Here is a 70,513-nt window from a genome sequence, read left to right on the forward strand (position 1 = left end):
TATACCCAGTCTTTAGTGACCGAATATGAAGAGAAAATAAGGTCCAATCCCAGCTTTCAAGCACTAGTCACAGAGGTAAAGAACATTTAAAAGATCACAAAAGATAATGGCATCTCACCTAGATCTCTTGTAGTAAAAGAGTTATGCAAGTATACAGAAGAGGTAAAATCTGTGTTGTACCTTGAATTCTGATCATCATCCTTCAAACACAATGGCAAAGATTTTTAAAATATTTTTACATCTATAATTGTAAATGTATTTCTCTTCCAGATATTTTCCTATTATGTTATTTTAACTCAAAGAAAACACCATGTCTTCTCTTACTTAAGTATTTGTGTAACGGTTTAAAAAGTTAAGATACTTTAGGGCACATGTCTGGCTCAGTCCATAGAGCATACAACTCCTGATCTCATGGTCAGGAGTTCAAGACCCACATTGGGTGTAGAAGTTACTTTAAAAAAAAAAAAAAAAAATTAAGACACTCTAAATTTCTAAAGGCAAAAGATTAATAAAAGTAACTTTACCTTTCAAATGTGACTTTTTAACAGCAAAGTGGAAAAGTGGTAAACAGTCTCCATTAAAAAAAAAAAAAATCAGTACTCCAACAAAACTAAAGGTAGGTCTACATGTAGAACTAATTCAGAAAGGGGATAGGGTCACGTGGATGTCTCAGTCAAGTAAGTATCTGCCTTCAGCTCAGGTCATGATCCCAGGGTCCTGGGATTGAGTACCCCATCAGGCTCCCTGCTCAGCGGGAAGCCTGATCCTCCCTCTCCTTATGCCTGCTGCTCCCCCTGTTTGTGCTGTCATAAATAAATAAAATCTTTTTTTAAAGGGGGGAAGGGGGACATAACACCTAAGATATGAACAAAACACCTTATTTTGATCCAAAAAAAAGTATTTACTGAATCTGATATTCAAGTTTTCAATATGTTACTTGAAATAAATTATCCTTGAAAATAATTAAACCATTCAATATAATCTCTGAAACATACCAGGTTGACATTATATTTGCCTTAAGTATACCGGACAAATATTTACTATCAGTAAAATAAAAACTAACAAAGCATTTTTGTATCTGAAAGCTTGACATTCTGATCCACTGGATTTAGATTTTTTCCTAAGTATAATAACATAAAAAAATCTTTCTGAGTAACTCAACATATTAGAAGTACAACTACCTATTTATAATTGCTAACTTCCAACAATATGACTCATCAGTAAACACCAACACAATACTTTAGCAATCGTCTTATGTGGAATGACAAGCAGAAAACAAAATTCTCAATAACAATGGGTCACCAAATTCTTTCATCTAACCGTTACAATAAAAAATTTTATTAAAAAAACCTAAATATACAAACATAGTTAGACAGTTTAAAATTAAACCAAAATAAGGTATAAGACTTCCTTTTTCCCTTTTACAAAAAAGTTTCAAACATAAAAGGTCAAATTTAATTCTAAATATTTTCTTGTTTAATTGTTTTCTAATATAATTTTGGTAAATTATTTATTCAGTCGCTTCTTCAGGTTCTCAAGGTGCTCCTTTTCAACATCTTGTAATGCCAGTACCATTGCTTTAGACAAGGAGGGATTAAATGAAATAGTCATTAGACAGCACAAATCTATTAAATCTCTCTGACACTTCTGCAAACCATCCAGGAACTTTTGGTACTGAAGAGGATCCTTTTTTAACTGTTTCATTTCTGGTACTGAAAACCCTATTAAACTAGTAAGTATTTCATCCACAAAGTCTACATCGAGATAAGCAGTGCCATCGGAAATCTTTGCTGTTATACTCCAAATGCCACCAGAACTTGAAAGATTTCCAGTTAAAGTTACAATAAATGCTTTGACCTTCACTGTTGTAACTTCCTTTGGTTTGCTGGCCATTAAAACAGACAAATAGATAAAGGGTGGAGAATATAAATCCATAGCAACAGAAAGGTTGGTGCTGTTCTCTGATGATCTTAAAGAACAAGTCTGTACATGGTGATCATTTTCATTAAAAATGTGTGAACTCCTTTTTGGTAAATAATTTACCAGCTCTCCATTTGATATTGACATTTTATTATTTAAGGAATGTCCATTGGCACTACTGAAGGTTTGTTCTGTTTTATTATCTGTCTCTGAATCTTTATTTGTAAAATCATGGGGAAGGGGTACATTATGAACTGAAAAAATACTACTGTCTTGGTCTCCGGTAGATGGACAAGTAAAAGATTTGCCTTCATTAGTCATTTGTTCAGATAAATTTTTCTCGTTCCAAATATTGTTTCCATTTTTGCATATCAAAGAAAAATTATCCTTCGTATTAGGCTTATGTGAAAATCTCTCTATACTTTCATCTGGGGTTCTGTTCAAAGTCAATGGCTGCAATTCTTTAGACTTCATTTGTTCTTTCTGGACAGTTTCTTCTAAAAGCAAAGCCTCCTCCAGTGAAAAGTCATCGAATTCCCCATCACTGAAATGCATAGATTGATTTGGCGCTTCCTCCTTTGGTTTTGGAGAAATAATTTGTTGTGGTTCAAAACTTGACTGCTTTGTGGGAATAGTATTTGAGGAACTACCTGTATTGAAACATCTTCTTTCTAAAGAGGTGTCACTATTTGCTATAAGCTCATCATTTTCATCAAGACTTGCCAAGAGTTCTTCATCAGAAGGGCCTAATGCAGAATCTAGAACATCCGCAATTCCAGGTATGCTTTGATTAGAATTATTTGGTATTACTGAAACTATAGGGTCAGGTTCCCCAATTAATCTTGCAAGTACTTTTTCTTGGGCATATTCCTCTAAAAGAGCATCTACTTCCCCTCCCAACACCTTAACATTTTCTGGTTTCAATAAGAGGACACCAAGACGGAAAGAAATGTTTCCATAAATCAAAATTTTTGTACCTGGGGGAAGATCACTATGAAGAGCTGGAATAGACTGATATTCCATTCCCTGCATTTGTACAATTCCATCAGTAAGCTGCAGCATCAACATTCGCGAAGGCTTTGCTTCCCAAGGTTTTGGGGTTACTTGTGTGTCAGCTGTAATTAAGTCATTTGTTGTATTCTTTCCTCTCAACTTTTGTATCTGGGAATACGCAGGTTGACTGACATCAACCAATGAATTAATCTGCAGAGCAAAAAATCCATTCAGTTCTCCTTTTGGAACTTCTAAAATGCCATCAGGTAAAAGAGGATGTTCCAAATCTCTCAAATCAGTAAGAAGCCATTGCTCAAACACTTGTTTATTCATTTGTGCCTGACTCAAATTAACATTACCATTTTCTTCTTGGATCCAGTTAATACAAGCTTCCAGCCACATTAGAGGTACTTTAACATGCCATGTAGCTAAAAGCCAGGTTTCAACTCTTAATGCAATATTAGTTACACTCATTTCTTTTAAAATGAAAGAAATAATATGCATGTATTACCTGAAAACAAAAAAAAATTGTAATAGTTCAGTACATTTAAATATAGTTTCTACAATTTTCTACAACCCACAGGCATAACCACACCCATTAGATTTTTCTCTCTTCAGCATCTTAAAATTCTTTGACTTTCTAAATGGCCAAAATTCAAATACCACAAGTCATCAGATACAATGAGAAAAGCAAAAGGTTCGAGACAAATATATTCAGGTTTGAAAGCTAACTCTGTCAAATTACAAGCTCTGTGACCTAATATAAATTTCTTAACCTCTCTAACCCAGTTTTTTCAACTGTAAAATGTCAATACCACTAATATATATTCAAGGGTTATTTTCAAGATTATATGATTAACATTTGTGAAGCATAATGTCAAACCTATGAAAGACAGTTGGTATAGGACAGTTATCATTTTATTAATAATCAGATTTAGTCACTTAAAATTTAGTCCAAAAAAAGTAGTCAATAAGATTCTCTTCATATCATAATTCATAGTCTATTAAAACTTTTACAACTGTGTTTATCTGCCTAGCACTTAAATATGTGGCCCTGGGCGCCTGGGTGGCTCAGTGGGTTAAGCCTCTGCCTTCGGCTCAGATCATGATCTCAGGGTCCTGGGATCGAGTCCCGCATCGGGCTCTCAGCTTGGCAGGGAGCCTGCTTCCTCCTCTCTCTCTGACTGCCTCTCTGCCTACTTGTGATCTCTGTCTGTCAAATAAATAAATAAAATCTTTAATAAATAAATAAATAAATACGTGGCCTATGATAAAAATATAACAAATAACAATAGAATCTGAGCTGATGTACTGTATCTTTTTTGTTTGGCTAAATAAATCTCAACAGTCCTATACTTCTGATTTCCTCCATATAAAAGTGGTCTCAAAACACTAAATACTAATTAACCTTGTGTTCATAAGTTTATTTTTTCCTCCCGCAGATGAAAACATCTAAAGTTAAAATTCATAAAAGTTTTAATATGACCACAAGAAAACTTACCACTTGGAACAGGAACATAGATTTGGTGACAGGATTTGGAACCGGTTTTTCAGTGGAGTCACTGTTCCCTCTACTGTTCAGAAATGGCCCTGGGACAAGAAGCAGTAAGGGTTAAAAGGCAAAGCTGCAGAAAGACTCACTGGTCTACTTGCGTGAGTGTTAAAAGAGTTCGCTGGTATGGTTTTGGGAGTTCCTATTATCAATCAGGGCACAGTGGAGGTAAAATAATAAAAACTTAAAGTTTGGGGTGAGCTAAACAGAAGCAAGGGACCATGAGAAATTTATACAGTCCCTCTTAAGTGTGTTTCCTATGCTTAGCCTCATAGGATTACTGGTCAAAGTTTAAAAAGATAGGAGAGAGGATGGCCCACAAGGCACTAGCACAGGCACGTATCTCGGGCAGCTGGGTCAGGTGACCCAAGCGGGTGATCCAGCTAGCCTCAGCAACTCCACCACCACGGCCAGTCACAGGATTTACAGCAGCTTCTGTAGACTGGGAAGTGGGTACCCAGAAAGTGTACAAGGTCCACATGCAAAAAGAAATGGAAGCTGAAGCAGGCCAAAGCAGCTCAAGCTGAAATAGAATAGTACAATCTACAAAGAGAAAAAAGTGTCCAAGCTTGATGAAACTGCAGCCCTGAGATCCCATGGCAGGGGCAGTACTGTACTGAGAGATAATGACCATCCTTCAGACCTAACTCCAGCAAACGGGGATTAAGTCCTAGATAACCTCTTGGACTTTGAGACATCAACCAGAAATCCATAAAAAGTACCGCACACGTGGACATGGGAAGAAGAAAGAAGTGCCTGTTCCAAGGCTTAGAATTTTAGATGCCTTCATGGAATACGAAATTTTAGCAAAGCTTGAATTATATTCTTGTGAAAAGGCAGTAAATTATTTCTGTATTATACAGTAGGTCCTTTCACTTTTTGGAGAATAACAAATCTAGCTTGTCTGAACTTAAAACTTATCCTAGGGGCACCTGGGTGGCTCAGTGGGTTAAGCCTGTGCCTTCGGCTCAGGTCATTGTCTCAGGGTCCTGGGATCGAGCCCCGCTTTGGGCTCTTTGCTCAGCAGGGAGCCTGCTTCCCCTTCTCTCTCTGCCAGCCACTCTGCCTACCTGTGATCTCTCTCTATGTCAAATAAATAAATAAAATCTTAAAAAAAAAAACTTATCCTAATGTACATGCAGTCTATAGCTAATAATACTTGAAAACTGCTAAAAGAGCAAATCTTAAAAGTTCTTATCACAAGAAAAAAAATTCTGTGACTATATATGGTGATGAATGTTAACTAGACTTCCTGTGGTCATCATTCCACAATGTATACAAATATCAAATCACTATGTTGAACCACTGAAACTAACGGAATGCTATATATCAATTATACCTCAATTTTTTAATAACACACACACACACACAAATAAAAGAACCTACCTAAAGATTTCATTTTTTTACCTTGTATTTCTTAGAAATTTAATGGGTATGCACTGTCTGGTTCCCCATCTTTTAACTCAACAACATACATATCTTTTTATTTATTAGATGTAAAATAAATGTTCTGAAAAAAGAAAAGGGATTAAATGGGTTTTTATTCCCCCTAAAGCTTTCTTGAGGGTCTGTGGCTTTATCTATGAGAAAGTAGTAAATAAATATTTGTAAACTGTGTTAAGCAGCAGACAGCCTTAAAATACTCTTTTCTGGCTGTGGGTTAGAACAATAAGGGTGGCTCAGTCAGTTGAGGACCTGACTTGATTTTGGCTCAGGTGGTTATCTTGTGGTCATGGGACAGAGCGCACCTTGGGCTCCATAATGTGTGTGTGGAGCCTGCTTGGGATTCTCTCTCTCCCTCTCCCCTCTGCCCCTTGCACACATGCATGCACTCTCTCTCTCTCTCTAAAATACATACATACATACATACATACATACATACATACTAGTATAATTGTTTGGGCTGCTTTGTGTTCCTAATAAAAATTACTAGATGACAGAATTCAAGAACTGGTTACATGTTATTACATGTTATTACTGGGTATACTGATAATAATTTAAAAGTAAAGACTATCATGCACAAAAATAAAATAAACAAAACAAAACAGGAGAGCCAGTATGTAATCTAGTGGGGTTCAGAGTATAACTGCCAAACTGTCTCACACTTAATAAACTTTGTGACCCTAAACAAGTGATCACATATTAATTTAACAAATGGTTACAATTTAAAGAAGTTATAGTTGTGAGTTTTACATGAATAACATTTTAAAGGAGGGGCTAAGAAGGTCATTATAATTACAGAACTCCTGAATCTTTAGAGTGAAAAAAATAAGAATACAAATATATGGTTTTTTAACTATATGCAAAAAAACAATATAAAATTTCAAAGGTAGGAAAGGTCCTTGGCTCATTGTGATGAAAACTGACCACATAGAGATTGATCAAAAGACTCTTTAAGACATTTAAGACTATGGCACCCCTATTGCAACTCAGAGAGACTGCTTCTAGAGAAGGTAAAAAACAAAATCTCTGGACTGGGGGATACCAGAGTACAGCTGAAGTGGAAATAACATACTGAAAATAGGGGGAACATATAAATTCCTAATTCCTAAATGCTGAACAAATACTACTCTCTTCCCCTATAAAGCACCCAGAAATACCAACAACTAGGCCTATACTCCCCCAGAAAGAAGATTAGAAAATCTTTCTCGAGCAATCTTACTACCTTAACAGAAAAGACCTAAAGATATTATTAACCCAAGAGGTTCTCCAATTAAACTGCCCATTTGAGACTGCAGACACAGACTCAGGGTTTCAACCAGCTTTCTAGTTCTATTTCCCCTCTCTTTACTATAACAAGATACGTGAGAAAAGCTTCTAACAATAACACACATCAAGCAAACAAAAAAAATGCAATGAAGTGACTATGGAGAAAGACAAGAACTTCAAAAAAGCTACCATTATTATCATAACAAAGATAATATCTGTAGTAAGAAAAGAAATATTTATCTATATTTATTTATATATTATATATCTATTTTTTGTTTATATATAATATTTATTTATTTATATTTATTATATATATTATAAATATATATTTATTTTAGATAAATATTTCTTTTCTTACTACAGATATTATCTTTGTTATATAGATATAGATATTATAGATATTATATATATCTATAAATAAATATATCTATAACAAGAAATATTTATAGGCTAAAAAACAACTCTTAGGGCACCTGGGTGGCTCAGTGGGTTAAGCCACTACCTTCGGCTAAGGTCATGATCTCAGGGTCCTGGGATCGAGTCCCGCATCGGGCTCTCTGCTCAGCAGGGAGCCTGCTTCCCTCTCTCTCTCTCTCTCTGCCTGCCTCTCTGTCTACTTGTGATCTCTGTCTGTCAAATAAATAAATAAAATCTTTAAAAAAAAAAACAAAACTCTTAGAAATTTAAAATATGATAGTGAAAAACGAAAGAAAGCAAAGGAAACAAATGAGTGAAAAAGCAACCTAGAATATGGGAGAAACATTTGCAAACCATTATCTGATAAGAGATTAATATTCAGAATATATAAACTCAACTCAATAATAAAAAAATTTTTAATGGGCAAAAAACATGTTTTTCTAAAGATATACCAATGGCAAACAAGCATATGAAAAGATGCCCACCACTGGGGCGCCTGGGTGGCTCAGTAGGTTAAAGCCTCTGTGTTCGGCTCAGGTCATGATCCCAGGGTCCTGGGATCGAGCTCCACATCGGGCTCTCTGCATGGCAGGGAGCCTGCTTCCACCCCACCCCCCTGCCTGCCTCTCTGCTTACTTGTGATCTCTGTTAAATAAACAAATAAAATCTTAAAAAAAAAGAAAAAAGAAAAAAAGAAAAGATGCCCACCATCATCATCATGACAAATGCAAATCAAAACTGTAATGAGGGGGCACCTGGGTGGCTCAGTGGGTTAAAGCCTCTGCCTTTGGCTCGGGTCGTGGTCCCAGAGTCCTGGGATTGAGCCCCGCGTCCGGCTCTCTGCTCAGCGAGAAGCCTGCTTCCCCCTCTCTCTCTGCCTGCCTCTCTGCCTACTTGTGATCTCTCTCTCTGTGTGTCAAATAAATAAATAAAACCTTTTAAAAAAACAAAAACAAAAAAAAAAACTATAATGAGATACCACTTCAGACCCCTTACAATGGGCAAAACCAAAGAAAATAACAAGTATTGGTGAGGCGTCAAGAAATTGGAACACTTATTCACTGTTGGTGGGATTATAAAATGGTGCAGCAGCTATGGAAAACAGTATGGAGGTACCTCAAAAAATGAAAAATAGAACTACTATATGATCCAGCAAACCAAGTTCTAGGTATATACCCCAAAGAATTGAAAACAGAATCTCCAAATATCTGTAAATATTTACAAACCCATATTCATTGTGGCATTATTTACAATTGACAAGATAGAGAAGCAACCTAGTTGCTCAACAACAGATGAAAAGATAAAGAAAATGTGGTACATAAGTAAGAAGGAATATTAATTGGCCTAAAAAAGGGGGGGGATCACCTCATATGCTATATAACATGCGTGAACTTTAAGGACATTATGCTCAGCGAAACAAGCTAATCACAAAAGACAAATACTACGAGTCTGCATCTCCATCTCCGCAGTGCCTGTACTTCTTGAACTGTGACAGTTTCTGCACTTCTTGAACTGTGATGGTTTCTGGGGTGGGGATAGTACATATGCTTTGTTTCTTTGCAGGGCTAGCGTCCTCCTTCTAGCAGCAGCGGGAGCTGCGGTGGCCGCACTGCTGGCACTGCTGCTGTGGGTAGTGCTCCTGGTACCCCATCAGTCTCTCAGTCTCTTGGTGTTGGCTGGGTCCCGTGGGCACACCACTGAGATCCTGAGGCTGCTTGAGAACCTGTCCATTGCTTACTCTCCTAGACATTATCATTGCTGATACTGATGAAATGAGTGCCCATAAAATAAATTCTTTTGAACTAAATCAAGCTGACAGAGATCCCAGTACCATGCTTTCCAAATACTACATTCACTGCATTCCCAGAAGCCGGAAGGTTCAGCAGTCCTTGCTCTCCACAGGGCTTGCCACCCTGTACTCCATGTGGCTCTCCTTTCTGCTGACTCACAGAATGAAGCCGGATTTGGTGTTGTGAACATGTGCTCCTACCTGCATATCTGCCCTTCTCTTTGGGATAGTAGGAATAAAGAAAGTAATCACTGTCTATGTTGAAAGCATGAAAAGTAGAACATTTACCCCTATCCAGAAAGATTCTGTTTCATGTCTCCGATTACTTCATTTTTCAGTGGCCAGCTCTTAAGGAGAAACATCCCAAGTTGGTGTACCTCAGGCAAACTGGTTGATGAATTGCAACTTATTCCCTAGAATTTTGCAGTCAACCATATTTAGTAGAAAAAACTACATGTTTATTGTAAAGGCTTCTGCAGGTCCTCAGAATTATTGGTGGTGAAGAGTAAAAAATGTGTAAATAATCCAGTAAGGAAACTAAAGGTGCTCTTGTAAAACAAACATTAAAGGGTGCTTGGGTGGCTCAGTTGGTTAAGAGTCAGACTCAGAAATCAAAGATGACTAAAAGAGGAAAAAAAAAAAAATGAGACCTGCTATGTTGAAGACTCTTAAGGTTTCAGTTCTCCCCAGCTGATATATAGATTTAATGCAATTCCATTCAAAATCCCAGCAATCTGTTTCTCATAAAAAATGACAAGCTGATTAAAAAAAATTTATAAGGAAAAAATTATAAAGTAACAATAAAATTTATAAGGAAAGGCAAAGGAACTGGAATAGTCATAATTTCGAAAGCAAAATACAAAGTTAAAGGACTCACACTATCTGACTTCAAGACTTGGTATAAAATTTCACAATCACGGGCACCTGGGTGGCTCAGTGGGTTAAGCCTCTGCCTTTGGCTCAGGTCATGATCTCAGGGTCCTGGGATGGGGCTCTCTGCTCAGCAGGGAGCCTGCTTCCCCCATCACTCTACCTGCCTCTCTACCTACTTGTGATCTCTCCCTCTGTCAAATAAATAAATAAAATATTTTTTAAAAATAAAATAAAATAAAAATAAAATTTCACAATCAGGAGAATGAGGTATTGGCAAAAGTGCCTGGGTAGCTCAGTGGGTTAAAGCCTCTGCTCAGGTCATGGTCTCAGGGTCCTGGGATGGAGTTCCACATTGGGCTCTCTGCTCAGCAGGAAACCTGCTTCCCCCCCTCCTCTCTCTCTGCCTGCCTCTCTGCCTCCTTGTGATCTCTGTCAAATAAATAATATCTAAAAAAAAAGGATTAACATATAAGTTAATGGAAAGAGAAGACAGCCTAGAAATAGACCCACACATAATATAACCAACTGATTTTCTACAAAGTTGCAGATTCAACTTATACAAAGTTGCAATTCAATGGAAACAGGACAGTCTTGAACAAATGGTGCTGAAACAACTGGACATTCTTTTGCAAAACATGAACCTGAACCAATACCTCACACCTTTTATAAAAATTAACTCTAAATGAATCATAGACCTAAATATGAAAACTACAACTATATAAAAGCTGTAAGAAAAGTTAAGAGAAAAATCTTTGTAACCTTGGTTTCTTAAAAGTTTTCCTAGGAACAACATCAAAACTATAATCAAAAAAACTATCAAAAAGAAAGAAATAACCTGGACTTTAACAAAATTTTTAAATTCTGCTCTGTGAAAGACAGTATAAAGAATATAAAGACACGCGCGCACACACACACATACTACAAACTGAGAGAAATTGACAAAAGACTTTTATCCAGAATACCAAAGAATTTATACTTAAAATTCAATAAGAAAGCAAACTTATTATAACATGAATAAAACATCTGAATAGGCACTTCACCAAAAAGATATGCAGATGGCAAATAAATACATTAAAAGATGCTCAATATTATCAGACCTTAAGGAAATGCACAATTAAAATCACAGTGTGGTACTACACATCTATTAGCATAGCTAAAATAAAAAATATCTGAGAACACCAAATATCAGAATTTTCATATATTGCTGGTGTGAATACAAAATGGCACAGCCACTTTGGAAAACAGATACGCAGTTTCTTAGAAAAACATAAACTTAACATAACAATCCAACAATTGCATTACTAAGCAATTACTCCAGAGAAATGAAAACTTACACTAATTAAAAACCTTTTTTATGAATGCTTATAGTAGCTTTACTCATAATCGCCAAAAACAAGCCAGATGTCCTTCAACTGGTGAATGGATAAATAAATTATGGTACTTCATTATAATGGAACAGTATTTAGTAATAAAAATGAATGAACTACTAACAGATACAAAAACCTGGGTGAATGCTACTAGAATGTAACTCTCACAAAATTCATATGTTGAAATCATAATGCCCAATGTGATGGTGTTAGGAGTAGGACTTTTGGGATATGCTTAGATGATGAGGTAGGAACTCTCATGAAAGAGATTATGGCTTTTATAAGAAACCCCACAACCATCATCACCACCACCTCAGAGCTACCTTGCCCCTTTCACCGTGGGAGATTACAGTCAAAAGGTGGCCATCTAAGAACACAGAAGTGGGTCCTCCTCACCAAGCACTGAAACTGCTGACATCCTGATCTTGGACTTACCAGCCTCTATGAAGTAAATTTCTGTTGTTTCTAAGCCACCCAGCTTATGGTATTTTGTTACAGCAGCCTGAACTAGACTAAGACAAATGTCAATTGTAGTATTTGAAGTGAAACAGGCCAGACAAGACAAAGACTGCACAATTCCATTTACATGACATTCTAGAAAAAGCAAAATTAGCAATGAAAAACAGTTCAATGGTTGCCAATATAAGAGGGACTGACTATAGGGCATAAGGAAATTGGGGAGGAGGGGATGATGTGACTCTTCTATATCATGATGGTGGTGCTAATGGTGACACAGCTGTGTTTGCTAAAACACAGAGAGCTATACACCAAGAAAAACATAAATGTTACTGTATATAAATTATATCTCAATAAAAAACTGAAGGTAAACATCAAAAGAACAGATATATCATAATTTCCAAACTAGCTAAGGAAAACAAAGAAAACAACCCAAAAGAAGGCACAAAGGAACAGCCAACTACTATGAATAGAAACAATAAAATGGTAGAAACATGTCTAAATAGATCAGCAATCACCATGAATATAGATCAACTCACCTGTTAAGAGATACTCTCAAAATGAATAAACCAAACCCAGTTGTATGGTTAAAAGATAGACCTAAAACAAAAATAACATCAAATATGAAATTAATTAAAAGCCATGTTAAAACTCCCAAGCAAGATTCCAAGAAACCACAGTTTAGTGACATTTTATCCTCAAGACTAAAAGATCTGTACAGTTGACTCCTGAACACAGGTTTGAACTGCACAGGCCCACTTTTATGCAGACTTTTTCAATAATTATAGTACTGTAAATGTACTTTCTCTTATGATTTTCTTAGTATTTTTACCGTCTTCTTTTATTGTAAGAATACAATATATATGGGTGCCTGGGTGACTCTGTCAGTTAAGTATCTGCCTTTGGCTAAGGTCAAGATCTCAGGGTCCTGGGATCTGGCCCCATGATAGGCTCCCTGCTCAGTGAGAAGCCTGCTTCTCCCGCTCCCTCTTCTCCACCTCACCTACACCTCTTCTCATGCTCTCTCTCTCCATCTCAGATAAAGAAAATGTTAAATAAAAAAAAATACAGTATATAATACATGTAACATAAAATATGTGCTAATTGCCTACTTATGTTATCAGCAAAGCTTCTGATCAATAGTAAGCTATTATTAGTTACATGAGTCAAAAGTTATAAGGGGATTTTCAACAACATGGGGTCAGCATCCCTAACCCCAGCTCTGTTCAAGGGTCAATTGTACTTACACAATCTAAGATTCCAAAGTGCTGTTTTACTGCATCTGTTGTCATTTTTCTAACCTCAAAAATTAAGCCAGATCCATGGCTCCTAGGTGTGTTCATTCAATAAGTTACCTATATTCTCCACTAAAATGTAAATCCATTAGCAGATGGACCCAGTATAATTTGCAAAGGTGTGGTAAGAATATAATGACAGTCATTAAGTAAACTGAAATTAGGACAAAGCGTACTTTCATTTGAGTTATAAACTGTTTAAGTAAATTATCAAGTGTAAATGCCACAATTACAATTAAGTTGTTGCAGAATGTTCTGTACTATAAATCACTCTGGATACAGTATATACACCTAAAATTATGACATGCAGCCACATAAATACAAATGTTACTTTCTAGCTGAACCTGTTAAATACTAGGAGACAATACCATGGATACTTCTAGGAGGAGAAAGGAACAAATGAGAAAGGAAGAAAGATCAACTGTCTGTGAATTGAAAAGGTCAAGGCTAGACAGAAAATGAAATGAACGAGATGAGTTTCAGAGACACCCATCCTATATCCCAGCAGGTACAGCTGTATAAACAGAGATGGAGATAAGGGTTTGCTGAAAATAAAAACAAAACTTTTTATCTGTAAGATTTTTAGCTTTTTTTCAAAATACTTGTACATCTGTAATATTAAACCTAAACCTCAAAATAATAACATGAAAGAATAAGTATTGTCATCTACTTAAGATAATAAAACTAAGGTTTGAAGATTAAAACATAAAGATCATATGTAGTAACAGACCCAGGACTGGAACATAAGTTCTTCTAATATCCATTCCTAGGCCTTTGGCTAGACCCTGCTGACTTCAGTGAAAAGAGGAAGTATAGCCAGTCCCTCATTTGCATACAAAACCCACTTACAAACAAAAGGCAATCATAAAAAGTCATTCTACAAGAGCACTACACTGCTATTATAATGAACAGACTTTTCTCAGATCTCATTTAAATAAGCTCATCTAGTGCATTCTAAATTATTTCATTTGCAATGTCAAGTGAAAGAAAAACTTAACATCACCCACTGCATCTATCTGTAACAGCTTCAAAACAACAGTGCCATGGTTAATTACTACTTTTCCTCTGCTATAACTCTGCAAAAATACCACATAAAACAATTTCAAAATTTTTAAAAATTACAAACTAATATTTTAAAACATTTATCCTTTTTTTTAATTTTTCCTTTACTTCACACATGCACTTCCTTGTTATTGTTAACATGACAAGTAACAACTCCTTTCAAATGACAGTTGGGACAAATTCTGAGAAACACTGCTCAGTGAAACACAACTAAATTGTTCTATTAATGTTTGGCAGTCCTAATTAGTAATTCTCTCCAAGTACTATCTTCTTGGATTTAAATCTCCACTTCTCAAGGTACTGACATAGTATAATTTTATGATGTTACCATAAGTAGGCAAAGAAAAAAACTCTAATGACTAAAACCCCAAAAGATAACCAAGACATATTTAAAACACAAGTAAATGTGTAAGAGATACTTAACACTGGGCCAAGCACTCAAATATAGCTAATTTCAAATATTTTACCAAAACAGTCAAGAACTTTGGGGGAGGGGCACCTGGGTGGCTCAGTGGGTTAAAGCCTCTGCCTTAGGCTCAGGTCATGGTCCCAGGGTCCTGGAATAGAGCCCCGCATCAGGATTTCTGCTCAGTAGGGAGCCTGCTTCCACCTCTCTCTCTCTGCCTGCCCCTCTGACTACTTGTGAGCTCTGTCAAATAAATAAATAAAATCTAAAAAAAAAAAAAGAACTTTGGGGGAGAAAACTGACTACTAAATGAACATTGTTACACAAAATTCTCTGCCTGCCATTCCCCCTGCTTGTGCACTCTTTCTCTCTCTGACAAATAAATAAATAAAATATTTTTTAAAAATAAATAAACATTTAATTAAAGGAAAAGGTATTATCACCTGAGATCTGTATTTATTATGAAGTTCAGACTGGGGTTTCAATAACCAAGTCCCTTAATAATTTAATAAACTGTATTACCTGCATCTACTCCTGAGAATTCTTAAGGTTTTCCTTCCTCTCTTTCTGGAGAAATTGAGCAATCACAGTCACTGCAGGCAGAAATAACTTACAGGGGAGGTGTGAGCTGGAGAGCACTATTTCCCAACTGCTCAGACACAATGAACAGCCCGATTCTCAAGAACATCACTGCCCAAGAAAAGAAAAAAAATATAGAAATGTTTTTTTAAATTGTACATTAAGAAATGTTCATACCATCACTTCTTTTACTCTCCAAAATGAATCTTAAGAAAACAAGGAGGACAAAGATCTATGCACCCAAAGTGTTTATCACTGCTTGTATAGTATGGAAAAAAAAAGAGAAACAAACTAAATGTTCAACAACGGGTGGGGGAGTGGATTACACTACATTGGATCCATGAAATGAAAGGTTATAGTCTTTAAAAAAAATTCCTAAAACCCTATTTAATAACATGAAAATATGTTCGCAATTTACTTTGTTAGGAAAAAGGCCAGATACAAAATTACACACATCTTAATCCCCATTAATTTCATAATCATGAAAAAAATGTTTTCTAAAAAACGGATTTTATACACACAAAAGTTAAAAAGATAATCTACACTTAAGTTCTTGACTGCAGGAACCGACCAGGAAAAGAATTAAGTAAGAAAATCCTATCATTCACCACAAAGACACGGACATGGTGGATTTGTAAATTAGTTTTCAATAAGCCTTACCTATTCCATTTCTAAAAAATTGAACAAATGGTAAAAGTACCATCCTTTTGGACATTGTATGTGGCATTCAACAAACTGCTGAGATTTAAAAGCACTAACAAATATTGAAATCATAATCATTCCATGTTCACACTAGCTTTATCTAAAAAGTGTGTGGTAACTCATTGAGAATAACTTCAAAATTCTGAGACGGGATTCTCTGAAAATTAGGGGGGAAAGTTGTATTTAATGATTGAAATTAGAACGAAGTTATCAGTAGGGCTGTTTATGGATCCCCCATAACCTATTGTAAGGAAAAAACAGAAAGAGAATAGGTTTAGGAGCTTGAATCCCACCTCTGCTATGTGACTTCAGACACATTCTTTAACTTCTTAATCTTAATTTTCTTACCCATAAAACAAAGATAACCATAACTTACTCGCAGAACTGTAGTAAGCATTAAACTGCCAGTACAAGGTAGAACACATAGTTTGGAACTCAGGAAATGGTAGTTGTATTTTGAAACATCCAGCTGGCTAGTGTGCAATCTCAATTACGTGAGCTTATCTAAAGTTAAGTAAATAGTAGCTCTAAATTCACTGAGAGTTCAAAATGACCATAAAATTAATTATACAAGACAGGAGCCACTAAATGTATCCATCAGGTTGGCAAGTCCTTGAATAAGCAAAAGTGCAATATAGTAGTTTAGCTGAAAACAACAGATGAAAAAAATGGTGAAAAGATAGACTTTCCTGTTATTTAAAGAGTAACCCTAAAAAAGTAAATTAAAACACGTTAAGAAAGAAACACATGGAAAAAGAAAAAGAAAAAAGAAAAAAGAAAAAAAACCCTATCAGGCTCTGGCATCTAAAAAAGGTCAGTAACAGCTTTCACCAGTTAGGGTCCAGTCAGAAGAATGCAAAACTGGAGGAAGTTCTTAGATAGGGCTGTTTACTTTGTATTCTTTCTCTTCCCTTTATCAAGGTAGAAAGTGATGGCTATCCAGAAGTACTAGCTTGAAAGAAAGCAGCAGTAGTAGTACAATATCCCATATGTGCCTGTTAGTGTTAGTAAAATGTCTCATGTTTTAAACAGCAATTAAATGTTCCAAATCCTGACTTGCATATTAAATCTCTATAATCCAAGTATTCCCCCCTACCTACAGGCATCAATTCTTGGTTGAATATTTAATAAAGACCTGAACCATGTAACACAGATCCAAAACATAAACTAAGCTTTACCTCCTAACAACACTCTTGATGAGATACACTCTTCATGGAGGGGGACATTCGCCAAAAATTACATTATCACTTAAAGGGACCTACAAACTCCACAATCCCAGGTGCTATGCTCTACTACTATCTAACTCTCCTCCTAGGCAGTAAATGTTTACGCTTCCTGAAGTCTTCAGTTCCCTCAAACAAGAGTTTCTTCCTCATCAGGCAAGTAAAACATAATGGATGAACGCAATCATACAATAAACGATTCTGGTTATATCCATTTTCCGAATTATTCAAGTTACAATAGGATGAATCAGCACAAATTCATCATTACAAGATATATTATGTGTGTGTGTTGTGCTAATGGTGGACTTCGCTTTATATGTAAATTGTAACATCTTTATGCTTCAACACGTATCTGGGGGTGTGAGTGCAGGCTAGATGGTCGAAGAGGAAGGACCTGGATACTGGCTACTACCAGGCCAGGCGCTTTCCCAGGGTCGTCACCGATTCGAAGCGACCTTAAGGGCCTTAACAAAAGAAATCATCAAAGCTTGGCACGAGGGCCTCTGAAGGAACCGAACGCAAAGCAAGTAGAAACTTGAACACGCTACAGCAGTAACATATTTGAGGACGAGGTTTTGGGTCTGTTTTCATCACTGCCGAATACCGACTCCCTCGGTCGGAGCTTCAAACAGCTGAACGAACAGAACGCGGACGTCTACAACTTGTGCGATTTGCATTCATTTGAAGAGACTGAATGCAACACTTTCAGAAAATTTTTCACAGATAAAATGCAGCGACAACACTACAAGGCACTCTTCTCCTAGGCCCCATTAACAAAAATGGGGGTGAGGGGGGGGGAAGAAGAAAAAGAGACCAAGAAAAAAAAAAAAAAGTGTAGTCTCCTCAGAACGCCCGTGAAGACGCTTGGGATCTCCAGGAAGCGCCGGCTGAGGGTCGGAAACAAGGCATACAGTTCTCTCGGTTCCGAGGCGGACCCGCCACAGGCCAGCGGACCGGCGCGGGTTTCCCGGGATCCCGCCCGAGCCGACGGAGGATGGCGGGCTGCAAATTGCCAGCTGCGCCCCGAACCCGGGCAGCGCCTGATGGGCGCCACCACCCGTTACAAACAGCGGGTTTCCCCGCCGGGCTGCACTCACCGACGCGCAGCTCGCCCCGCAGGCCCGGCGGGAAGCGAGGTGAGGGGCGAGAGGGAGATGCGAGTGTGGACTGAGGAAACGGGGCATTCCTCTGGACCTAGCACCAACCTGGGCGTCCCGCCTTCCCTCGCGCAACAGCGGTTCCTGGGCCGCGCGACTGTAAGAACAGAAACCGCCCCAATCCTTTTTTTTTTTTTTTTTTTTTTTTTTTTTTTGCCTCTTCCCGCTCGATTTCCCGCGCGCCGACGCCCCTCCTCCAAACCTAAAAGACTCTGTCGGCCCTGAAAACGCCCCTTCCCCGCCCCCTCCCCGTGCGCGTGAACGGGGTAGCCTTCAGTTCTCGCGAGAGGTTTTTCCCCTCCCTCCCCTCCGCCGCTAGTGAGTGCGCGAACGGGAAAGGAGGAGGGCGCTCCAGGCGAAAGAGCTGCAGACGCCATTATCCTCCGTTTCTCTGCTGCTGCAACCTCGACGTCTTACCTACGTCCCGCTTTCTTGCGGCCTATAGGTAATTGGGGTTTTCGGCGCTAGGATATTATAGATTCAGGCATAGGTTTGGCCTCCCTGAGGGCTGCGTTGACTTCTATCAAGCCCGGCTTTTCTCGGGCCCTTAGCGGCCTCACAATCTGAAGGGAGGCGCCGGCGCGAGGCGTGGCGTCGCCTCCTTCGGCGCTTTGATTGACGCGGCCTTGGGCCAATCGCTTTGCCCTCGCGCCACCGCTAAACCCCGGGCAACCAATTGGGCTCGGCGGCGGGGTAGGAGAGTGCGGGGAGGCGGGGGAAGGCGGCGGGGGCCTGCGCTCGTTCTCTGTCTAGCTGTGACCGGCTGAGGCGGCGCGGCGGCACAGGGACGGCGGCCTCGCGCGGTGAGGAGCGGGTCTGGATGAACGGCGCGTGGGGGCGAGGGTCAGAGACGAAGTTTGCCGCTTGAGGGAGGCGTTTGGGGGCTGCTTGGTGGTTGGCCGATTCTCAGAGAGGGAACGTTGCCCGGTTTCCCCTCCCCCCACCTCCGCCATTTCCCTGAGCGTATATCCGCAGTCCGCGTTGTAGTGCTAGCGGCTTCGGGTAATTGCGAGGTGTGTCTCTGTAGGATGATCAGTAGTTCTGTAGTCTTCAGAACTAGACACCTCGTGTACGAAGGAGAAGCGGCCGGCGGGCGGGACCCGAGGGCAGCGAAGAACGCCGCCGTTCTCTTTGTTTGGGTCCCGCTGCACTTGGGGCCTCCCGGCTCGGGAGCGGAGCTGGAGCGGGACAGATGGAATGGTCGAGGCTGCCTCCGTTGCTTTGTCTCTCCCGCGGTGGGGGGAGGGTGCGGGGGATGAGATCTCGGGACCGCGTGGTGGGTGGGGGAGGGGGGGTCCGCGCTCGGCTCCGCCTAGTAGCACGTAGTCGCCATTACGCGGGCCGCCATTTCCTGTCGTGTCCGGGTGAGGAGCGGCGCGGCGCTTCTGCTCTCTCCTTCGGCTTTTCCACTCCTGTTATTCGGCTGTTGCTGATCCCTGGTACCGTTGGGGGGGGGGGCGTGTGTGCGTTCTGCTGCTCCCATATTTAGCGATTTGAGGAATGGTGACTAAAAGACCTGAACGGGGAACCGCGGCAACATTTTCCTTACAAGTCGAGCCCGCTGTCTACAATTTATTTACCTGAATCTGTGATACCTCTATGTTTAGCTGAGTGATGGGCGGTGAGGTAGCGTTTCAGTTAGTCGTTAAAAGGTTTATCGACAAACGTTACGGAAGAACGGGGGCCATAAAGGTAGCTCTGGGCTGTATCGCTATCCGTCTTCTGCCTACCAGAGGCCACTTGTCGGCTCTTTCTGCTAGACCTGTGAGGGCTGGTGAAAGGCTGTTTGCAGTCCCATTACTCTGGCGTTAAAGGTATAATTGTTAGGTTATAGACTTCTAACTTAAAATATTCTTGTGGTGGCAGTATTAGCATTCTAGGGCTTCATTAGCTCTGTTGGAATAATCGGGTATGATTGGCAGTTGGGGTCTACTCCTGTATGAGGTTTAAGATTTATTCTTAAGTACATTGATCTTATTGTTGTATATAGCTTGAATTTGCCTTCATGTTTGTAAACTTTTTAGAGATTTCAAAGAATGGCATTTCAAGTCACCAACGGGAGGAAACCCACACGCAATTTAAAAATCAGTATAATTTTATACATCTATAAATGTGTACCTTTAAGGACAAAATTGAAGGCTTTGGGGCTTATGTATGTTTTACAGACCTTTGGTCTTTATTGTATTGTAGAAAACAATTAGTTATCATGGTGGGCACTCCGTCCAGTGGCTAAAAACTGCATGGTTTTCTTTTTGCAAAAAATCAGATAAGGTCCTTTCGTTTTTGGTTTTTCCTAAGGCAGTCGTTTGAGAGTGTAAGACCCAGTTTTAGAGCTGTTTAGTTTGTATTTACATCACTGTTAAATTAGTATTCAGTAATAAGCAACCAAAAAGCAAAACTCAATTTATGTTGGTTTTTATAGGCTACTGCAGCACTAGGGTGTCAGTTGGTCCCGCCCAGAACTTCAGTTCTGCTCTGCAAGGATATATAATACCTGGTACGTTCTAGAAGCAGAGTCATTTTCCTTGACTTTTTTTTTTTTTTTTTTAAGCAAGACACAAAGCTTACTTTCCAGTAAACCAAATGTACTAGTCTCTTTATCTTTCAACAGATTGGTGTGTCCATTTAATACAAGAAAATGGAAACTGAACAGCCAGAGGAAACCTTCCCCAACACCGAAACCAATGGTGAATTTGGTGAGAAGACATTTTAATTTTAACAATTTCTGGATTTTCCGTTTTGTTACTTTCGTTATTTGGAACTGTTTATTCTGACGTCCCTGTCAGCTTTCTCTTCCCTTTCATTTATGAACTAGAGGTAACTAATTTGCATTGGTGACTCTAAACTTAAGATATCTTGACAATAAAAATATCGTTTCTTTGCATTTTATAAGTTTAATCCTTGAAAGCATCGTGTCGCATTGTTTTCTGTTTAGAAAGTATTATTGGAAGAGAACATGGTCTAATTGACTTAGCAACAAATCTCCAAACAGAACAGTTACTTTCTCTGACCTATGGGTTGAAACTAAAATGTAATTGAATTAAAGGAATTTTTTTTGTTGATAACCGGTGCTTGCTCTGAAATCTGAACTGTTAATTTCTAGGTAAACGCCCTGCAGAAGATATGGAAGAGGAACAAGCTTTTAAAAGATCTAGAAACACTGATGAGATGGTTGAATTACGCATTTTGCTTCAGAGCAAGGTATAAATTTTATTCGTGAAAATTTAAAAGGGGTTCTTAACTAAAGTACAAATTAAAGTGAGTTCTGATTTGGCCCTCTGGGAAGCATTCTAAGTCTTACAGATTGAAGAGTATAAAAGGTTTGTGTGGCTCTTTCAAAACAGATTTGTAGGCCAGGTTATTTTGATCAAATGAAAGTACTTAATACAGTGAGTCATTGCAGGTCAAAGTAGCAGAGAGGGTGTAGGTAATGCTTAAAGCATTGATGGATAAAAGTTTATACCTTGATTGCATTGTGGGGAAAACATCTAGTTGGCTGCTTACTTGATTGTTGCCATCACATGTCACCTTGTAAAGGTACCTGATATGTTTTAAATTGTTTCTCAGAAGGAAACTAAATTTAATCAGTGCTTAACTTTCATGCTCCATGTACTTCTTCCCATGCTGAATATCCCAAAGCTATCTTAAATGTTTAATCCCCAAAGCACAAATTCCCTGATTTTTATTTTTCTTTTTTTTTTTTTGACCTGATGATTTTTTTGAGTTTATCATCTCTGATTTTTAGCTTTATGACCCAAAAAAGAGAGGTTAGGGGTTTTTGTTTTTAGTTGGGGTTTTTTGCTACGGTTTAAGAGCATAGGAAGACATTTAACATAGGGAAAGGGGAAGGTAAGCTTATTATCTTTTTCTCTCCTCCAGAATGCTGGGGCAGTGATTGGAAAAGGAGGCAAGAATATTAAGGCTCTCCGTACAGACGTAAGTATTAAAGAGTTTAAACTACTACACGAGCAGCTTCAGTTTATGTGTGTGTAGAAATTTTAAAGATTTTGTGTCCTAGAAATCATTTAATAGCCTAGATACAAGCCATTTGTAATAATCGATTACATAGATGATTTCAAGGTTTGCCATTCCTGATTTAACAAAGCCCAGATTGAGTTTGGGGAGGGAAGGGTCTGTATTAAACCTCTTCACTTTCTGATAACTTTCCACCAAATTATTCACTTCAAGATAACATTTTAATTAGAAAATAACAGTGTAAAAACCCTTAATGGCACCATTTACTGTGTGTGAGTCAATTACAGTATATCAAAAACATTGCAGGTGGCTGATTAAACTCAAATTTTTATTTCCTTTTTTTAATCCGTCCATCTGTTTAACAGCTTGCACATGAAGCACAGATTAATGTTGAGGTTGCATGATTTAAATATGGGTAAAGAATAGAGTAGACATGGGAAACCATTTGTCAATGCCAATGATTCGTTTGAGTCTTCATATTTTATAGTGGGTTGACTCTTGTGATTAGACACACTAATTGTTGGTATCACCAGAAGTGAGCATATTTCTAGGACTTGGCTACACCAAAATTCCTAAATTTTTTTCTCATAGTGTACACTCTTTTAATGTTTCCTTGCTGAAGTTGAGGCAAATAATAACTTTGTGTTGAATACTTATTTGATAGTATTTCATTTCTCTCTTGGTCGCAGATCTTTGTATGTTCCTCTTGTAAACTGAACTTGAAATTTTGTTTAAAATTTTACTTGCCTTGCTAGGATCTAGGAATGCGTTTTAAACCTCCAGGAAACCAAACTGGTCTTTTTTTAAGAGTTAGGGTTTTTGGTGGTGTGGGAATTTTTGTTTTGTCTTTTATAAACCTCTCTCCTCTTAATCCAGATGTTCTATATAAGTATCTGGGTTATTAATTTCCCCATTTCCTCAAGAATTTCAGTAAACTGAGTCATGACAGGTTTTGTGTCTACCCTCATGAGCCAGCCTGCTACTGAAACATCGTTTGTTTAAAAAAAAAAAATAGCTAGTACCATCATTTAAGGTCCTTAAATGTTAAGCCACAGTCAGATATAGAGAAGTCCATTATTGTGTTAGTCTTCAGAACAACTTAAGCTTGTTTCATTAATTGAGAGTATGAGTATAGTTTGTATTAAATTAAAATTTATTGCTTTTCCCCCTTTTCCCTCTCCTTGTTTTTTTGGCCATATATCTCCGTTGCCCATGTACTGGATCGACTTACCCCTGCGTTGCCCACCATGACGTTGGCCCATCCGCCCCTGAACGCCCATGTGAAAACCCTGGTTGGCTATGCCCAAAAATGTGCTCGTTGCCAAACGGGTACCATACTTGACAACTTCTGATTGAATGCCCATGCCCAATGCCAACATCCACGAACGCCAATGACCAATGCAGTACAATGCCAGTGTTTCAGTCCCAGACAGCAGTGGCCCCGAGCGGTATGTCCCAACAGTTTATGCCTCACTGCCTGATTAGAAAGAGAGAAATGTATTTTATTACCTGCCTTTTATATAATTAAATAGTATCCCCTTTAGACGGTGTATTGTTTTTCAAGTTTCTGTCTTATTTTCCCCATTAAGTCTTTTTGTCACTGAACTTTTACCGTGAGTTGCCCACCCAAACGATCCACTAATTTTATTTCGATGGAAGGAGCACAGCTTCAAGTGTTGCATATTTGCTGCATTGTAAATCAGATTGTTACCAAAATAGTCTCTCGCTCTGTCTTTGTGGCCCACCTTGCTTCCCAACATTGCCTGTTCATAATTTTTTCTGATGAAATGCTAACTCTGGTTCACTTTCTTTCACTTCTCATTTGTGTTGTCTTTGTTTTGTCTCGCATTTGTATTTGTTTTCTTGCAGAGCCCATTAGTGATCTAATTTCTAACTGGTATCCATAACCTTACTCCAGATATAATGTTCACCACTTGCATATTCCCCCACTTTTGCCTAAGAGAAGGTGTGCCAGTTTTACCAATGTAACAGCGAGGGTATCCTTAATTAACTTAGTGGTGGCGGGGAACATAAATATTCAACTCTGCTTCAGTTCTGGTCAATTTATTGCCCACTTAATCTGAGCCCTTCCAAGAGCCCATTCTCTCTGTCTCTCTGCAAGTCTCCTAATACTGTTATCATGTCTGTATTGGGCGTAAAACAAAATGCATGTGAAAAATCTATAAATAGGCTACTTTAAATGGGGAGATTAAATAATTGTATGTTACTTCTCTGTAAAAGTTTGTATGACTAATGATGATGAACACAAAACTCATTTTTCTTTTCCACCTTTTTTGTACTATCTGGTATTTGTGATGTTTGACAGCATATTGAGTATCAGTGCTGATATTGAAACAATTGGAGAAATTCTGAAGAAAATCATCCCTACCTTGGAAGAGGTAGGATCTCTTTTTGTTCTTAACGTATTTGGCAATTGAGGGGGGATTGTTGGAAGTGTTTTATTGGGGCTTAATATGGGGGTGGTGGAGAGACAGTGACTAACAGTTTGTAGCAGCAACATCTTGCACTACATAATGTGCATGGTTATAATTCCACATTGTTTTAAAACATAATCTTAAAAGAAATTTTTTTTAATGTAGTCTGGCCACTCCAGAGTAAATATGAACTATCTGTGGTCATGCACATGGGTTTAGCAGGTATTTTATGGGCTGTGGTTACAGGGGAGGGTTTGTTTGTTTTTTGGGGTTTGTTTTGTTTTGTTTTTTCTTTATTATTATTATTATTATTAGAATACTGGTTGTGGGGCTCTGTTGGAGAGGACTATGATCTAGTTCAAGGATTGTTTTAATTCTGTGTAATCCTGTATTTACTGGGTATATAGGAAAAGGTTACATGTTGATTCTTAAGAGTAGATAAGTAGTTTTTCATTTTATGGTATAGATAATGAAATATGTTGTAGTAGCTTTACCAATATATGCGACAATAGCCTGATCACACTAGACACTTAACCTATTACTCTTATTTTTCTACTTTCAGGGCCTGCAGTTGCCATCACCCACTGCAACCAGCCAGCTCCCGCTCGAATCTGATGCTGTGGAATGCTTAAATGTATGTCATAGTGCCATTGAACCCCACTGAAGTATGGAGCCTGGCCCATAGGATCAATTTTATTTTTAACATAGTGTACTTTTCCCGTCTCTATAGAAAAAGGCTTAAAAACATGATAAGTGAATGGTCTTACAACTCACTGTTGACCCTGCTCCATGCTGCAGTGGGAATTAACTACATTTGCAAAGTGCTTTGCAGTCATTTTTATTATGGTGTTATTTGAATGTTATTAATAATTTTGTGGTAACAGCGACATGCTAAATGGCTGCAGTGTGGGTATGGTGTTGCAGGACCTGAAAATAAAATAGTTTTTTAAGGTGGTGCAGAATGTCCTTTTTGGGCCTGGCTATTGAGGATAATAAGCACATAACTGGTAAAGTTATTGAAATATAAATTCAGGTTGCTCACTGCAACAGTATATTGTCATGCTTATAGCAGATAAGTGTATTATTGGGGATTCCTTGATACGGAACTAAAATTTTATAATTCTCCCTCTGCAGTACCAACACTATAAAGGAAGTGACTTTGACTGCGAGTTGAGACTGCTGATTCATCAGAGTCTGGCAGGAGGAATTATTGGGGTCAAAGGTGCTAAAATCAAAGAACTTCGAGAGGTAAAGGCAGTTTTTTTGCTATATTACTAGACAGTAGTGTTTCCTATAGAGCTGGGTCATTGGGGTTCTCATTCCCCCTTTTTGAGTTCTTTCCCTAAAATCTTTATCACTTATATCTAGTTCACTTTTAAAATATAACAGAAAGGCCTGGGCATGTTAGGACAAGTTCGTCCTTTTTGCCAATACCATGGCAAAGTCCTGGAGTTCCTAATAGGGTTTTTATGTTGGGGGTGGGGGCAGGTTTCTGAATGTGAACCCAGGAAACTTTGTTTTTTCCCTTCTGATTAATGCTTTCCTTTTTCGTAACTTACCACAGAATACACAGACAACAATCAAGCTTTTCCAGGAATGCTGTCCTCATTCCACTGACAGAGTCGTGCTTATTGGAGGAAAACCTGATAGGGTTGTAGAGTGCATCAAGATCATCCTTGATCTTATATCAGAGGTATCTTTGGAATATTATACTTACTATTAAATAATTCCATGAAACAAACAAATGTTTTATTCTAACTTAGTTTCACGATGTTGAGACAAATGGTTTTTATTTGTCCTTAGCTAGTTGTTTAGTTATCACTGTAATTTAAAAAATTTTTGGGAGAGTGGTCATTTGATCATTCGTGAGGATTTTTAATAGCCTTTGATCCTTCAAATGAAGTTTTGTGTAGTTTTGTAGTTTTTCTATAGTACCACATTGCACAGCTTCCCAACCGATATGCTTCAGTATGAGTTACATGCTTACATAAGATAGTGATTGCCCCAGGCTTTGAGATGGGGGTAAGTTCTTCACAGACCCCATTGTGAGATGTGTGAACGGGGTTTCCAGTCTCTTGAGGTGGAACAGTAAAAGCAGGCTGCTAAAACTTTGTATAGGACTCAGCAAAAATAATGCATTTTTAAAAATTCTTTTCTTCCTACTATTAACCCTTGCCTGCATTCCTTTTCCTGACATAAGTACCTCCCAGGAGAAATAAAGGACTTGAAATGTTGGGCTTGTTATCATTTGGTATGAAACAAGGCTCTTTTCCTTCAGTCTGTAACGTTATATTTTTGTTTTAGTCTCCCATCAAAGGACGTGCACAGCCTTATGATCCCAATTTTTACGATGAAACCTACGATTACGGTGGTTTTACAATGATGTTTGATGACCGCCGTGGGCGCCCTGTGGGATTTCCCATGCGGGGAAGAGGTGGTTTTGACAGAATGCCTCCTGGCCGGGGTGGGCGTCCTATGCCTCCATCTAGAAGAGATTATGACGATATGAGCCCTCGTCGGGGACCTCCACCACCTCCTCCTGGACGAGGTGGCCGGGGTGGTAGCAGAGCTCGGAATCTTCCTCTTCCTCCTCCACCACCACCTAGAGGAGGGTAAGTTTCTTCCATTGACACATTGCTGATCTGTAAGAGGCTTCACTTTATGGGTAGATAGGGTAGGTTTTTATTTGGTGTATGTGACATGTAAGCAAACTGAGATTATAACAAGTACTGTGCTTGCAGAGATCTAATGGCCTATGACAGAAGAGGAAGACCTGGAGACCGCTACGATGGCATGGTAAGAACTCTTCATTTATCGGTGTATATATGAAAGCTTCTAGGAGTCTAATGTCACATAGTTGACATTTTGTTGAAGATTATTAATTGGAAAGTTTGCTTTACAAATGAATTTCGTAGACAGCTAGTTAAATCATTTCATTTGTTAGCTGGAATATTAAGACTTCATTTAGCCTTTTTTGTTTCTGGAGAATATGTGATTTCTGCCAATATTTTAGTGATGGAAAATAGAAATCAGGCATAGAAAAATGGGTTATGGTAACAGTTCTGTCTTTGACACAGGTTGGTTTCAGTGCCGACGAGACTTGGGACTCTGCAATAGATACATGGAGCCCATCAGAATGGCAGATGGCTTATGAACCACAGGTTGAGTATCATGGGTGTTTTTGTATTCATATCAGTAGCAAATGCTTCCCTACTTGCCAGTAAGTGTTGACTTCCCTTCATGTAATGTTCTTGATTCTGTGCTATGTACCTGAAGGGTTTTCTTCGCCTAAGGATTGTCTTCCAAAACGTACTAGGGAGAATGTGGGAGGACTTTAGTTTCCTAAACTAAGACTTTAGGAATATTAAAATACCTAGAGAATAGTTTTGAAGGCAAAGTAATTTTTTATTTTTTCTTTCCGTTTTTAGGGTGGCTCCGGATATGGTAAGTTTTTTCCTTTGTAAAATCAAAACATTATTTCATGCTTTCCAAATGAACTTAATGCTCATTATTTAAATCAGATTATTCCTATGCAGGGGGTCGTGGCTCATATGGTGATCTTGGTGGACCTATTATTACTACACAAGTAACTATTCCCAAAGATGTAAGTATTCTTTAAATTTTTACGTTCTTGTAATGTTACCAGGAACGTTTAATGAATCATTTTCTTAAAATTCCCTGACACTTACTAAAAGGTCTTAAAAATTTATGTTAGGATTAAAATTGTGTTTTACAGACTTCAGTGAGGTGTCTTTCTCTGGTTTGACTCTTGTACTGTTTTTAAAGCAGAGGGTTCTGAGCCCCTGATTTGCTTATTAAAGGAAATGTTGATGTGCAGCATAAATACATTTTAATTCAAACCTTGATTGGTTGGAGGTCTTTAATCCTAGAATGGACTGTGTATTGTTAATACTTGATATTCACTGAAAATACCAGTAATACGGTTAATACGGTTATTTTTAAAGTATATCATAAACACTTGTTTCTAAAAATCCTTTCAGTTGGCTGGATCTATTATTGGCAAAGGTGGTCAGCGGATTAAACAAATCCGTCATGAGTCAGGAGCTTCGATCAAAATTGACGAACCTCTAGAAGGGTCGGAAGATCGGATCATTACCATTACAGGAACACAGGACCAGATACAGAATGCACAGTATTTGCTGCAGAACAGGTCAGTTTGAGTTTAGCTTTATGTTAGCATACCCATACTAAAACTTTAAAAAGCTTTTCTTCTCAGTTGATTTTTCTTTTAGAAGCCATGGTGTCTCAACCTTTTGGGGACCTAACTTCTAAACATCCTAATAGCTTTGCTTTAATTTTCTTCTGCTTTCTTACTAAAAATGAAGACATTCAATACTAATCTTGCTGGAAGAAGCCTTAACCAAGCAAACTTCTCATTTCTCTGGTGAAAACTGCTGCCAAAACCACTTGTTATAAATTATACAGAGCCTGTAGAAAATATAGAAGATTCAGTGGATGTTGGTCTAGTTCTGTGTGGAAGACTAGTGATTTTGTTGTTTTTAGATAACTAAATCGACAACAAATCACAGTCTGCCATATGGCACAGGCCATGCCTCTACAGGACAAATGATTGGTGCTGTAAAATGCAGCATTTCACACCTTACTGGCATTTCTTTGTCTTTTCTACCAAGTATTAACAACTTTTAATTTCATTTTCCTAATTCTGCTCTACTAATGTCTGATTTACTATTAATCATTTTTCTGGAATTTTACATTGCTCTAATTTTTTAATTGCTAATGTTTTAATTCTTATTTCTAATTGTAATGGACATGTTTATCATTTGAATTTAGCATTGAAATTGTCTTAATGTTGATTAAGATGTTACGAACAAAAATTCTAATTCGTACTTTTTTTTCTTTTCTTTTATAGTGTGAAGCAGTATGCAGATGTTGAAGGATTCTAATGCAAGATATTTTTTCTTTTTTATAGTGTGAAGCAGTATTCTGGAAAGTTTTTCTAAGACTAGTGAAGAACTGAAGGAGTCCTGCATCTTTTTTTTTTTATCTGCTTCTGTTTAAAAAGCCAACATTCCTCTGCTTCATAGGTGTTCTGCATTTGAGGTGTAGTGAAATCTTTGCTGTTCACCAGATGTAATGTTTTAGTTCCTTAAAAACAGGGTGGGGGGGGGAAGGGCGTGCAAAAACTAACATTGAAATTTTGAAACAGCAGCAGAGTGAGTGAATTTTAATTTTTGTTCATTGTTGGTGGTTTAAAAGAAAAAATTCCCCCCATGTAAAATTATTGTGAACACTTTGCTTTGTGGTCACTGTAACATTTTGGGGGGGTGGGACAGGGAGGAAAAGTAACAATAGTCCATTTGTCCCTGGCATCTATTCAGAGCAGTGTGCAGAATGTAATGCTCTTTTGTAAGAAACGTTTTATGATTTTTAAAATAAATTTAGTGAACCTATTTTTGGTGGTCTTTTTTTTTTTTTTTTTTTTTTTTTTAAGACAGTCATTTTTCAAATGGCTGGATCCTCAACCCACCCCAAACTAAACACTAAGTTTGATTTTCAGCTCCTCTGTTGGATATAAATAAATGTATCTCTTCTTGGAAATAGGCATAATATCTTGGCTAATTCCATTCTGGTGATTTCTTGATTTGAAAGTCCATTGCTTGGGAAGAAATTCTGTCATACACGTTTATGCTTATAATAAGCTGGGGATTTTTTTTTTTGTTTGCAAATGCTTGCCCCTACTCTGCAGCAGTTTTCTATGTTAGTAATTGTAAAGGAGAACCAAGGTGGGGAGCAATACTACAAATTGAGTAATGGTATAAGTATATGCCAGAAACCTAATGGCAGCAAGTTTTATTAATCAGAATAATACTTGGTTATGGAAGTGACTGATGCTAAATAAATTCTTATTATTTTTTATTAGATGATTTCTCACCTATAGACAAACTGTCAGCCTGCTAGTGTCTTATTAGTTAAACTTTGTAATATATATATATATTCTTGTTTTTTTTTCCATTGTATGCAAATTGAAGGAAAAAGATGTACCATTTCTCTGTTGTATGTTGGATTATGTAGGAAATGTTTGTGAACAATTCAAAACGATGAAAAAAGTTCCTGTGGATGTTTTGTGTAGTATTTTGGCATTTGTATTGATAGTTCAAAGTTCACTTCCAAATAAATAAAACTCCCATAATGCTAGATTTGATGTGTGCCCAATTTGAACAAGAGTTAACTACCTGTAAAATTCGTTCAAACGTTCCTCTTACAAGGAAATAGAGTAATCTTAAGTTACTTTTTTTTTTTCCGTGTGAAGTGTGTTTCTAGAATTTATAAATTTGGTAGGGGTGGTAAATATAAAATCCCAGTCATTAAGCTCTTTATTTGTTAAGGGGGAGTCTAGAATGATGAGAGCTGGAGTCATTATCCAAATCTTTAATAACATAATTACAGATTACCTAAGAGAAATTTTGGGTTTCTTAGGTTTTTATCTTTAGGATAGCCCTAGTTTGATGTTTGAAAAAGTAATCACTGATAAATAAAACAACTGCAGAGTAGGTTCCTGGCTCATAAGTTCCTAAAACTTCTACCTGTTAATCTCCAGCTGTCTAGAAAGCATGAGAGCAGCTCAATTGTATGGAAAACACTTAATGCAATTCTGCTTTTTTAAGTTTAGGAAAAAGACATGGATGTAGTAGAAGATGAAGTAGGTGGGTTTTTTGGAGTATACATAAGTAACATATGCATGGAGATCTCATTTAGAGGCAGAATTTTGGTGAGACTCCCCTTTTAGTTTGGGGAGAAAGTTCTTCAGAATGAAAAATTACCACAATATGATTTAAAACTTTGAATGATACCTGTGGTATAGTTTCCCAGGAGGAGGAATTAGGCTGCCACATGAGTGTTACTTAAGTATCCCCCTTGGGTATATTGGTATGGCTGAGATGGAGTGGCTTAGGGCAGTATAACCAGCTTCTGTAGAAATGAGCCTTTCTGCTAGAGAAGAAGTAAGTGATAATGCTTTAGTTAAACTTAGACTGGCGGGAAGGCATTCCTGGAGATAACACTGGCTTTCAAAGCAGGCGTAGGCCATTAAAAAACTAGTTACATTAAGCACATAGATTATTAACTGGAAGGGTTTTCATTTTTGCCTTGAACATAACCTACTAGAAATTAAACTCAAGAATATCTGGCACTGAAAAATTGGGTGTACCACTTGTGAGGGGAGAGGCCTTTTGTGTTGCCATTATTTGTGAATGGTGTTAGAATATGGGCTGGAAATTTAGTTAAGTTGGGAAATTCTCGGTAAAACATGTTCAAAATTCACTATATGGAACGTTGAACCAATTTTATAAGAAGCAACTAGTACATGTCCTCATCTATGGAAGCCTCAAATTTAAACAAATGTGCAGTTCCTAAAAGGTTCTAAGCTTAACTTTGAAATGCCAATAGATGTGCTAAAAACCAGGTTGCACCAGGTTTTTTTAGGAGTGAAGATTTTTAAAACCTGTGCTATTCAAATTTTTTAAATTTGGCTTTAAAATGAGACTACAGGGATCCCTGAGTGGCCTCAGTTGGTTAAGCATCCAAACTGTTTTGGCTCAGCTCATGATCTTAGGGTCTGGAGTTTGAGTTCCATGTCAGGCTCTGTGCTCAGCACAGAAGCTGCTTCAGATTCTCCCTCCTCTCCCACTTCTGCTCACTCACTCTAAAGTAATCTAAAAAATGAATCTACAAAATATTTTTATTGAACAGTGCAGTAGTTTACTCCTAGATCTAATCCCTGATTCTACTGGATGGAAATTGAAGAGGAAAATGAATACAGTTAATTTTTCTCTTAAAAATCATTTTAATTATTTATTTATAATGTCTTCCTTTAGTACTCAGAATGGAATTACTGTTTTACAAACATGAAAGGTAATTTGCTTAAGATTGCTGCTGGCTAAAGAGAGATTTTACATTTACTCTTGGCCCGTGAAAGTGTTTTTGTTTGCAAAGTTGGGTTGGCTTGTGTTTTTTCAAGTGTTTAATGCCATCAGTTTTTTGGAAAGGGATTCAGTCTTGATCATGGCTAAATGTAAATTTAAAAATACACTGTGCTTCTCCTGTTTATTTCCAAGGGTTGCTCATTGCTGACAAGTTCCAGGTGAAATGGATTCAGTTTATGGAGCACTGAACTTAATGGAGAACTTATCACTGTTTTCTCAAACTATACTAGGACCACATTTAAAATCAGTGGCACTGGTTAAACACGAAAATAATCTGGACCATAACCTGTTTGAACCACAATCTCTAGGAGATACCAGGAATCTGCATATTCTACAAGCTTGAGTTAATAGTGATTTTTGTTTAAGATTTTATTTGAGAGAGGGCACGTGAGCAGGAGGAGGAGTAGTTGTAAAGGGACAAGCAGACTCAGTTGAGCGCGGAGCCCCACCACAAGACTTGATCTCATGACCCCCATATCACGACCCAAGCCGAAATCAAGGGGTGGGTGTTCTACCGACTGAGTTACCCAGGTGCCCCAAACTCAACAGTCTAAACACTAATTCAGTACAGCAATATGTAGTAAAAAACACGTATGGGGATGCCTTGGTGGCTCAGGCAGTTGAGAGTTTGCCACCTTTGGCTCAGGTCATGATCCCGGGGTCCTGGGATTGAGCCTGGTGTTGGGCTCCCTGCTGAGAGGGAAGTCTGCTTCTCACTCTCCCTCTGACCCTGACCCCCTACTCATGTACTCACTTGCTCTCTCGAATAAATAACCCTAAAACAAGTATGTTACCATACCTTTTCATTAATTCACCCATACTTCGTTCCCCAGGTGTACAGGTGCAGTGGTAGGCCCTAAGGATGCAGTGGTTAGGAATCTTCCATTTGGAGAGGCAATCCAGTAACAATGAGAAAAGAAGCCAGTGTTGGGAGATGTGTTTAGGAAAGCAGAAACCAATGTGGGTTTACCTACAGGTATACACATTCACGAGCATGTTTGAAACATTATAGAGTTAAAACTGGGAAAATCTCTGTGTTTTGACCCAAAAGTCTGTCCCCTGCTCCTCTTAGCCGATGAAAAAAATAAAGACAGCTTGTGTACACAGGTAGCCATCATTGGCCCCAACCAGGGAAGAAATCTGACCTGAGGGAAAAAAGTAATAACCTAGAAAATAAAGCACTTTACATTCATCTATATTTAAAAAGGGTCTGAGTCGAGAACATCGGAAAATCTAAAAGGCAAATATTTTATAGGCTTGGGTTCCTGTTTGCCAAGTGAGCAGCAGGGCACTGGCAACAGAGTTGTGGTTAATGGACACACCAGCTATCCTGTGACCTCAAACCTTCTTAGCCTTCCTAGCCACCTCATTTTCTGCCCAGAATGTGTCCTCCCACTTAATACCTCTACACCCATTCCACCTACTCCCCCAAACTTAGACATGTAATCCCCAGCCCTGTAATTGTGAGAGAAGTATGTAGCAGAACTTCAAACCTTAGAATCCTTTCAGTATTTTACCCTTTGATCATCCTATACCCCTTGCCCCTTTTACCCCTGAATTCTTACTATCTTTAAGGATTGGCTTCATGGAAGGGAAGGGTCAGTTCACCTAAAACAAACAGTCTGGGGGCATAGGGGGGCACATATGACTGCTGCTTATTGGAACAAAGGGGAAGAAGTCATTTTGATAGCAAGAAATTAGGAACAGAGTAGCATAGAAGGTACCAGCTAGGTCCCTCAGAGACCTCCCTAGGGTTCAACCTGAGGCTGGGCAAGTAGAGGATGATTAGTGAGAGCAGGAGCTCCAAGTAAGTTAAAAGCAGAGAAGGCTTAAGCCTCACTTCGATTTGGAACCCTGCAAAGCATTCCTATGACAACATGGGCTAGTAAAGCACAGCAGAAATTGAGGCATATCATGTTTTGAAATAGACCCTGAGCTTTTATGCACACACACTCCACAGAATTTCCTTGATTCCTGTATGGCATAAGAGGGACACCAATTGAGTGCTAATGGGCTTGCCATGGCAAAGGGCAAGGTTACTGCATAGCAGAGGCTGTAAGGTAGCTAGCCCAGCAATGCAGTAACCTTGCTGGTCTCGGAAAGGTGGAAGTGAAAGGCCTTTTTGAAAAACCAGCCTTACAAAGGGGTATCACTGAAATTCTGTGGAGTGTGTGTGCATAAATTTTTTTTTAAAGAGACGAGAGAGAGTGAGAGCATGAGAGGGAAGAAGGTCAGAGGGAGAAGCAGACTCTCCGCAGAGCTGGGAGCCTAATGCGGGACTCGATCCCAGGACTCCGGGATCATGACCTGAGCCAAAGGCAATGGCTTAACCAACTGAGCCACCCAGGTGCCCAAGGGGGCTGACCTTTAACTGAATAATTATTTCCCGTAAATAAGACCATTTAAAAATGGAAAAGACCAACTTGCGTTTAACTTGGCAAGTGTATGTGTTTTTTCTACCACCGCTGGATTGGGAACTTAACGAGAAAGAGGGTATATATGGGTATCTGAGAGCTCTGGAAGTCCCCATAAAAGCAAGAAAGTTGAGGCAAATACAACCAGATCATAAGTTCTAGGTGGAGGTGGCCCCAGTTGGCTTGGGGTCTTCATTTGGTAGATCAGGTAGCTTTTTTATCTAGATCGTTTATTTGTATCTGTGTTTTGGATTGGCACCAATTCTTTGTACAGTTCAGACTCCAGAACTCTGCGCTATCAGGCTGACGCTAATCTCCAGTTGTGACCAAATCATCTCTTCACTCACTGCCTGCCTATCCTGCTTCCTTGGCTTCCTTTCACTTGAGACCATTCCTCTAGTGAATCACTTGCACAGAATCCCTGGCTGGGGCTCTGCTTTTAGGGACATGATCTAAGACAGTTGAGCTGCAGCTAGAACAGAGATTTACATCACCCAGACATCCTTGACTTAGATTTTGATGAAGTAACAAGACATAGAGTTATCTCCTTCTGAGGAAGGGGTGAGAGTTTTTCATTTTACGGAGAATAGCTGCATTCTGTTAGGCAGTATTTTTTGAAGTATATGTATGTCGGGGCACCTGGGTGGCTCAGTGGTTAAGCCTCTGACTTCAGCTCAGGTCATGTTGCCGGGGTCCTGGGATCGAGCCCCACATCCAGCTCCCTGCTCAGCGGGAAGCCTGCTTCTCCCTCTCCCACTCCCCCTGCTTCTGTTCCCTCTCTCGCTATGTGTCTGTCAAATAAATAAAATCTAAAAATAAATAAAGTATACGTACGTGAACAAAATAGCCAGGGGGTGGGTTATAATGGGCCCTTTTGTTAAACAACACAGCTTCACTTTTCCCTTTCTAATAGTACCCAGCTTGGCTTCTGCAGTTTTTCTTTTCTCAGCTGTATGTAAACTTGCCAAGATAGAAATCCTGGTCCTGGGAGAGTCCTTCTCACACCAAGAGAGTAAGCATTTGCCCCAGGCTTGCCTTACCTACAAATTTGTCCCAGGAATTTGAATCTTTTTTTTTTTTTAAGATTATTTATTTATTTGACAGAGATCGCAAGTAGGCAGAGAGGCAGGCAGAGAGAGAAGAGGAAGCAGGCTCCCTGCTGAGCAGCGGGCTCAATCCCAGGACCCTGGGATCATGACCTGAGCTGAAGGCAGAGGCTTTAACCCACTGAGCCACCCAGGTGCCCCCAGGAATTTGAATCTTGAACAGAATGATTGCAGGCAAGTTACAATGATCACAGTTAAGTTTTTGTTTTTGTTTTTGTTTTTGTTTTTGTTTTTTTAGCAGCACTAGTAGAAGAAAACTTTGGGCAGTTTCTAGAACTGCTCAATTGCTGTTTAGAAGTCTTGTTCCCAGCCTTTCCTTCTATCCAGAGAGCTTTCTCATAACTTTTCAAAAAGTTCTTTCTGCTTAAACTAATTAGCCAGTCACTTGCTGTTCTCTGCAGTCCTTCAATCCGAGCCCTCTCTGGGCCAGGCAGCATTTCTGATTTCAGGGAGGACGACAGTCTGGGTGGCAGCTGCTCGCTCCACGTCAGCTGCCATTGCTGCCAACCAGTGTCACTTGGACCTTCACAGTTAGACCATCTGGGGCATAAATCATTTTCTGGGGGACTGCCAGGCCCTATCTCAAAGCTGCCACTGAGCATCCAAGGCAACCAGCAACATGCCTCAAGTTTCTGGCTTTTGCCTCCACTTTGACTTGAATAAAATGCCACACCTCACAGAGAAGAGAACTGACTCTGGAGCAGCTATCAAAGCGGCTGGATGATGCCATTTGGAAGGAAAGAGGAGTCAGTTCTGGATGGGAAAACTTGGACCAAAGGGAAATAAAAAAGCAGGGGGAGAGACATGCCGCTGGGTGAGCAGTCCCCTCCCACCGGCTAGCCCAGCCTGCCCTGTACGCCTGGGCAGGCTGTCGGTTTGGCCAAGGCTACCAAGCTGTCTAAAAATGCTTGGTGTTTTTAAGAGATACAGAAAGAATTATTAGATTACAATAAGAGTTGGTACTAATGTTCTTGAAATGAACCACAGGCTGTCAGCTTTTGCTAAGATGATTGACAACACAGACAATCTTGGGCAGAAATTGCCAGCTGTTCCAGACAACTACAAGGTGACTTTTGTGCACAGAGATGTGTCAAGGCCAGTCCCCTGTTGTCCTCTTAAACCTGATTGGCCTGAAAGCAAGAAGGTGTGCTACATGCAAGATGACAGGAGCTTGGTTAGTTAAGGCAACAGGAGTGTTGAAGTTTGGGAATGAATATCATCTACCCTAAACTTGGGAGTTATGTAAAAATTCCAGATTCAAGCGCCTGGAAGCTCAGCCCGGACACCTCCCATGTGCATTACTGGGCCAATGAGACTGGGCACAGAGGAGAGTTCACCTTTATTTCTGACGTTAAGGAAGCAGTCATGGTTTGCCCCGTGTCCTCCAACTTCCTATCCAAGCCAATGGATGTTTCCTAGTTTGGTGTGATTTTCGCTGGTGCTCGGAAGAATGTTGGCTCTGCAGGGATCACATTCATGATCATTGGTGATGACCTCCTGGGGTTTGCTCTCAGAGAGTACCCCCTCAATCCCAGAATACAAAGTATAAGCTCCAAACTACTCCTCAAACAACATACCTCCGTATTTCAGCATTTATGACATGGGCTCGATCCTGAAGAGGATTAAGAACAAGGTAGTGCAGCCACTGAAGCTCAATGCCATCAAAGCACAAATGATTTATGATATTACTGATAATTCTCAAGGGTTCTAGGTATATCCAGTGGATCCCAGAATAGAAGCAAGATGACTATTCCATTCTTCAGTGGCAGTGCCAAAGCAGATGATGCTTTAGGAAAAAAGATTACTTGCTAAAGCTCTTGAACTCAATATGATCTCCTTGAAAGGGAGTAGGTCTGTGGGAGTCATCTGGCCTCTCTGTGTAATGCTGATGGGATAGAAGATGTTTGGAATCTGGCAGCATCCATGAAAAACTCTTTGGAGATGCATCAGCTATGAACATACCTCACCAATACGTATTCTGCCCCTGAACAATGTACAAAACTTAAAGTAACTTGGGAATGGCTACAGAACAACAAACACGGTATTCTTGAATGAACACTTAATTATAGATTCTTCTTTTTTCAAAGAACAGCAGCAAAACATTCACAACTCTAGCAAAGGTGGTGAGACTTAATAGACACCGTGATTCTTTTTTTTTTTTTTTGAGATTTTTAATTAAGTGGGGGTTTTTTGTGTGTTATTTTGTTTGTTTGTTTTGTTTTTTTAAAGAGAAGAGAGCTGGGCAGGGAGGGTTAGAAAGGGAGGGAGAGAAAAAATCTTAGGCAGGCTCCACGCCCAGCACAGAGCCATCAGAGGGCTTGATCCCATGACCCTGAGATCATGACCTGAGCAGAAATCAGGAGTCGGACACTTAACCCACTGAGCCACCAAGGCGCCCCTAAGTTTTTATATTTTTATAGTAATCTCTACACCCAACATGGGGCTCAAGTTCACAACCCCGAGATCAAATCACATGTTCTTTTGACTGAGCCAACCAGGCACCCCAACAGATACCTTAATTCTGACTTGAACTGGAAATATTTTTTAAAAGTCTTCCTTTTGCTTTCCTAACAAATTCTAGTTTATGGCATCTTTCCTTTTTTTTTTTTAATGTCTTTTTTGCTACTTTTTCTAGCTAGATCTCAGTATTCAAACTTGTCTGTGAACTTAATTATGCAAATTGTAGCTAATTGCTTCTGGAGATACACAAACAACAGCATGGAGGGCAAATGGGGTCCTCTGAATGCTGAATCTGATCCTTTCCAAAATGACACCATTAGGTCCTGCACCTGTTAATTCAAGTCCACACTGCCTGTGTGGTGTTTAGGGGTTCCAGTCTCAAGGGCAAGGTGGGGGATCTTTCTTTCTTTTTTTTTAAGATTTTATTTATTTATTTATTTGACACACAGAGAGAGATCACAAGTAGGCAGAGAGGCAGGCAGAGAGAAAGGGAAGCAGACTCTCCACTAAGCAGAGAGCCCCATTCAGGGCTCGATCCCAGGACCCTGAGACCATGACCCGAGCTGAAGGCAGAGGCTCAATCCTCTGAGCCATCCAGGTGCCCCAGATCCCGTTATTTTCATAAAGAGATAAAAGTGACATACTATGTGTTTATATAGCAATGTCTGTTTTTAATACCAGTTTATGTCTTTATGCCTTTATATTTCTAGTAATACAGTTCTCAGAATCCTCGACTTTGCACGTTATAGCATTAGTAACAGCTGTGTTCCCCATCCCACCTTCCCGCCCCTCTTTTAAGCTGTTTCACAAAAAAGATATAGTTCTAATTCACTTTTGCTTTCTTTCCAACAGGTAGAAGAGAGAAGGCTGTATGTTTGGTTCTTTGTTTTTTTTGGTTAGTTGTTGAACTAAAATTAAAATTCTCTGTCAAATTTCCTTATCCTTTGTTCATTTGATGGTTCTCTTTATAGTGTTTGACCAAAGTGATGCTATGAGTTCTGGAAGATCTTTGCTGAAGATTCTTTTCCCCTATTGTTTATCCACTGTCGGTGTGTTATGTTGAATATGTGAAGGACATTAAAAACCTAAAATATCTAAAAAGGGAGAGAAAGACAGAAAGAGAAAGGAGAATTTCCTCTTAAACTGCTCTAAGGCAGCTTCTCTGTATAGTTTGTCCAGTGTAACTCCTACCCTGTGACTAGCTATGTCTCTTCAAGTCTCGCTAGGAAGCAGTGGCTAGCACAGTATCACATCCTCTTGTATTACTTTCCATTTGAATCTTCTTTTTCCCTTTCCTTCACTGTCCCATGTCCTCAGAAGGCACCTCACAGATAAAACATCAGCACTTAACCCTTGCCTCAGATAAATCCCTGCCCCTCTTCAAGGTAAATATTCGTCTTTATCTGTTTACTTTTTGTACTTTTTTAAAAAAAGATCTTATTTGTTTATTTGACAGAGAGAGAGAGCACAAGTAGGCAGAGGGAGAGGGAGAAGCAGACTCCCCACTGAGCAGGGAGCCCATGCGGGACTTGATCTCAAGACTCTGGATTGACCTGAACCAATGGCAGATGCTTAACTGACTGAGCCACCTGGGTACCCCCGTACTTTTTTTTAAGATCTTATTTTTAAAGTAATCTCTACACCCAGCGTGGGGCTTGAACTCACAACCCTGAGGTCATGAGTCATGTGCTCTACTGACTGAGACAGGCAGGCACCTCTGTACTTTTTTTAAAAGCAGGTTTTTCCATTTTCTATTGTTGTGTCCCCCTCCCTCACTTTTTGCACTGCAGTCTAGCTGGGTGATCTATTGTCAACTAGCACCAATTCTCCAAGTCAAAGTATGCAAGGAAAATACACTTGTATGATCCTCTTTAATAGAAGATACACGACACATTCTGTCTCGTTCTGCCTCCCAGAAGTAAAATAAAATAACTAGAAGGCCTGCCCCTCTTCTACATATTTGAATTTCAGTTCTGGAAATTTCTTCAGCCTGTCTGTGCAAGAACCCCTTGCTTGATAATTTCTAGGATTCATTCCACAAACAGCTCAGCCTCAGCTTCTAGCAACCACGAGCGAAAGAAGGTGGTTACCACATCAGTATTTTGCATTATATCCTAAAGTGGTGAGTTCAAGGTTGTTCAAAGAGATCCCATTTGGAAAGCAGTGTATGCACCAAGTCTGCATTGTGGTGAAGAGAATCTGTCAGGCAGGTACTGAGGAGTTTCAACATCGTTCAAATCACCTCTTCAATGACATTTACTTAAATGCATAACCTACAAAGGAACACTAATGGAACTCAGAGAACCTCTCAAGGACTGTGTAGTTTGTTCCACAACTCTGTTGTGTTTTTTAGATAGCAAGGAAAACAAATAGATTACTGGTTTATTATAAAAGGATATAACTCGGGAACAACCAGATAGAGAGAGGATAGGGTAAGTTACCTGGGAAGGGGCATGGAGCTTCAATGCTCTCTGAGCATGTCATTCTCCCGAAATCTCTAAGTGTTCATCAAACTGGAAACTCTGCTCTGGTTTTTATGATATTTAGTTCTTTCTCCCAAGTAGGAAATATTAATTTCACTAGTTAAAGGCAAACTATTGTTCAAAAATTCTAATTGATTTTGAATGTAGTAATAATGTTAATGATATATAATGGAGATAATATATTTATTCTGTTATAACTGAATATTTTAAAACAAATTATTTTAAGAGTGGGAGTTTTCACCAGAAAGAAAGAGTCCATTCTATCCCTAAACCAAACCCTGTAGATGGAACATTTTACACACAATCAGATGAGAGGAGGAAGAGAAAGAGCTTCCAAAGGTACTAAGAAAACCAGGAAAATATAATGCCCCAAAAGCCAAGAGTGAATTTCAAGGAAGTTGTCAATTTTAAATGCTATAAATGGATAAATCAAGGAGAAAAGGAACAGAGGAAAATTGCTACCCAGTAGCGAAACTTATCTCTTTTCTGCTAAGCCTTCTTGGGGCTTTGGTCTCTTGATGACTTTAGGGGAGTGGGGGGAAATGAAAATAATTGAGAGGTCCTATCTTCAAAAATCCATTTTACTTCTCTGCTTTCCTCCTTCCGCATATATGAAAAATGATAGCCGTCTCTCTAGCAATGTTTACTGTCCAGCCATTGCTCTTGCCAACTTTAAGAATACCTCTTAACCCACTCTTTAAGTTTCTGCCATAGCCTATCATGACAGAAAACAGCAGATGTAGCAGTGATTGTTGCCAATGCTTGACATTTAATTTAGCTATTCAGAATGATGGCTTTCTTGATGACTGGAATAATCTAAGTTGGATACTGTGTAGGAGGGGGAAAAGGGATAGGGACACAACATCATTTATTATGCCTCCTCCCTTTGTTAACCCTGAAAATACAAGTTTAGGGACTATATAGAGGTCATCTTGATCTCTTCAAAAGCTATGTCTGCAGGGTAGAGCTTCTGGCAAAGATTTTCAAAAGAAAAAAACTCATCAGGCATGTTCCTTTGGCTCTTTGCCCCTTTTAATTTCATCCTTCTTTCTGTGAACACAATGCCCATAAGGGTAGAGCCATCCTACAACCATAACAACCAAAAAAACCCAAAAAACAAAAAGGTGTCACTAGGTATCCCTAGTGATACAGAAAGCAAGGAGCCTAGTTTCTTGCTGACATTTTCACACAGGCACACCGACTATGGACTTATTATATGAGAAAAACAATCCCCTTTGTATTAGTCACTATAATGTAGTTTTCTGTTGCTTGAAGTATGATACTACCCATTCGACTGTCTGCCTTCCTCACTAGATCACAAGCTGTCAGGGACCATGTCTGTATTTGCCACCTGTGCAAGATAGGAAGCTTTCATAGCAAGTTACAGAAAACCCAACTCAAAATTGCTTTAAATTATAAGGAAGTTTATTAACTCACATAATGAGATCCAAAAGTGGGACAGACTTAAGAGCTGACATAATCCCATTATTCTAGCTCCATTTCTCTGCTATTCTTTTGGCTTCCCCCATGTGTTGACCTTGTACATAGGTTGCCGTCAAAAGGATGGTAACAATTTCACACCTCATATCCATGCTCAATCATGTCTAGAGAGAACATGAATCTCTTCTGTAAGTTCTCCTGGAAAAGCTTTTCTGGAAGTATCCTACAAACCTATCTTTGCAATTCACTGAGGTGAACTGGGGAACATAAATGATCCTAACCCTGTCCCTTGCAAGAGGGTGATACTACCTTAAGCAAGTCCAGACCACTCCTGGAGCTCAAGATGCTGAGCTCCAGGAGTGGAGCTGGTATACCACCTGTGGATAAGAGGGATTCCTGAACAACATCAGGATTCTGTCGGGAAGGAAGGAGGGAAAAAATATTGAGTAGGTAAAGAACTCCCTTTTTGTATTCCTAACATCTTGACCACATATTAAAAAAATAAGCCCACCTACGATGCAAAATTTATGCTTATCTCAACAATAAGTTGAGAGAAGGAAGCTTTTCTTATTTATCCTACTACTAGTGTCTGACTCAGTATCCTGCACACACTAAGATCTAAGTTGTTGGTTTTCCTTCTCTGTCAATAAGTCTCCATGAGACAAAAATAGCCTAAATTATATAACCTCCTGAATTCTTTTGTAGATTGCCAGATTTTCTTGCTAATCAATTTTTTAGAAGCTTTTACTTATTTGAGAGAAGAGAGCGAGAGAGAAAGCAAGCATGAGTGGGGTGGGGGGTCAGGGAGCAAAAGGGCAGACGGAGAGGAAGAAGCAGACTTCCCGCTGAGCAGGGAGCCCCATAGGGGGATCAGGATCCCAGGACACGGAGATCATGACTTGACCCAAAGGCAGACGCTTAATCAGCTATCACCCAGGCACCCCTTTTGCTAATCACTTTGACTCCCAAGGCTTAGAGATGCTGGGGTAGACAGAAAAATCCCAAGTCAACAGATTACAATAACAGTAATGTATTAATGTACTAGTGACTTCTTCTGGGAAAGCAAATTATAATGAAATTCTTTTCTTTTTTTTAAAGATTTTATTTATTTGACAGAGAGAGATCACAAGTAGGCAGAGAGGCAGGTAGAGAGAGAGGAAGGGAAGCAGACTCCCCGCTGAGCAGAGAGCCTGATGTGGGACTCGATCCCAGGACCCTGAGATCATGACCAGAGCCGAAGGCAGCAGCTCAACCCACTGAGCCACCCAGGCGCCGCTTAATGAAATTCTTAAAAATTTCTTTTTCTTACCAAAATGAAACTGGAGAGATGAAGATGATGTTCTGCTTCTCTGGGGGCACAGTTGTCAAACTTAAAAATTCCAAATCCTCCAAAAATTCTCTAATTCCAAGATTCTTTACTGTCAATAATGAGGGATGACTACTGTTACTTTTAATAGTTGGTTTTCAGAAAGGCACGAAAATTTCGTATTATCCCCGGAGATTTAAGTCTCTGACAGAGAGCACAAGTACATTGCTTCTATACTAAAATTTCAGTAGGCAAATTTAGATCATCAGTAATTGACTAGGGTACCTCTCTCCTCATCCCATATTTTTTTAAAGTTTGGGGAGTTTGAGCCCCATGTTGGGTATACAGAGATTACTTAAAAACAACAAAAAAAGTTTGGGGCTGTCAGGTGATACTTATTTCCTCTAATAATGTCTCATTAGGGCCACTAACTTAGTCACTACTTGACCAGAATGGTTGGCATGGGTGAGTTTGGTTCACAGAAAGTGCCCCACACTTGAGGACTGATAAACAAGGGTTTGAATCCCAACCCAGACACTGCTGTGACCAGGGCTAACCGCTGAAACCATACAGGTTGTCTTGCAAAACGGGGAGTACAACCGCCGGCTGTTGCCACGGCCAAGACGACAGGAGATTCAGCACGAAAGCACAATTCCAGGCACACGATGTTAATTTAACAATTTAATACATTTGTTTCTTCATCCAAACGTCTCAGCTAATCTTAAACGTCCATACGCCCTCCGAATAGGCCAGTAATTTAGCACAAGAGGCCTGCCTGGGAGATGGGGTTGTGGAGGACCGTCCAACCAGTGCCACAGCCTGGGAGCGAATGAGCTCCCCATCACCGGAATGGGTGCCATCAGGCTCGTCGCGGCCCAGGAACCCGGATGACGGCGTCGCCGAGGCCATATTGCCCACATTTCGCCCGCTGGGGAAAGGGGAGGGGCGGGAGCCAAGGGAGGGCAGCGCCGCACACCGCTTGGAGTCGTCGCGACTCCGGCCACCGCGGCGCGCCGCAGAACCACGTGCCCGAAGGGGGACGTGGGTGGAAACGTGCACAAAATGGCGGAGCTCCACGCCTGGGCCGGAGGGAGCTTAATTGCGGGCAGGCTCTCGTCGGACTCTCCGGCCAGTTTCCGGACTTTCGGAACCGGAAATGGGTCCTACTCGCGCTCCCAGGCAGGAGTGGGCGGGGCTGCTCTCCCGGAAGTGCCTCAGGTCTTGGCTGGGCGCAAGATCCTGCGGCGTCCGTGGCTCCCTAGCAGTGCGCGGTGGAGGGAGGGAACCCGGAAGTTGGCCGCCCTGTGGGGTTTCAGTGCGGTCCCGGGAGGGCGGTGATCCCAAGGTGGCTAGGGAGGGAGAGCTGCAGGACCCGTACCGTTGCCCCTCTCAGAGAGGGAAGCTGGTTTGGCCAGCCCGCGAGTGAAAGCGCTGTTCTCCAGTCCCAAAGGGAAGGGTGGGATGGACGGGCCCCTAACTCCCAGAGAGTCCGCAAAATTCATTGCAGAGAATAGTCGGGATGTGTTCATCGACGGCGGAGGCGTGCGGAGGGTGGCCGAGCTCCTGCTCGCCAAGGTCTCGGGCCCCGAGCTGGACCTGGGGGGCTGGAAGGCACTTCACGAGCTGAATCCCAGGGCCGCTGACGAGGCCGCAGTCAACTGGGTGTTCGTGACAGACACGCTTAACTTCTCTTTCTGGTCGGAGCACGAAGAGCACAAATGTCTGGTGGCCTATAGGGGGAAAACGTACAGCGGGTACTGGTCCCTGTGCGCCGCGGTCAACAGAGCTCTCGACGAAGGTTGGTGCCCCTTTTCCAGGTCAGACCCCACAAACAGTGAGGTTTGGGTTTACCGGGAGGGTCCCGAGGAAGGAGTCGGGAAATGGCATATGTTAATAAGGCGAACTTGAAGTTCTTCATTGCTTCAAGTAGCAGCTCTTACCTGCTTAAAATACAAATGTGAGAAGAGGCTGGAGTTAAGACCTTAGTGAGAAATGATGCTAATACTTGTCATCATGGCAGCTAAGCATACAAGATTTCTAAAGAATGCCACTTTGATGACATCTGAAGAACAAAGGGACAAATACAATACATTTTATGCAGTCAAAATATAGTTGATGTAATATAACAATTGCTAGAAACGGATGAGTAAGTACAGACGAGTCAATAGAAAATGAAGGGTATGCTTCTGATCTTGGAATTCTTCATCCCCTTTTAGTGCATTCCTGTAACACTCACTTGCTTTCTTATGTTGTAAAAGCAAGGGTCTGATGAGTATAAAAGTATGACATTGTTCTTTTTTCCCTAAGGGATACCTATAACCAGTGCCTCCTACTATGCCACAGTGACCCTGGATCAGGTTCAGCATATATTCCGTTCTGACACGGACGTTCCGATGCCTTTGATCGAAGAGAGGCATCGGATTCTTAATGAAACCGGGAAAATTCTGCTTGAGAAGTTTGAAGGCTCTTTTCTTAATTGTGTCCGAAAAAGTGAAAAAAATGCACAGAAGTTAATGCACCTGGTAGTTGAAAGCTTTCCTTCTTACAGAGATGTGACTCAGTTTGAGGTGAGCTGCTTCTGTTGGGGATTTAGAATTAATGGTCTTCTCGTAGTTGACTTTTTTACTTCCGGAATTCCTTTTGAGAATAAAAACTTAAGGTTTGAAGATCCTTCCTTGTGGACAAGGAACAGTAACAAGATCGTTAAGTAGGGTTTCAAAGACGTTACTTTTCTTAGTTTTCTATTTAATGTGTTTGCTTTATTCTTTCTTCTTTGTCCTTTTAAAATGTTTCAAACCTACAAAACACTGAACCTTCAATGTGATGCAACTCAGGGACATTGAGGTCCTTGAACAACTTCAAAATATTTACTTCATTGGATGAAAATCAGAATGTGTTTCTAAATTCTCTCTAATAAGTATTTTTTGAGGCTTTAACGTGTGTATATATTTATACACACACACTGTGTTTTCTTTTTCACACATGGAATACTTGAACAGTGTTATTTTCCTTTTCTTTAAACAGATGTACTTATAAAGCGGTGAACATTTGGTATACCTTCCCACTATATAACTGGCTTCTGTTTTTATAAAATTCTTTTAGAATTCGTTATCGTGTATTTTAACTGTGACAAAAAATTGAAAGCAACTTCAGAGGAATCACATAATATAAATCTATTGAATAAGTTCATGGATGCTTAAATCATATTGAAATTTTTAACCTGCCCTTTTGAAATCACAATGCAACAACTAAAAGAAATTACCAGTAATATTGTTTAAATCACTTTTTATGATTTACAAGGTGTTTGCAAGCACACTCTCATTAGATCCACGGAAGAGATCTGTGGGGCCTAAGGACAAGGATTATTATTGTCCTGTTTGCAGACCAGGAACCAAAGTCTAGAGAGAAAGGTTAACTGGTTTATCATACGTCATTTAGTCAGGAAATAAATAGCTAGCTTTTCAATTCTGTAAAGTGAGAGAGGCCCGATTTTGTATATGGTTATATATTTTTTTTATTTTTTAAAATATTAGCAATAAATGCAGTAAAAAGATGACAAAAACAAAACAAAACCACTGATTACAACGAAAAAGAACTGAAGGGGGTGAGAACTGTCTATAGGGAACCTGGGCTAGAACCTACCAGATGGAGAGAACAGCTTATGGAAAGGTCCTGGAGTGGGAATGTGTCTGTCATGTCCACATGGCTCCCCTTCCCATAGTCTCCATCCCTGGGAGATGGAGCAGTCAAATTCTTCATCGCCTACTTGGACTCCTGACTCTGGAATGCCAATTTCTTTAGTAAGTTGCTCTATTATATCAATGCCAGGATAAGGGTTGTTTGTAAATACCTAGATGAGGGTGTGTAGTTGTGAGAAAGTATAGCTGGAACAGCACCATCTGTCTTCTCCACTTTCAATCTCCTCTTCAGAGTGATCTTGATCTTGGCTTGATTCTAAGTCCTTATTGGGTTCTGTGTTTTTTTCTGGCACTGGTGCCTAGCTCTTCAATTCTGAAACCAAATCTGGATTCTAGACTCATCGGTGTTGAGTTCTAAAGCAAGTCTTTGTTTGATGGCGTAACCTGGGTAAGGATTTTGGTCAGATGCCTTGATGGGGATTTTCAGTTGATCTGTGAATTTGGTGTGTCTGTGTCTCTTGATTCATTGCTATGGTCTTTTTTGGAAAGGTCTCTTAGGCCATGTTGGAACAGAGTTCTGAAATCTAAGGATCAGAAGATTCTTTTCTTTTATCTTTTAAACGTTTTATTCATTTGAGAGAGAGAGAGCGCGCATGAGCATGGGAGAGAGGCAGAGGGAAAAACAGATCCCCCGCTGAGCAGGGAGCCTAATGTGGGGCTCTGTCCAGGACCTGGAGATCATGACTTGAACCAAAGGCAGATGCTTAACCATCTGAGCCACCCAGGGACCCCTGTTAAGCTTCTTTTAATTGCAGGGCGCTTGGGTGGCTCAGTGGGTTAAAGCCTCTGCCTTCGGCTCAGGTCATGATCCCAGGGTCCTGGGATCGAGCCCCATTTTGGGCTCTCTGCTCAGCAGAGAGCCTGCTCCCCGCCCCCCCACCTGCCTCTCTGCCTACTTGTGATCTCTCTCTGTCAAATAAATAAATAAATCTTAAAAAAAAAAAGATTATTTTAATTGGAAGTGACAGACACAAAATTAGAAAAACCTTAAGCAAAATGAAGAATTTTGGTGATAGGAACATCTAGGATCAAGGACTCAATGCCATCAGGATTCAGTGTCTCCTTGTCTCCTCTTTGCTTCTGTTGGCTCTGTATTTCTCGTCACTGCAGACTAGCTTTCTCCATGAAGTAGAAGGTGTTCATGAATTTTGCATCTTATTGCTTCAACCACTGTGAGGGGGGGGGTGCAGGGAGAGAGGTAGACATCCTCTCAGGTACTTTCTAAAATTCCTGGCTGATTCCAATCATCTGGGTGGGGCAGAGACAGTTCCTAGAAAAGAGGCCCTAGGCCACTGCCAAATTTCATTTTGTTCTGATTAACTGTTTTGCTAATGCAGAGGTTACTTTGAGATTTATCTTTGTTTTATTTTGTTTTTAAGATTTTATTTATTAGAGTACAGGAGATGAGGTGGGGTGGGGTGGGGGCTGGAGAGTAAGAACAGGGGGAGTGGCTGAGGGAGAAGCCGACTCCCCATTGAGCAGGGAGCCTGATGTGGGGCTCCATCCCAGGAATCAGGACCTGAGCCGAAGGCAGATGCTGAACCCACTGAGCCACCCAGATGCCTCTATCTTTGTCTTTAAAGTACGTCATTTCGGCCTTTTTAAAGGAAATTCTGGATTACGTTCCTTGGTTCGTCATTCAGGCCATCTAAGTGTATTAGTGTATGAAAGAATCAGATTGTCATTCATGTGGCTAAGAATCCATGTATTCCAGAATCAACATTGGTTATAGCAGAAGAAGGGCTGAGAGTAAATTTAGGATGACTTCAGGATGGAATAAATTCATGACGCCGTGTGGTTTGTTTGCTTAGAAGTAGTCCAGAGTTTTTGTTTTTGTGGAAGAAAGAACGAACTTCTTTTGTAGATGATAATACCAATTTAGTAAGCAGTTTGCTGAGTTTCTGTTTTATTATAGCACAGTGCTTTTGATTTGCTTTGTTGAAAAATTCAATTTTTTTTTAAAGATTTTATTTATTTATTTGACAGAGAGATCACAAGTAGGCAGGGAGGCAGGCAGAGAAAGGGGAGCAGGCTCCTTACTGAGCAGAGAGCTCGATGCGGGTCTTGATCCCGGGACCCTGAGATCATGACCTGAGCCGAAGGCAGAGGCTTAACCCATTGAGCCACCCAGGCGCCCCTCAATTTTTTTTTTAAGATTGTATTTATTTGAGAGAGAGAGAGAGAGAGCGCAAGCAGGAGGAGCAGCAGAGGGAGAGAGAGAAGCAGGCTTTCCACTGAGAGGGAACCCGATGTGGGAAAAAGAAAATCTTTTTTTTTTTTAAGATTTTCTTTCTTTATTTGACAGAGAGAGATCACAAGTAGGCAGAGAGGCAGGCAGAGAGAGAGGGGGAAGCAGACTCCCCACGGAGCAGAGAGCCCGATGTGGGGCTTGATCCCAGGACTCTGGGATCATGACCTGAGCCGAAGGCAGAGGTTTAACCCACTGAGCCACCCAGGCACCCCTAAATAAAGAAAATCTTAAAAAAAAAAAAGGAAAATCCCCAAAATGTAACAAAAATCATACTTAAGGATTCTGACACTTTCTTAAAGGAGTATTATATTTTTTCACTTATTTTTTCAAAAGATTATCATTAGTGTTAGACAAAAGCGAGATAGTTCCTATGATTCCTAAACATCCTAACATAGCACTGACTACATAGTGGGTGCTTTGTTAGTCAATTTACAATTATCTTTGCATACTCATTTAAAATATATGTAAATAAGGAAGGGTGGCCTGGCTGGTTTATTCTGTACAGCATGTGACTCATAATCTTGGGGTTGTAAATTCAAGCCCCATGTTAGGTGTAGAGATTGCTTAAATATAAAATATTTTTAAATGAAATAAAATATACATAAATTACTTTGGGCAATTAACTCCAAATCAAGAGGAATTCTGAGCCTTTTAGGACTGTTTTTGAAGTTGGGAAGGTGTTAAAATCAAGTGTATATTTCTTGTTTTTGTTTTATGGATGTACAGTCCCATAATTATTTGTCCAACTATTTTATTGCAGTAATTATGTTTGATATAGTTTTATTTTTTAAATTGAATTTTATGTCATGTTTTCAGTTTTATGTGATAATAAGCAATACTGCACAGTCGTTTAATACTTGTAATTATTTTCTTAGAATGGAATCATAGTAGTGGAATTGCTGAGTCAGAGCATGGCCTGGATTCTCAGGCTTATAATACAGAAAAGTGCTAACGGTTCTCCAAAAAGGGAACGAAGATAGCAGCAGCAAAGGAGAGTGCTCTTTTCCTGGCCCCTTCATAACATGGTGATGGTATTGGTTGCTGTATTTTTTAATATTTAACAAGTTGCATAAAATAGTCATAATTGTTTTTTAACATATATTTATTTACTGAGATTATCACCTGTTTTTAAACATTATAAACAAATTGATAAACTTTGAAAATTTTAATTCAGACATATTTTAAATCAGTGATTTCCCAACCTGGTGTACTCCAGAATCAGTCAGAAAGCTTTAAAATTCAGATATATTTCTAAAGCAACTCTAATTTAGAGCATGTAGTAACAATGCAAAAGTCCTAATGAAGAAATCAGCTTCCCTCAGGCTATTGTCTTTACTCTGACATACTGATAAACGTGCATGTATGGTCTTTTTGCTACTTTATTTTTTTTTAAAGATTTTTATTAATTTATTTGCTAGAGAGAGAGCACACATGAGAGAGAGCGAGCTAGAGTACAAGCAGGGGGAACAGCAGGCAGAGGGAGAAGCAGGCTCCCCACTAAGTAAGGAGCCCATGCGAGACTCAATCCCAGGACCCTGGGATCATGACCTGAGTGGAAAATAACCACTTAACTGACTGAGCCACCCTGGCATCCCCTTTTTTGATATTTTAATCAACATTTTATGTTACTCTTAAGCATTTGTAATTTTTTTAAGATTTTATTTATTTATTTGACAGAGAGAGAGGCAGTGAGAGAGAGAACTCAAGCAGAGGGAGAGGGAGAAGCAGGCCTCCCACCGAGCAGGGAGCCTGATGCTGGGTTCCATCCCAGGACCCTGGGATCATAACCCGAGCCAAAGGCAGATACTTAACGACTGAGCCATCCAGGTACCCCAAGCATTTGTAATTCTTGACCTTTCTTAATTTGTTCATGATAAATGTGTTGAAGATAATCAACTCATGGTCATGGATTTTTTTTTCATTGCTAATAATTATTTTATAAAGGTACTGTTTTGGGGCACCTGGGTGGCTCAGTCGTTAAGCGTCTCCCTTTGGCTCAGGTCATGATTCCAGGGTCCTGGGATCAAGGCCCTCCTCGGGCTCCCTGCACGACAGGGAGCCTGCTTCTCTTTCTCCCACTCCCTCTGCTTGTGTTCCCTCTCTCGCTGTCTCTCTCTCTCTCTGTCAAATAAATAAATACATAAATAAAAACCTTTAAAGGTACTCTTTTGAAAATATTTTATTCACCAAGCAATATTATGGGACATGTAGGGAATTGTTATTTTGGAATTTGCTGGTATTTTCAGTGATATCAGTTAATATTTTAGAGATGAAGAATTTGATTACTAAAATCATTTGATTAGTAAAACCATGTCAACTTGTGAAGAAAATGTTTTATAGATGACTTGAATTTATTTTTAGAGCCCTCACTTAAATCTTATTTTTTGTTTTGTGTTTTTCAAGGGTATTATAATCTAATCTTTGTGATATACTGGTTGGCTACCATGGAAACGGTGGTCATGATGCGACAATTTATGTTTTGTTAGATGCTAGCACTGATTTTGTTACATAAGTCTGGTTCCTGTATTTTTCCAGTTTGATCTTTGGATATTATTAAAAATAGGAGATAATAGCTTCTATGTATTACAGTAACATGATAGAATAATTGTGTTTGATGTACAATTTTATTTTTTATATTAAGTTTTATATCTTATCTTTAATGCACTAGACTTGAATATAAACCTAGTTTATATTGAATATAAATCTAGTTACCAGGTTTATACCAGGAAACTACCATGTAGTTTCCAGTCCAACAGTTGCCAGGTTAGCATATTTTGTTAGGTTTGGAACTATAGACTGTTCCCAGATGATGTACAGATACTTTTTTTTTTATGGTTTTATTTATGTGAAAGGGAGAGAAAGAGAAAGCGAGTTTGCTGGAGTCGGGGGAGGGGCAGAGGGACTAGCAGACTCCCTGCTGAATATAAAGCCTGAGATCATGACCTGAGGCAAAGTCAGACACTTAAGTTGACTGAGCCACCCAGGCACCCCTAGGGATACTTAATGGTGATTTGTTCCTGCCCCCCCACACTCTAATTTATAGACATTACATCATGTCAGAAAATGAGCGTGTGTGTTTACTCTTGAAAACAAGATACTGAATTTCTTAAAGGTGGTCTTAGGCAATTTACTTCGTAAAAGTAGTTCTGGATTGATTGCAATAGGTATATCTTAAGGTTAGGCATTATTAGGTTATTTCTCATTAGGACAGAGTATCATTGGAGTTTTTTAGTAAATAAGGAATCTATGTTATCATCTTAAGGAATTTTCACATGGAACCTTTCCTTGAAGGATTTAATTTCACTTTTTATTTAATTACTTATGTCATTTACTTATTAAAACATTCTCCAGGGTGGTCAGGATAAATTTGGGGAGCCAGTAATACTGATGATTCTCTTTTAGCAGACAAGCAGCTATAAACAATGATTTGAGATTATTACCTTTGGGATTAGGATTAGATTGTAACTATCCTGTCTTTCCATAGTTTATGCTGATCTGCATTCATAGTTTTGTAGAGAGTTTTTGAGTTAAATTATACCCACTATCCTATAATGCCTGGTTAAATTTGCTGCTTCGTTGTGTAAATATAATTAAAGTTTATTTTGTTATGTGGGTTTACATATTGATTTTGATCATTTCCAAAAAGGTAAAGTTGATAAATTCTGACTATTGATCAGTTATGTCTTCATCTCTGGAATATGTTTATCATATTATCTGAATGGCATCAGTTAAAAATTGAATATTGTAATTCTCTTCAGAAATGAATTTAAGAATTTTTGTTTTCTTCTTTATATTCTTCTGTATTTTATATAGTTAACATGAATTATGTTGCAGTCAGAAAAATTTAAGAAGTTTTCTAAAGAAATACTGCCCAGTCATTAAAAAGAATAAGCAGGTGGGTTATAATGACACAGGAATATATATATGAGGTAATGTCATTAAAAAAGAACATTAAATAATAACCACAATTACCACAATTGTATTTGATGTGCCTTAAAAAATACAGGAAGTAAATTTGGAGTGAAAAAGATAATATTTATTAGACTCCCTTTTTTTTTCTATAAAAGGTCCATAAATTCTTACCAACACTAAAATTATTGCACCCTTGAGAAATGTTTTCAATGTGTGCCCTTTTTTTATAGCATACATAAAAGCTAGCAGATACCTAGGTGACATTTATGTTCTCTTCACTCATCAGGGGAAAAGAATTTCTTTTTACAAACGGGCCCAAATCCTCGTAGCGGATACGTGGAGTGTGTTAGAGGGGAAAGGAGACGGCTGCTTTAAAGACGTCTCCAGTATCACCATGTTTGCCGACTATAGATTACCTCAGGTTCTTGTTCACCTGGGAGCCCTGAAGTACTCCAAGGAACTACTGGAAAAGCTACTCAAAGGTTTGCCAGCTTAATTAAGACATTCTTTGTAATACTATGAATTGTGGTTGAGTCTCTGTCTGGTTTCTTTCACATAAGTTCTCCTTTCCTTAAAAAAAAAAAAAAAAACACTGTTTATTGTTAAAAGCACATGTAAAGAAAAATGCAGGGGCAATTGAAATAAGAGAAAATTGCTTTTTGTTGTTGTTTACACTGTAGAATATAGGAAATTACACTATTTGGTCATTATAGTTTCAGAACCTCATAATAAAATGAAACCGAAGTTTTTGTTATCTGAAGGTGTGTGATGGACGCTAGGTCCTTCTGATGTAGTGTTTGAAGAGTATTAATTAAGCAGTGAAGAGCATACTACCCTATGAAGTAAAAGGTGGCCTGAGAGATGAGTAAGATGCAGTGGGTTTCAAGTCAGGAGGCTCTAAGGTCTGCCACTGGGTTACCTTGCATGAGTCACTTGCTTTTTTCCTTTCCTTTCTTTTCTTTTCTTTTCTTTTTTCTTTTTTTAGGAGTTTATTTATTTATTGGACAGAGAGATCACAAGTAGGCAGAGAGGCAGGCAGAGAGAGAGGAGGAAGCAGGCTCCCTGCTGAGCAGAGAGCCCGATGTGGGGCTCAATTCCAAAACATGACCTGAGCCAAACACAGATGCTTAACTAATTGAGCCACCCAGGTGCCCCAAAGCAAGTAGTTTTTATGACTGAATAACTTTCTCTTGTGAAATAGGTTTCAATCACCCAAAATAAGAATAACACAGAATATGAAGATACCATTAGCTGTGGTTGCTTCTAACTCGTTTTTATGCTGCCTTGGGCAATCCATTTTGTCCCTCTGTTTCTTCATTTGAAAAATAACAAGCTGTCCTATGTTGTAATGCTCATGTGGTAGATCATTAATTGTTGGATACCTTAAACATTTAAGCATTCTGGGCTTTTTTCCCATGTAGCCACGTGCAGCTGATCTTTTTTTGGTCCATGTATACACTGCTTATTCCTACCCGTAAACATTCCCTTTCCTGGTTTCCCTCACCCCAACTTTTTTTTTTTTTTCCAGTTCAAATCCTACACATCCACAAGGCCTTAGCTCAGATGCTACCTCCCCCACATAGCTTTTCGCAGCTTTTCATGATTTGTGCATCTTCTCCTTCTGAATGTTTGTAGCACGCAGTTGTCTCTGCTACTGTGAGGAGAACCCTGCTGAGAAGGGATCATGCACCATAGCTGTACAAAGTGGTTTGCATTTTCTTTTCTTTCTTTTTTTTTTTTAAGATTTTATTTATTTGACACAGAGAGAGAGAGATCACAAGTAGGCAGAGAAGCAGGCAGAGAGAGCAGGGAGGCAGGCTCCCTACTGAGCAGAGAGCCTGATGTGGGACTCGATTCCAGGACCCTGAGATCATGACCTGATCCGAAGGCAGAGGCTTAATCAACTGAGCCACCAAGGCGCCCCTGGTCTGCATTTTCTTGTGCCATCTATTGCAACTACAGAGGCTCTTGTCCAGCTGTCCAGCTGTAGCTGTTGTGACTGCCTCTGTTATGTCCAGAGTGTGAACTCATTGCTTTGCTTCCTAGTTTATTTAAGCAAAGTTGGACTTTTTTCAAAAAGTGCTTCACTAGCAAACTAGAGAAGAAACAAAAACTGTAAACGTAAAGTAGTACACACAAGTATAGCACACTAGGTTTTGAAAACTATCTTAAGTGGAATCTAGAACCAGGTAGCTTGACTAGATGAGATAGAACCTTCCTTAACTGGCCTTCAGTGATACATCTTTCAAATTTGATGATGGGCTGCACTTACATGTATTTTTCCCTCTCTTCTCTTCTGAATTATCTCCAGGCCAGCGCTTGGAAGACCTACCCAGATTTCTGTCCATTTTATCTTTTTTTTTTTTGGAGGGGGGGAGTAAATACAGTCCTCTCACTTTATTTTAGTATGAATTCAGATGTTTTTTCTGTCCATTTTATCTTTAACCCATCTTCACCAAAGGCGTATTTTTTAGCCAATTATATATACTGCCCATCCAGTTTGGCTAAATTTAGATTCTTCACTGGGATTCTAGGACTGACACCAACCATGGTATTGAAGGCCCACCCTAATCCAGTATGACCTTATCTTAACTTGATTACATCTGCAAAGATCCTAGTTACAAGTAAGGCCATGGTGCACCTGTACCAGGAGTTAGGATTTGAATATGACTTCTTGGAGGACACAGTATAATACTATAGTTACTTATTGGATGGAGGGGACGTTAAGTAATGCTATTTAAGATCCCAGCATCTGGCTGTGGCGTTCACTTACTCTGTCTCCTTGATCCTATAGGCAACTGAGTTGATGAGCCCAGTTCTAGTCTCAGTGGCAAAGCGCAGCCAGTGCCCATCTTGCAGGATCAGCTCACCCTAGAGGTGGGCACCGAAGACATCAGGGCCTGTGGAGCTCACAGCTACATACTCAGGGAGGGCTTGACTGGAGGATCCTGAATCCAAAGAACAATCGGGGTCTTCCTTCCTCAGGTGAACAACTTTGATTTCCTAGGTTCTCCTTGGTGCATTTAGGATGTACCTAAGACGATGTTCAGTTTTTTCAAGTGAGAAAAGAAGGTATTCCTTCTTTGGCCCCCTTGACGTCCTCCAAGTTTTGCAATGTTTTTTTTCCTGGCCTCAGATCCAGTTTTAAAATCCTTTGTTTTCAAGAATTTGATAATCTTGCTGTCATATTTTTAAGTTTCTGGTGAGCCCATGTACACTTAGCAACTGTTTATTGGGGAGCTGTATGTGCAAGGTACTCTGCTCTTCCTGGGAATATTGACGCAACCCTCTCCTTGTGGAATGTGCGATTTTAAATTAATGCCTGAGTTTAGAAGTGATTTAAATGACCCCAAATCAGGTCTGTGTAGATTTTATGTCATTAATGTACTTCTTGGTCTGTTTTTGACCCCGCTTGCAGGAGAAATGCTCTCATACGGAGATAGGCAAGAGGTAGAAATCAGAGGGTGCTCGCTTTGGTGTGTTGAGCTGATCCGGGATTGTCTTCTGGAGCTGATTGAAAAAAAGGGTGAAAACACTAGCGGGGAGATCAATTCTGTTCTTCTGGATTATTATTTGTGGGACTATGCCCGTGACCACAGAGAAGATATGAAGGGAATTCCTTTTCATCACACGCGCTGCATCTATTATTGACCCAAAGTGCAAACGGATCCAAAGAAAACTTGCATTTTTGTATCACATAATCATTTGTACAGTTTTGCCTTAGTATTAAGAGAAGGTAGTAGGCGTGAGAGCAACAAGAAATGTGATTACCCAGTCTCACTTAAAAAATGTTTCCTGACCTGTTACTCTGCGTTCCCAACTTTTGTCTGCTTGTTGAGTTTTGATCACATTTTCCCTTTCTGTTGGCACATGACAGGAATAATGAAGGAACTGTAATGCTTTCTTTAATCTCACATCTCTTAAAATTAATCATGCTTTATAATGTGATTAGTCATCAGTGATAATATTTCATCCATTCAATTGGTATCTTTTCTTAAGGTGTACCAGTTTCTTATATACCTTAATCCTTTGATATGGGGGGTAGGGTCTTTGCTGTATGAAAGCTGCGGCTTTTGTACAAATCAATCTTGACAGCTTATTTTAAGCTTCTCATTGGTACTGACAATGGTTTTTGTACATAGTGATTGTCAGTTTAGGAAAGCTATCTAATATTCCTTTTTTTTTTTTCCTTCAGTGTAACTATATTGAAATTGAATAAAGGTTTTAAAATTTTTTCTTAAACCTGGATTGGATTTTTTCATTAAAATAGAATTTACCACATCTAATTTTAAAAGGCTTACAGTGAGGGGTGCCTGGGTGGCTCAGTCGGTTAAGCATCCTAACTCTTGATCTCAGCTTAGGTCTGGATCTCAGTGTTGTGAGTTTAAGCCCTGCTCTTGGGCCCCACACTGAGCATAGAGCCTACTTTAAAAAAAACAAGGTTTAACCAAATTTCATTATTTGCTTTATGTTGTCAAAATTTCGTTACCTACCAAGCACTCATTTCCCACCGTCGCCTCCACTTTCCTTCTAACATAATCTTGATTTTTGTTAGCTACCAACCTTGTCGGCTCACTGTGACTGTGTGTGAATGAGAAAGGCATCATTTCCCCAAGCACTTTACTGCCATCTGCTGAAAATTTATCATACTAACCTTACAAATGACAATGACTAATAGTGAACACATCTGGCCCTGCACCCACTCCTCCGCTCCCCCCACCACCCATGTGCACTGTACAACTAGCACCACCATAAGTAGCTTTGTCTTTATCCCTCCCATATAGGACTCAGGGAGGGTGATCCCATCTTCATCTCGAAAGGCAGACTGACTCAATATGAAAGGTTTATTGATGATAATTCTATCCTTCTGCATGTGATTACTTTAGTAAGGGGTACATATATAATCTCCTGGCCAATGACATTGGAGGGGAAGTCTGCAGGGGGAAGCTTCTGGGAAAAGGTTTCTTCATTTTGAAGAAAGAGATAGAAGAGAAGGTTCCACTTCCTCTGAGCAGTGTTCGGTCTGAACGGGATGCCCGAAGCTGTTGGTAGCCCTTGTGTGGAACCAGAGCCCGGCTGCACCTGCTCTGAGGGCGCCTGTCCCAGCTATGGACCTCATTCCTGAGCTGATAAACACATTGCCTGATTGCCACCATTTTCAATGAGTCTTCTGTAACTTGTAGTAGAAACTATCAAAACTAATAATTTGCAATTTAACCCACTCTCAGGGGTGTCCTGCCGCCTTCTTGCCCCTCTCCCTCTCTCTACTCCTGTCCCCTTTCTTCCCTTTCCTCTTTTTTTTCTCTTCCTCCTCTCACTTCTCCCTCTTCTCCTCTCCCCTTTGTCTCCTTCTTCCTTCAGGTCCAGCCAGCCCTGGGGCTTCCTGTTTTCCTAATCCATCATAGAAGACAGGGAAGGCAGTCCAGTGGTGCTCTTTTGTGTCCAAGACATAGCTGTCTTTTCTTTTGTGCCACTGAGCATAGCTTGGACTCATGACCCACAATGACGTTCTAATCTGGACAGCAGGGCTGAAGAAACAATGACGCTGAAGAGGGCAGGGGTTCCTAGGAAGGTTCCAGCAGCTACCACATGTGTTTTTGCTTTCAGCACTGACTACAACTTAGTCACATGACCACAACTCATGACCTCCAGGGAGGGCAGGAAAGTAGTCTCTCTTGTAGGAATTATGTACCAGCCAATCTATGTAACAAGCACGGATGGATATTGGCAGAGAGCAAGTTTTCACTGCTGTGCATGGATTTTATGACTTTCATACCTAATACGGGCTAAGAATTTAAATAACATTTCACTTCATGGTTTTAACAGCTGAGGATCATTTTACAGACCTATTATTTCATTGGGGATTGCAAAATTGCTCTAACATTGTTGGTTTTGTGGGTCTGTGCAAGGATAACTCCTTAATGGATTTCAGGGTCATCTGGAGGAACATATGAACATGGAGCTGGCCCGGGGCATTCCGGAAGATGAGAACATTGAAATAGGCTCTGGAAAGGGTTTTTTGGTTTTGTTTTGTTTTGTTTTTGGTCATGTTGATTCATTCTACACACCTTCTTAAACACAGTTAATGAAAATGGGCAGAACCCCAGGAGTGCCCTCACCACAGCCCCGCATCTGGAGACGTCCTTGGTTTACTGTTGTTACAGGATTTCGTTTCCTTCAGTGCTTGCGGTTCTCGGTCACCCCATTTGGAGGAATGAGGAGGTAAACCAGACCAAGAGTGGTGGGCAGCAAAGTTTATTGAGTGATAGTACAAAGCTCCTGCAGAGGAAGGGACCCCCAAGAGGACTGCCACCGACATTTCTAAGTCAAGGGTTTTTTGTTTTGGGGTTTTTTTTTTTTTGAAGATTTTATTTATTTATTGGACAGAAAGAGATATTACAAGTAGGCAGAGAGGCAGGCGGTGGTGGGGAGGGGATGGCGGGAAGCAGGCTCCCTGCTGAGCAGAGAGCCTGATGCCCCAGGAGCCTGAGATTATGACCTGAGCCAAAGGCAGAGGCTTAACCCACTGAGCCACCCAGGTGCCCAGTCTAGGGGTTTTTAATGGGCTTCCTGGCAGGCTGTTTTCATATGATTAACCCTCCAAGCACAGGTCACCTGATCAGGTTTTTGTCATCTACCTATCATGTGGGAAGGCTCCTTCCAGGGTGGTGCAAAATCCTTTTAAGGTGGTTTCCTCTAAGGGCTGGTGGGCTTGTCCCCACCTGTCTTTCTTCTGGCTCCCTTTGGTTTTTGTCACTCAACTAGTTTCCTAGCAGAAATGGGAGCATTAGTAATGAAGGATAGTAAGAAGAAAGGCAGCCGGGGACAAGGGCATCCCCCCTCCTCCCTGTACCCCTTTTCCTTCTTTCCCCGAAAGAGGAAACCAACCTTAAAAGGAAAAAGACCCCATCCTGTTATTCTAGGTTTTACTCAGTGCCCCAACTTTAAGTTAAGTCTTTCGTCTGGGAGGACTTAAAACTTGAAATGGGAAGGAGAGGTGAACCATGAGAGACTATGGACTCTGAAAAACAATCTGAGGGTTTTGAAGGGGCGGAGGGTGGGAGGTTGGAGGAACCAGGTGATGGGTATTGGAGAGGGCACGGATTGCATGGAGCACTGGGTGTGGTGCAAAAACAATGAATACTGTTACGCTGAAAATAAATTAAAAAAATTAAAAAATATATATATATAAAAAAAACTTGAACGGGACAGAAAGGAAGGGAATGGCCTTGGGTGTCCTAACCCAGGCCCAGGGCCAGCTCAACAGCCAGTGGGATATTTAAACAAAGAGCCTGATCTGGTGGTCTGCGGATGGCTGGCATATCCTCTGTCAGTGGCTGCCCTCTTGGTCCCCAAGGTTGCGAAACACCACCCTGGAAGGAGCCCTCCTGACTGGGTGACAGGCTCATGAAGGGTTAATCAGATTCAAATAACCCACACCAAGGAGCCCATAAAACCCCCTAGATTTAACCACCAAATCTGCAACCTCCTCGGGTCCCCTCCATCCTTGGGGGCTCTGTACTATCCCTGAGTAAACTTTGCTTTGCTGCCACCACACTCTTCACGTGGTCCACCTCTTCATTCTTTGAAGCCACGTGACCAAGAACTTCTGGCACTAAGGGAAAAGAAATCATGCAACATTCGTTCTTATTTCTTTGTGTCTCAATTTCCTTTAATAAAGCTTTTGCTCTGTAACGAGTTCAAAAACTTTTTGGCTTTTTTTTTTTTTTTTCATACTTCCTAAATTCTTTAGCAGCTCCCTGATGATTTGTCTCTCTATAAGCTCAAGTAAAGTGGCCATGGGACCAAGTCAGTTCCCTCCAATGGAAGCAAACAGGTTGGGCTAATGACTTGTGTGTGCATGAGGTGGCTCAGTAAGAGGACGGTTTCAGGGAGAGTTTAAAGATGCAGCTCTCTCTAGATTGGATGCTGTCAGGGGCAATTGGACCTTTGGCTCTCAGTAAATCTTGTCTATGAAGAGGGCAGTTTAGAGTAAGGTTGAAGTGGAAGCCATTCAGCAGATGCCACCCAATTTAGCCAAGACAGAAGGATGTTTGGTACTGTGTGTGCGGCACAATGGCCTTGTTTTTGTCTGTGCCTGGACAATAAGCAGCCTTATTTCGACTCACTTTATCGTGGTCTTGATATTGGTGTTCTGTGAGACTCTGTTCAGCAGGAGCCTACCACGCAGTGCTGTGAGGGGGTGTGTGTGTGTAGGTGTGTGTATGAGTGTCTGTGTGTGTGTGACTGTGTGTGTGTGTGTGTGTGTGTGTGTGGACAGCTTTCCCACAGGTTGCGTTTGTTCCTTTCACAACCTTTAACTTCCCCCTGCCTAGCACTAAAGAAATGAATAGATATCATTCGATTTAATTGGGAACTCATTTATTGAGGTCCTTCACCGCCCTCCCTCCCCTGAAGCTCAATGGGTCATGGTTTAATAATCTGGTTGAGGAGGTAAAGGTTGAATGAACCACTGCAGCCTTGAGGCAACTTCACCTTCTTTTCCCTTGTGAGTCTGTGACCTGTCTCTCTCAGTGTCTATCACTGTTTCCTTTTTTTTTTTTAATTTGGTTTTTGATTCTTAGCTGTTCAGTGGATATGACTGTCAAGACAAAACCTGCTCAAGTAAGGAGGTTTTCTTGTTCAGCATATTGTACCGTGAAAAACACCCCACATCCAAAGAATGGAGTCTCTTGGTAGGGCGGTGTTGCCTTAGCCTTTTCTAGGGAGGAGTAGACACATGACAGGTGGTGGGGGTTTACAGGTGGGGTGTTTTGCAGTTGGAAGGCTCACCACATTGAACAGGATTTGCAAGTGCTTATCTCCCTGTCTAGCTGGTTTCAGGGAGACAGAGGGTTCTAATCCCAGCTAATCATTAACAACACAAAGAATGAGGGATTGGACAGGCAAGGTCTGGCTGTGTTAGCAGGTTTAGGCAAAAAGGGAAAGATCTGTGTTAGGCCTTGTCACAGGTGAACAAGGGAGACATGAGAAAGAGTCAAAAGCTGTCTAACTCAAAAATATTGACTATAAAATAAAAAACTAATAAGCACATGGGGGGACTAAAGCATTTGCAAGATTCCTTTCACGCATAAAATTCACTGACTCGGGGGGCGCCCGAGTGGCTCAGTGGGTTAAGCCTCTGCCTTCAGCTCAGGTTGTGATCCCGGGGTCCTGGGATCGAGTTCCGCATCGGGCTCTCCGCTTGGCAGAGAGCCTGCTTCCTCCTCTCTCTCTGCCTGCCTCTCTGTCTACTTATGATCTCTGTCTGTCAAATAAATAAATCTTTAAAAAAAAAATTCACTGTCTCAAGCCACTGGAAGTCTGAAGAAACACATTATGGCATTCATCTAAGCTTTTCTTTTTCCTATAAACTACATTCCTTCTTTTCCTTTTCCTTTCCGCTTTGATTTATCCCACTGGGTTTAGGATATTTTAGTTTCAAGTGAAAGAAACCAGACTGAAACTAGCTTAGTGAAAAAGGAAATATAATGATTAAAAAAACAAAAACAAAAACAAAAACAAAACCCAGGTAAGTCCAGGGAAAGAGCTGGCCTTCACCACACCCAATTATGGGCCAGGGTTTAAAATGCACAAAGACCACATCTTGTATTTCTTTTTCCTCTGTTTTAAACTGAAGACTATAACATCAATTCTTTTTTTTTTTTTTAAGATTTTATTTATTTATTTGACAGAGAGAAAGATCACAAGTAGGCAGAGAGGCAGGCAGAGAGAGAGGAGGAAGCAGTGTCCCTGCTGAGCAGAGAGCCCGATGTGGGGCTCGATCCCAGGACCCCAGGATCACAACCTGAGCCGAAGGCAGAGGCTTTAACCCACTGAGCCACCCAGGGGCCCCTATAACATCAATTCTTAATTGAATATCCAGTTTGCTAGCTTGCCCACCAGATTTTGGACTTGCCAGCTCCCAGCCAATTCCTTAAAATAAATCTCACTTTTTCTCTCTTTAGATGAATTGATGGATGGATAAATGATACAGATTATATATCTATGCCTGTCTTTATCTCGGTATATTCTATTGGTTCTGTTTCTCTGGAGAATCCTAATACAGGTATGAATAAGTAATGTGCCAAAATAACTTTTGTCTAACTCAAGGATATTAAATATAAAATAAAAAATTAATACATGCATGGTGGGACTAAATCATTTGCAAGATTCCTTTCACGTATAAAATTCACTGACTCAAGCCACTGGGAGTCTGAAGAAACACATTATTGTGGCATTCATCTGTTTCTGTTTTTCCTATAAACTACATACCTTCTTTTTCTTTTCCTTTCCGGTTTGATTTATCCCACTGGGTTTAGTATATTTTAGTTTCAAGTGAAAGAAACTAGACTGAAACTAGCTTAGTGAAAAAGGAAATGTAATGATTGAAGAAAAACAAAAACAAAAACCCAGGTAAGTCCAGGGAAAGAGCTGGCCTTCGCCATGCCCAGTTATGGTCCAGGAATTAAAATGCACAAAGACCACATCTTGTATTTCTTTTTGCTCTGTTGTAAGAGATCACTCTAATAGCTAGTGATTCTGGATCACAGAGTGCAAATCTTCGCCAATAGCACAAGCAAAAATCCAGGGCATGGCTGAGGAGCTTGGCTTGAGTCCAGGTTGCTGAGGCCTGGGGCAAAGGCCAGTTGATTGGCTGGCTTACCGGGTGGAACAGGGGCAGTTCTTGAAGAAATAAGAGAGGAGGTCTGCTTATAGGAAGGAAGAGGAAGGGGAGGCAGCTCCAAAACCTTGTTTTCTACACTGTTGTTTGTTCAGAATTCTTTGGCAGATGAGGATCATTTCAAGTTGGGAACTGCTGAGGAAGAGTTAGGGAAAGGGTAGGGCTGCATTCTGAATGGATCCAAGGAAAGAACTAGTCCAATTTCCGGTCTGGAGGTGGGGAAAGCCTATTAACACCCTTCCTTCGCTATTCTGATTTTAATATTCTCAGGACAGATTGAGGATTGGTTGGCAGATGAATTAATTAGTATTCTTTGGTTGCGGGAAATGAAATTCAATTGTTAAGGCTCAATAACTTCGACAAAGCCTTAGTTAAAATGAAAAGAAACAATAGCTCCCAATGGTGTTTAATAAGAAGTCTAGAAATACCTTGAGGAGTGGTGAAAATGGTCTTTGGACAGCAAATACAAAATATGAAAACCTATGAGTTCATAATCACCCTGCCCCCACTCCAAAAAAGAAACCCTGTTGGTTGACTTGAGAACAGCATTTCATTGTTCTCAAGATTAATTAATGAAAGGTAAAGGTAAAAAAATCAAGTATGTATCCTGTCATTCCTAACGGCCATACTATTTTCAGGATAACCTGTTAGAAGGAAAGCTCTTCTTTATAAAATAATTCCAGCTAATAAATGCAAAAAAGAATATTAGAATTAGAACATTACCATTTTGGAAGCCCTAATAAAATACTAGATCCAGAAAATGATCATCAATGTCTGTTAAATCCATTAGGTAAAATGTTAATGGGAAACTTTTTTTAAAGAGATGGATCAGGCTAGAGGCATTTAAACTCGTAATTTAAACAACACTAAAAGTGGGATATGCAGACACTATGTTCCTCCTGGTGTGTTGCAATAGGAAGTACACAGTCCTGTGTATGAATTATTCTTGCCAGAAAAATTGACCCTGGATCTAATCAGGAATCTAGATCTAAATACTAGTTTTCAGGAAATGTAGGAAATACAGGAACAAGGTAAAATGAAGTGAAAACACAAAGATACCATGTTTGGATCCTGATTTGAGCAGATAAACTCTTTGAGAGTGAGCAAGGGAGAGCGATGCATTATGTAGAAAACCACAAGAATATTTGTTCTAAAGGACAAATAGGAACTGTTTCTTCAATAGATCCGTTTGTTTGTTTGTTTGTTTTTTAAAGGTGGGAATTGGCAAAGATGTGTAGCAAAGGGAACCCTTGTTCACTGTTTGTCAGAATGTAAATTGGCACAGCCACTCTGGAAACAGTATGGCAGTTCAACAAAAAATTAAAAATAAGATTACTAAATGAGGCAACAATGACACTTTGAGTATATATCCAAAAAACTTGAAAGAGGGATCTTGAAGAAATATGTACACACTCTTGTTTATAGCAACATTACTCACAATAGGCAAAAGTTGGAAACAACCTAAGTGTCCAAGGGGAGATGGGTAGACAAACAAAATGTGGTCTATGCATACACTAGAATATTACTCAGCCTTAGAAAGGAAGCATGTTCTGACACTTGCTACAACATGGATGAATCTTGAGAACCTTGAGTTGTTTAATGGGAATAGAGTTCTGGAGATTGGTTGCACAACTACACGAATATACTCAACACTACTGAACTGTACACTTAAATGGTTAAGATGGAAAATTTCATGTAATGTGTATTTTTTTTAAGATTTTATTTATTTATTTGACAGACAGAGATCACAGGCAGAGAGGCAGGCAGAGAGAGGGGGAAGCAGGCTCCCTGCTGAGCAGAGAGCCTGATGCGAGGCTCCATCCCAAGACCCTGGGATCATGACCTGAGCCAAAGGCAGAGGCTTTAATCCACTGAGCCCCCCAGGCACCCCTAATGGTAAACTTTTCAACCAAGTTTTTTCTTAAGTAACCCAGAGTTGGTTTCTGTTCCATGGAACCAAGACCATTGATTCAACCATAAAAATGACCTTTAACCCAGTATTGCTGATGGTTATCATTTTGGTGAATTTTGTTGAATATTTTTAATATCTTGTGTTTTTCTGTGAATTTCTCCCCTGAACAAAATTGAAAAAACTGTTGTTGTTCTAACTACCTAACAATTTTTGAATAATTATTCCTACTTTCAAACCTCACAACAACCCTATGAAGTAGGGATGAGTTTTATTCCAATTTTTCAGGTGAAAAAACTTGATGTTATTTTGTATCCTTATTTGTAAGCATTTTCCTATACCAACTTTTTGTAAACATGAGTTTCAGTGAGTGGATAATATTATTTTATAAATATAACATTAATTTATCAATCCCTTCCATTGAACTTTTATGTCATTTCCAAGTTTTTGCTATTACAAATAGTATAATAAACATTCTTACACATGATTCTTTTTTTTTTTTTTAAGATTTTATTTATTTGAGAGAGAGAATGAGTGACAGAGGGGAGGGGTGGGGGGAGAGGGAAAAGCCGACTCCGTGCTGAGCATGGAGCACCATGTGAGCTCCATTCCAGGACCCTGAGATTATTACGACCTGAGACAAAGTCAGTTGCTTAACCAACTGAGCCACTTAGGCACCCCCAGCATGTGATTCTTTATTCATGTATCTATTTATCCACAAAATAAATCAAGATACTCACAGGCACATTCAAAACTATGGGGGTTTGATGCCCAAGAGCTGAGTCTAGTTCCCTGAAGGGGGTTGGTGGGGCCACTCTCCTCCCCCTTGGGTGCCCACTGCCTCTGTAAGGGTTGGAGGCAAAACAAACACTGAACCTTATTTGGGCTTTCACCTTTTATCATAGATGTGAAAATCCTCTTTGGATTTTTTCCAGTTAGGAAAAAGTAATGTAGGTCTTTCAGCCAAGAGGCGGAGTGTGAACTTTCAAAAGCAGGTGATACTTGTAATTCAGTTTAATAACTAAGGAGTTTTTTCCCCCATCTTCATTTCTAAGTTTCATGAGAGAAGAGATGCTTTTTGAAAGTTACTTTAAAAAAAAAAAAAAAGAGGGGTGCCTGGGTGGCTCAGAGGGTTAAGCCTCTGCCTTCGCTCTTCGACATGAACTCAGGGTCCTGGAATCCAGCCCCGCATTGGGCTCTCTGCTCAGCAGGAAGCGGGCTTCCCTCTCGCTCTCTGCCTGCTGCTCTGCCTACTTGTGATCTCTCTCTCCGTCAAATAAATAAATAAAATCTTTTTTTTTTTAAGGAAAAAAGAAAAATCTCTTGGAAGAAAATGCTTGGATTGTACTATTAAAAATGGAAGGCATTAAGGCATTTAAAACTAAATTGGAAAAGTTAAACACAGAATTACTATATGACCTGACAATCCCATTCCTAAATCTGTAGCAAAAGAACTGAAAACAGATACTAAACAAATACTCGTACATGAAAATTCCTAACAGCATTATTCACATTAGCCAAAAAGTGGAAACGGCCTCCATGTCCATCAAATGATGAATTCATAAATAACACATGGTATGCCCACACAAGGGGATATTATTCAGCATAAAAAGGAATACAGTTACTGATACATGCTACAACGTGGATGGACGAGGAAAACCCGTTTCGCAAAAGAAGCCAGACACAAAAGGTCACAAACAGTATGATTGGGTGAATCCAAAATGCCCCAAATAGGTAAATCGATACAGAGAAAGCAGACAGGTGGTTGCCAGGGACTGTGGAAGAGGGGAAGGGGAGTGACTGCTCATCGACAGGGGGATTTCCTTTCGGGGTGGGCAACATATTTTGGAAGAAGAGGTGATGGTTGCGCAACTTTGTGAATGCCTAATATACACCTTAAAACGGTTTGATGTATGTTATACGAACTTTACTTCAATATAAAGAAATGGAATTGGCAGCTAAAATACTGAAACAACGTGAGTCTTTCTCACATTCATTTTGCAAACCGGTTAGTTACTCTGGTTCAGCCCTCTGAGAGGTCCGGGAGAGCTGGCTCTGCAGCCACGCAGAGAGCGGGCCTCCCTCCATGGGGCGGGGCTTGTGGGGCGGGGCTTGCCGGGACGGGCCTCGTCAGGGGCGGGGTCTGGGGCGCGGCGGAGCGCCCGGCCAGGAGGGGGCGCGTCCGGGACTGGCTTCGCCGGTTGCCCGGAGAACCCGCGACAACAAAAGGCCGGAGCGGCGGCGGCGGCGGCGGCGACGGCCGGGAGGAGCGAAGCTGGGTAGTCCTGCGCTGTGCTCGCCGCCGGAGACCGGGGCTTTCTCGAGCTGGTCAGTGAGTGGAGGGCCGGCCTGGCGGGGCCGGGTGCGGTGTGGCGCCCGCTCTCTGGCTCGCTGTTGAGGGGAGGGGGCGCCTCCTAGGGGTGCGAGATGGCTCGTGGGTGTGGAGGGCGGTTGGGGCGCCTGCAAAGCCGAGGACGGCGCCGGAGGGGGCTGGGGTCGGTGCTGGGAACTCCGCCGAACGGCCGGGGGGAAGTGGGGTCCCCCTGGAGGTAGAAGGTCCCGGGAATTAGGGACGCGCGGGAACGCCAGACGGAACCCCACTAAGTCAGATCCTGTTTCTGGCGCTGGTGCTTCCAGCTGCAGGAGCCGAAGGGGATGGGAAGGCCCACCCTCATGGGGGTTTCGTTTTGTCGCCGGCCTCGTTTTCCGTGCGGATGTTGAAACTTTGGTGCAACCCCAGCGCTGTAGGAGTCTCAAAGCCTCCTCCCTCAGAGGCAGGTTTCGTTGAGAAAGAACAGTGCCCAAGTTCTTTATTTGAAACACCTTTTAAATAACACCCTCGCTCCCTCCAAGTTTGCAGATCTTTGTTTTTCTACTTTACTTTCTCTGTTCTCTAGTTATTATGCATATGGGGCCTTTTCTGAGATACTTGGGATTCATTGTTCATTTGCTGGGATGTTTCTTACGGAAATATTAGCAAACCAAAATATTTAGACAACCACTACTTCTGGAAAACCACGGGCACTGGATGGCAACAGTATTTGGAGACACTTCTTTTTGATCAGTGACATGGCGTCAGTGATCAAAGATTCTCTTGCCTTTCTCTGATTTCAAAACTCCATGGAGTATGCCTAAATATCACTAGCCAATCAGATTTCACCTTTCATTACATTTATTGGCGACATCATACATATGGTTCTGATGACTGCAATTGATCAGAATCTAAACTTTAAGTGCTGTGAATTTTTTAATACTTAAATTCTTGGATATTAATCTTTGGCAAGCCATAGATTTAGGGCCCTTATTTATTAAAATAAAGAGATAGAATTTCTTTTGTACTTGTAGCAAAACTTTCCCATTGTGAAAACCTAGAAAGTGAAAATATCCCAATTACACTGCACCTTTTATTAGCAGTTTTGTTGGAAATAGTTAGGTTTGGCTTAACATAGACCATGACTTCTGTTTTAATGTGATGGTATAAATTAAAAAAAAATCTATATAATAAAAACTTCAAATGTAGATATTTAGAGACATTTGGAAGAAACAACTCATACAGCATCCTTGTAGTTTATTTGGACAGTTTTCCAGTACCAAGTAATCATGGACTCCTTTAGGATCCCAGAAAATATATATTGTACATATGAATATTTTTTCACAGCTGATTTTAACTAGAATGGTTAAAACTGCCAAGGTAGGTACATCTTTTTATTGTGGCCATTAAATGCAGCATGTTGACTCTGTTTTGGGATTTTGCAGCCCAAGGGAGCTGATATTTTTTTACTCTCAGTGGGCTCTTAGTAGAGTGATGTATTTGTTATTGTGATCCTTTTCAGACTATCCACTCACAGAATTATAATGCACAGTACTGCTGCAGAGTTTTTTAAAGGCTAGTGAATATTAAATATGTCTTTATTAACATTTCCATAGCAAGTAGAGCTGAAGATGTTATTTTAGTCTATTAATAGTCTACTAGGTT

At 40.1% G+C, this 70,513-nt stretch overlaps 4 protein-coding genes and 1 pseudogene across 21 annotated transcripts in view; 4 read left to right on the top strand and 1 right to left on the bottom strand.

Moving 5' to 3' along the window:
• Positions 1–1,061: 1,061 nt before the first annotated feature.
• RMI1 (RecQ mediated genome instability 1) lies at positions 1,062–18,619 on the bottom strand. 7 transcript variants are annotated; one of them, XM_032840507.1, is made up of 6 exons: positions 18,441–18,613; positions 15,362–15,529; positions 12,616–12,676; positions 4,415–4,503; positions 2,898–3,424; positions 1,063–2,687 (listed from the first exon to the last, which is right to left on the bottom strand). In XM_032840507.1, exons 5-6 carry the CDS (start codon positions 3,415–3,417, stop codon positions 1,507–1,509), a joined length of 1,701 nt encoding a protein of 566 aa, XP_032696398.1. In that variant the 5' UTR covers positions 3,418–3,424; positions 4,415–4,503; positions 12,616–12,676; positions 15,362–15,529; positions 18,441–18,613; the 3' UTR covers positions 1,063–1,506. The 7 variants fall into 7 exon arrangements, with proteins under 7 accessions (XP_032696394.1, XP_032696399.1, XP_032696393.1 ...); XM_032840503.1 differs by having other exon boundaries at positions 1,062–3,424; positions 18,549–18,619; XM_032840508.1 differs by having other exon boundaries at positions 1,062–3,123.
• A 188-nt stretch (positions 18,620–18,807) lies between these two features.
• HNRNPK (heterogeneous nuclear ribonucleoprotein K) lies at positions 18,808–31,087 on the top strand. 8 transcript variants are annotated; one of them, XM_032840515.1, is made up of 17 exons: positions 18,808–18,945; positions 20,923–20,997; positions 21,112–21,196; positions 21,604–21,701; positions 22,380–22,436; positions 23,880–23,923; positions 24,802–24,874; positions 25,473–25,544; positions 26,045–26,158; positions 26,475–26,603; positions 27,215–27,522; positions 27,652–27,706; positions 27,988–28,071; positions 28,339–28,354; positions 28,432–28,514; positions 28,912–29,081; positions 29,862–31,087. In XM_032840515.1, exons 3-17 carry the CDS (start codon positions 21,139–21,141, stop codon positions 29,890–29,892), a joined length of 1,392 nt encoding a protein of 463 aa, XP_032696406.1. In that variant the 5' UTR covers positions 18,808–18,945; positions 20,923–20,997; positions 21,112–21,138; the 3' UTR covers positions 29,893–31,087. The 8 variants fall into 8 exon arrangements, with proteins under 8 accessions (XP_032696406.1, XP_032696407.1, XP_032696408.1 ...); XM_032840509.1 differs by having other exon boundaries at positions 18,809–18,945; positions 29,802–31,087; XM_032840510.1 differs by lacking the exon at positions 18,808–18,945 and adding an exon at positions 19,203–19,303 and having other exon boundaries at positions 29,802–31,087.
• A 6,111-nt stretch (positions 31,088–37,198) lies between these two features.
• LOC116856861 lies at positions 37,199–38,350 on the top strand (annotated as a pseudogene).
• Positions 38,351–45,359: 7,009 nt separating this feature from the next.
• Positions 45,360–58,186, top strand: CUNH9orf64 (chromosome unknown C9orf64 homolog). 2 transcript variants are annotated; one of them, XM_032840575.1, is made up of 4 exons: positions 45,360–45,881; positions 46,391–46,650; positions 54,231–54,426; positions 57,363–58,186. In XM_032840575.1, the coding sequence occupies exons 1-4, from the start codon at positions 45,545–45,547 to the stop codon at positions 57,593–57,595; spliced, it is 1,026 nt and encodes a 341-aa protein (XP_032696466.1). In that variant the 5' UTR covers positions 45,360–45,544; the 3' UTR covers positions 57,596–58,186. The 2 variants fall into 2 exon arrangements, with proteins under 2 accessions (XP_032696466.1, XP_032696467.1); XM_032840576.1 differs by having other exon boundaries at positions 45,757–45,900.
• Positions 58,187–68,776: 10,590 nt separating this feature from the next.
• The window catches only part of KIF27 (kinesin family member 27), an 82,948-nt gene continuing 81,211 nt past the window's right edge, over positions 68,777–70,513 (top strand). For all 4 annotated transcript variants that reach the window (XM_032840569.1, XM_032840570.1, XM_032840571.1 and 1 more), the window contains exon 1: positions 68,777–68,865. The gene's annotated coding sequence lies outside the window, so the exon portion shown is untranslated. The remainder of the gene's footprint in view (positions 68,866–70,513) is intronic.

Source organism: Lontra canadensis, unplaced genomic scaffold (genome assembly GCF_010015895.1).
Source record: "Lontra canadensis isolate GAN:19392208 unplaced genomic scaffold, GSC_riverotter_1.0 scaffold113, whole genome shotgun sequence".
Lineage (NCBI taxonomy): Eukaryota > Metazoa > Chordata > Mammalia > Carnivora > Mustelidae > Lontra > Lontra canadensis.

What these genes read in the sequence shown, in the direction of transcription:
- RMI1 (XM_032840505.1), bottom strand. Translation starts at nt 3,417, where the DNA reads ATGCATATTATTTCTTTCATTTTAAAAGAAATGAGTGTAACTAATATT.
- HNRNPK (XM_032840509.1), top strand. Translation starts at nt 21,139, where the DNA reads ATGGAAACTGAACAGCCAGAGGAAACCTTCCCCAACACCGAAACCAAT. An exon ending in TCATCCCTACCTTGGAAGAG is followed by an intron (nt 24,875 to 25,472) that starts GTAGGATCTCTT and finishes TTCTACTTTCAG; the next exon opens with GGCCTGCAGTTGCCATCACC. An exon ending in AAATCAAAGAACTTCGAGAG is followed by an intron (nt 26,159 to 26,474) that starts GTAAAGGCAGTT and finishes AACTTACCACAG; the next exon opens with AATACACAGACAACAATCAA.
- CUNH9orf64 (XM_032840575.1), top strand. Translation starts at nt 45,545, where the DNA reads ATGGACGGGCCCCTAACTCCCAGAGAGTCCGCAAAATTCATTGCAGAG. An exon ending in CAACAGAGCTCTCGACGAAG is followed by an intron (nt 45,882 to 46,390) that starts GTTGGTGCCCCT and finishes TTTTTCCCTAAG; the next exon opens with GGATACCTATAACCAGTGCC. An exon ending in GAGATGTGACTCAGTTTGAG is followed by an intron (nt 46,651 to 54,230) that starts GTGAGCTGCTTC and finishes TTCACTCATCAG; the next exon opens with GGGAAAAGAATTTCTTTTTA.